The following is a 71,203-nucleotide window of genomic DNA, read 5'->3' as shown; positions in this document are numbered from 1 at the left end:
ATAACCGTAATAACGGGGGTTATAAATTTAAAAAATTCTATTTAATAATACCGGGGGTAAGTAATTAAATAATAATTTTTTAAGGCGCTAATACTTTATAAATATTAATTTTTATATAATTAGAATTATCTAATTTAAAAATAAATCTTTTTATAGTATCCTGCTTAATTATAATATTTTTTAAAAAGACTTTTTAAAGAGCGGTTTTATTATGTTATATTTATGAATATTATAATAACGTATATATATAGCGAGTCGCCTATTATAACAAGTCGCCTACTTCTTTATTATACTTTAAAAAATCGATTTTTAACTATTTATTAAAAATTAAATATAAATTTAAAATATATGAAACCTTTTAAATAAAATATTAATAAACTTATATAATAATATTAAGTATTTAAAAAATTATAATTTATATATATAGCTTTTAAACTTTTAAAAAAGGAATTTTTTTCTTATTTAAACCTACTTTAAACTTATATATATAATTAAACTATATATAATTTTTAAAATATTTAATATAATATTATAACTCTTATCGAAATATAACTAAAAAGTTATATATATTTTAAATTTATATTTAATTTTTTAATAAATAGTTAAAAAATCGATTTTTTAAAGTATAATAAAGAAATAGGCAACTCGCTATAATAAGCGACTCGCTAGATATATACGTTACTTAAACTTAGTATTAATTTATTAAATTTAAGCTATATAAAGCTTATTATTAAACAATCTAGCTAAATTATAACCTTTTTTAAAAAAGTACTCTTAGTTAAGTATAATTAACTATATTAAACTACGTTATAAAACTATTTGAATATATATAGGCTATATTCCTATTTACTAAGTTATTATATTATAAAAACTATATAAGTGCTCGCATTAATTAGTTACTAAATATAAAAAAGTATACTAATTTTATTATAAAAGGTTTTTAGTACTTAGATATTATTAATAAATATATATTTTAAGTAACTAAGAGCTTATTTTAGATTATATTAATAAACTATACCGTTTTACTAATTAATAATTATTTTTATAAAATAACTAAAATTAGTTATATAAAAAAGAAAAAAGTACTAAGTATATTAAAGTCCTAATTACGTTTATAACTTTATAAATTTAGTATTCTAAAATTAGAACTTTACTTACTTCAAATATACTTTTTTTTTAATTATTATAATATTATAAATTAGTATAAAATCTCGTATTATAATCTCTATTATAAATCTGATCTTATACTTTTAGATCTAATCCTTCTATAATAAACGTTTTTAGAAAATATAATAATCAATTAAAATATTATTTACTTTATTCTTACTCTAACCTATTTAAGTTTTTTTTATTATTTTAATTTTTAAATATTTCTAAGTATTACTTTAGCTATAAAATTACGTCCCTTATACTAAGCTATTTAGGGTATATAAAAAATAATAAGGATTAGGATTATTTAAAAGAATTTAGTTTAATCGGAGCGTACGTTTTAATAATAAGGGGTATATTTCGTAAAATAATAGTTTACATTAAAATTAACAAACTAAGAATAATTAATATTATGAATATTTATAAAAGGGGTCGTATTAAAGTTAATATATTTAATTAGACCCTATTTTCTTAGTTAATACTTAGTATCGCTTTTGAGGGTTTATATTATAACTAGACCCTAAATTTATATTACGTTATAACCTATATTTAGCTTAGTAAGTAAATCAGGGGAAAAAAAGAGCTATTATAAATAGTTCGATTAGTAATTACGTAGTAAATTAAAAAAATTTAAAGAGAGAAAAAGGTTAATCAATTATAGTTATTTGAGAGCAATAAATAGATCTAGAAATATAAAGAAAGGTAAGGAGTATTATAATTAAATATAGTTATTAAGGGTAGTAATATTAGTTAAGGATTGTGTTATATAATATAAAAAAAAGGATAATTTAAGTATTATTAAAATATTTAATAAAGCTAATATAGTTAGTATTATTTAAGGGGGAAAAAAAAAGTAAAGTAGTTAGGTAAAGGACTATTTTTTTATATTACTTATAAGGGTGGCCTCCGGTTAATTATAAAAAAAGTATTAAATTATTATAATAAAAAGGTCCCGATTTTATAATTTATTTATTTTTTTTCGTTACGAAGTAGTTATAATTTAATATTAATTAGCTGAGAGGCTTATAGTACTTTCTTCCCTTATTTATTAAATTTAAGATTTTTTAAATACCTCTTTTCTAATCCCTTTACTTTTTTTAACTTTTTTTTCTTAATAATTTACTTAGTTATTATAATATCCTTATTTATATAGTCTTTTTTTTCTTTCTTTAATTTAATTAATCTATTTAATATAAGTTCTTTTAGTAATTCGTATTATTTTACTAAAACTTCTTATTATAATATTTAGCCTTAATAATACTCTTTTTTTATTTTTAATAAAAAATAAATTTATATAACTCTAGGGCTATACGTTTTAAAACGTTAATAATAAGTAAGTTATAATAAGTATTACTCCGTTCGATCCTTCTTATTTTTTTATTTTAATTTAATAATCTTTTTTATAAATTTTTAAAACTATAGAATAAGTAACTTCTTTTAAAAATAGTTAGGTAGTTTTATATTAGGTTTTCTATTTTAAATCCTTAAACTGATAAATATAATAATACTTAGATCGCTTAGTATTTTTAATAATTAATTATAAATTAGAACGTTATTAAAAAAAATATATTTAAAATATTAATATTATTGATAATTTAACTTTATAAAGCCGTTAGGTCTTTATTAACCTTAATTACGCTAGCCTTTTTAATCTTCTATTTTAGTAATTATTAAATTAAACGCTTATTATTAACTCCTTACTTATCTAAGTATATAGCGTTTAAGATACCCTTCTTTATAATTATTATGTGCGATTGTTTTAAAAATATATTAAGTATAATACTAAGTAGCTAATTAAAAAAAACGGTCTCTTATTTTAAATACGTCTCCTTTCTACACTATTTCTATAACTAATATAATAATTATATATACTCTGAGTTAAATAAAATATATAACTACGAATTAGTAAAAGATATAATTAACGAGTGGTAAGAGACTAGCTAATTTAAAACTAATCCTAAATAAAATTATTAATATTATTATAAAGTAAGTAATAATTAACGTACTTATATAGCGAGCAGGGCTATTATAGCGAGTAAGCTACTTCCTTACTATACCTTAAAAATTAATATTTAACTATTTATTAAAAAATCGAATATAAGTTTAAAATATATATAACTTCTTAGTTATATTTTAATAAAAGTTATAATATAAAACTAAATATTTTAAAATTATATATAACTTAATTATATCTATAAGCTTAAAATAGGTCTAAAATAAAAAAAAATTCTTTTTTTTAAAGGTTTAAAAGCTATATATATAGATTATAATTTTTTTAAATATTTAATATTATTATATAAACTTATTAAAATTTTATTTAAAAAGTTTTATATATTTTAAATTTATATTCGGTTTTTTAAATAAATAGTTAAAAATCGACTCTTAAAGTACGATAAAGAAGTAGCTTACTCGCTATAATAGCCCGCTCGCTATATAAGTACGTTAAGTAAAGTCTTTAATTATATTAAATATTACACGGGCTATAACTTTAATTTATATAGTTTTTAACTATATTAAATTTACTAAGGTTAATACTAAAAATAAATACGCTCTTTAATATAAAAGTAATATATCGTTTCTAATAAAAACCGATAAGTTTATATTACAGCACTAGGCGTTAGGCCCCTATGGGCCCGGGCCTTAAGCACCTAGCGGACCCCTTACGGGTTACGTAATTACTAGACCGCTAGGCCTAAAAGCCTAGCGCCCTAAATTCCGCCCACTAATTTACTTCTTTCCCTTTTTACGTTAAGTTATATTTATTAAGTTAATATAAGTAGCGTTTTGACTTACCTCGAGTTCCCTTTCGTAATATTTATAGTTTATAAAAACTACTAGTATCTTAAAATATAATAAGCTAAGTAAGTAGCTAAATAAAATCGGGAGGTTAAGGAGCGGGATTAGGATAATTAAGCGGTTTTAAAGTCTAATATAATAATATAATTAATATATAAAGTCGTTAAGGTTTTTTAATACCGTTTCTTAAAAAAAATAATTTTTCTCTTCTTATTATCCCTTTATATTTTTTATATTAGGTCTAAATAAAAAAATAAATAATTAAGAAAGAATCATTAAAAATTTAATGGGATTTTTTATAAAATAAATATATAAATAAATAAAATTTGTAAGTATAAATAAGGGATTAAATATAATAAATAGTAGTTAATTTTATAAAAAAAGCCCTTGCCCTTAATTAAGTCTATTTAGTAATTAACTATACGTCCTTATCCCCTAAGTTTATAATACTATTATTATAATCAATAAATAAAATCGTAGTATTAAATAAGTTATTATCCGGGCCTAAAAGGTTAATTAAATTTAAAAATAAAGTCGTCATAAAAATTGGTCTCGTTAAGGGATAAATAAAATCTATTAAAAAACTTAAAAAGCTTCTTAAGTTGATTACTAATATAAGTAGCCCCTATAATTAAGTTATTAGTAAGTATTTTTAAATTAATATAATAATCCGGCTAGAGTAGCTCAATGAATATAAAAAAGTCCTTATTAATAATAATTAAGCTTTTTAAATATTAACATATTAATCTTTTATTATATATTAAAAATTAAAACTAAATCCCTAGGTTATAATTTAACTAGTTATATAATATATTTAGAATTAAATTCATTGTAGTTTTAAGCTTAGTACTATATAACTTTATTTACTATAATTTCCTAGTCCTTTTAAAAAAAAACAAGAGCCTATAATCGTACCTAAATCTCCTAATCTAGTATATAAATATTATCCTAGTTAAGTACTTACTAAGTCGCTATCCGTCCCCTAATTAAGATTATTATCTATTACTTATGAACTAAATAAAAAAGTATATACCCTAAAAAATATTCTAATTATTATTTAATTTACAAAAAAAGTAGTTACAAATATAAGCCTAATATCCTTTTTTCTTTTTAATCTAACTAAATACGTAGCGTATATATAATTAATTAATAGCCCTTTTTAAAAAAGCTTATTAGTGCTCGGATTATAAACTAATACGATTTTATATCGGATACTATAATATCAATTAAGTTAAGTAATAGCGCTTATATTTATTCTCTCGTCCTCTATTAATAATTAAAATACTATAAATCCTATAATAGTAAATAATAATTTTTAAATAAACTTCGTAATATTTTTTAACATAATATTTATTATAATCCGGGCTTTTAAGTATTTTATAACTTCGTAACGAGCTTTAATAACTTTTTACTTCTTAATATATTATATATTCAAATAGATTTTTTAAAAAACGGCTTATAAATTAAAATAATTAAGATATAAGAGCTATTAAAGTATTATAATCTAGCTTTTTAATAAGCTTTATAAATAGTAATTAGCTCTGAAACCTCTATATATATTCTTAATTAATAATAATACTTTATAAAACAAAAGTATATTACTTCTTATCCCCTATATCCTAACTTATTATACGCTTTATTAATTAAATTAATTTAGTAGCGCTTAATATTAATTATTTATATTAATTAAAAAATAAGTTTTTATCCCCCGTTTAAATAAAAGTTTATCCTATATAATAAACTACGTTATAATCTATTTAAAATATTTAAACTAATTATAAAATATATTTACAAGTCTTTTTAATATAAATAAAAAATATATAATTTATTTTAAAAAAATCTAGTTAATTTTTATTTAGCGCTAATATATTAATTAGAATATTTATTTCTTCAATTAGATTAATAAAAGCGTTATTATAATTATGTATTATAAAAAAAGGTTTTTTATAACTTACGTTTTTAAAAACTCGCGCGTTAATAAAGTCCTTAATATTTTTTATTAACTTTTACTTTAATTAAGTTAGATAATCCTAAAGGTTTTTTAAGAAAAAACTATCTATTATAATATTCTTATTATTATTAATATATTTAATTTTAAAATTAAAAAGTTTAATCTAAAAAGAGCTAGTGCGTTATTATTACTAATAATAGATTATTCACCGCACTATTAATCTAAATAGCTAGAACTTTAATATCGGTTTTTAATAAGAAATTAATATTAAATAAGTAATTATAAAAGCACTTTAAGCTTATAAAAAATATTTTATATCTCGAGTTTTCCTAAATCGTACTTAAGCTCTAGTTCTTATTATATCCCGCTCTTATATTAAGTAATAATACGTTTATTATTAATAATTTAACTAAATATATTACCCTATTTTTTTTAATATTAGCGTTTATAATAAAAATAATCTACTTAGTTTTAGAGCTATAGTTTAATAAAATTAAGATAGGGGCTATAATAATTACTTCTTTAAGTATCCTTATAGCTTTAATTTATAACTCTCCCTAATTAAGTTAGTTCTTACTAAGTAAAGAATATAATAGCGCTATTATAAAAAAATAATACTTAATCTAGTAATAATAAAAAGTAATAATACTCAAGAACAATCGGATTTTTTGAAACGTTCTTATACTTTTCCTATTTAAGTTTTTTTAGGATTTTAACTTAATCCGGTTATCTACTATCCATTTTATAAAAATAATTAATAATAACTACTAATATCTAATATTATTAAAGCTTAGTTCCCGAGACTATATATTTAGCTAGTTTAATGTTAATTAAAGCTTAATTAATATTAATAAATACTTATAAATAAATTATTAAATCCCTAGGTAATTAAATAAGTATTTACTATTATATCAAAAGCGTAAACCTTTAATTATAATATTATTAATGAATATATTATAATACTTAAGAATTAAGTTATAAAGAATATAGATTATAACACAGTAGAACTAGGCTACTAAATTCGTTACCCTTATTAAAAAAGTATAATACTAATATAAACCGAGCGGGGTTAAAAGAATTATTAAATCGTAGTTCTTTTTATTTAAAGAAATTTAATTGTATCCTAAAAAGAAATTTAAGAAGAATACGAGTTAATTAATAATAAATTTTTAGAAAATATATTAACGTTCAGGGGCTACTAAGTATCTTAAAGGGTAATAGTATTAACTTTAGTTATAAAGTTAATTAATCAAAAAGCTATTATCCTTTTTCATAATAAAAAACTAAGGATTTTAATATATAATATAGCTTTTTTTAATAATCCCTCAAATAATACGTTCTCTAATTTATTTTAAAAACCTTTAATATTAAGGCTTTTAAAATAGGGATACTTTTTATTTACTAAGCCTTATAAAGTATTATTTTAATTATTTATAATAATATAATTATAAAATCGAGGCAACCGTACTTAGGAACTCTCATATTAACGCCTTTTCTTAATTAAATAAAATCTACTAGAGTAGGTCCTATTCCTAGGGTAAAAAGTATTTATAGTTTTTAAAAAATATTTTAGAGTTAGTTATCCGTTAGTTTAAATCCGGGTTATATATTTAAGAATTTAAGTATAATTAAGTCTTCGTTAGGGACTAATTAGTTTTATAGCTTATATTTAATTTCCTTGAGCTTTTTTAGTTTTTTAATAAAGGTAATTATTAAGTATTAAGCTATTAAATAATATATTATTTACTAGTTAGACTTTTTAATTTTATATATATATATAACATTAACCTTAGCTACGTAAAGGATTTTATAAAAAATATCCTTAATAGCCTCGTATTATTTAATTATTTTATATTTAAGTTTCTTAATTTATTATTTAATTTATTATTCCTCTTATTAAAAAAATAGGCCTCTTTATTATAGGATTTAAGTCGTTTTGATTAGTTATTCTAATTAAATAGTTCTTTATAATACCTTAAGTAGCTACTATTATTTTCTTAATTTAAACTACTTATAATTAAATTATATTATATACTATTATAATTATAATTTCTTTTACCTAGCCTTAGTCTAGGATTATAATAACGTACCTATTATTTTTAATTCAAGTTCTAAATAAGGATTATTAAAACTAATAATATTCTTAGTTATATTATTGATATCTAGTTTTTTAATTTAAAAAATTCCTTAATATATTATTTAAGCTGGGGTAAAATATCTATTATACTTTAAAAATTACTTATTTTAATTACTATTACTAAAATTCTTAATTTTACCTCTTTAATATAAAATAGAGCAATAATTAGCTACTTATCGTACCTAAATAATAGTTTCGTATATTATATAAATAAAAAATTTAAAAAAATAAGGGATTAGAAATTTCCTATTCGTTTTTGATAAAAAATACGTAATTACTTTATATTTACTAGCCTATACGTCCGCAAAGCAGAACTTATTAAAAATTATTAAACTACTTAGATTATATTTAAAAATCTATATTAATAACTTAGTTATAGTATATAGAATACTAGCCCTCTTAATATATTATTCTAAAAAAATATTAACTTATACTTTAATATTTAAAATAGTAATAATCATAAATCTTTTATTATTCTAATTAACGTTAGATATTTAAATTTCCAATTAAAAGTAAATATTAGTAATTAAAAAAAATAGTAATTTAAATACTAAATTAACGCCCAAAACTTAATTAATTTTAACTATTTAATAAAGCCTAAGAATAGTATTTTTATTATACTTATTTAAAAAAGTTCTTAATATCCTTCTTCTATTAACTGTTTTTTTACGAGGTTAATTAAAAACTTTAGTACCTTGAATAAAATTCTATTTATATTAAAAGTAACTTTAATTATATATTAAAATAACCTTAATTATATATTAAAACAGCTTTAACCAAAAATATATTTAAATATAACTTTTTTATAATAAAACTATAGGGATTAAAATTAGGGCCTTAAATCTTTTTTAAATAAGTTTCTTTATTTTAATTTTAGAATTAAAATTACGAGGCTAGTTTATAATTATTATTTTTATTATTTTATAATCAGGGTAGTTCTTAACAGGCCTAATTACTAAAATTAAGTATATTAATTAGGGCTTTAGCTTCTTTAGGTCTAAAAAAGATTAATATTTAAAGCGTAGGGTTAGGCTCGGGGTCTACGTATTTATATATTTTAAATACTTTATTATTATTATCGATCTCTATAACTTCCCTTTTTTTAATTAAAAAAGGTTATTACCTTTTTCTAAGTTTACGAAGTATTATTTAGCTTCAAACCCCGTATATTTATTTAAAATAAAGCTATATTATAAAAATATAGTTTTTAAATAACCTTTTTTATTAAATAATATATATATTTACTTAATCAAAATAATATAGATCTATTTATACTACGTAAACGTACTTAACTATCCTTATAAAATTAATAATAAAAAAGAGTAAGTATTATTTACTAAAAAAGTCTAATTTACTAGTTAAGAATTTATTTAACTAGGAGCTTAGTATTCTCTTCGGTTAATATATTAACTACGTAAAAAAAAAAACCTTAATTAGCGATCCCTCGCTTACGTCTATTTTTAATTATGATAAAAAAAATATCGCTTATAAGGGCAAAGCCGTCCCGTCTCTTATAATACTCAGCGCTTTAAATTAAAATAAAAAAAAAGGTAAGCGTTTTTATTAAGAATATACTAATTATAATCCTTAATAAACTTATATTCTTATGTTTAATAATACTAATAGCGATCCCTAGGTCCTATTATAATTAATTAATTAAGTTAAGTAACGTATATACATAGCGAGTCACCTATTATAGCAAGTCGCCCACTTCCTTATCGTACTTTAAAAGTCGATTTTTAACTATTTATTAAAAAATCGAATATAAATTTAAAATATATAAAACTTTTTTAAATAAAATGTTAATAAACTTATATAATAATATTAAATATTTAAAAAATTATAATCTATATATATAGCTTTTAAACTTTTAAAAAAGAAATTTTTTCTTATCTTAGACCCACTTTAAACTTATATATATAATTAAGCTATATATAATTTTTTAAAAATATTTAATATTATATTATAACTCTTATCGAAATATAACTAGAAAGTTATATATATTTTAAACTTATATTCGATTTTTTAATAAATAATTAAAAAATCGACTTTTAAAAATACGATAAGGAATGGCCCGCTCGCTATGCAGGTACGTTATTATATTTATTAACATTTTATTAATATAATAAAATAATATAAATAAGCTTAGACTTAATAATATAATTAAGAGCTTAAAAAGAGTATAGTTAAGTATATTAAATAAGAATACTAAAGAGAGGTTATTATTAAATTAAATAAAAAGAGAAAATAAGAGGTAGTATTTAGCTATTAAAAAAGTAACTAATATATTATAATAGGGTTATTAATATTTTAATAATTAATAATGGCTACGGCTGGTTATAATTAATTATAAAATTTATTACTTAGTAATATATAATATTTACCTCAATAAATTAATTTATTTATAAAAATAAAAAATAGCCCCGAATAAGGCAGGGCTAGACCCTAAAGGGTAATCTTTCTCTATATATAATAATAAGTTCTTTTTTAATAAAAGTTATATTATTTTTATACTTTAAGCTATTAAAAAAGACCTAAAACTACTTATATAAAAAAATAGTTTTTTATTTATAACGTTCTAAAAAATAATATTTTATAACTAATATATTAGCCTATTATTTTAATATAAAACTTATATAAATCTTAAAAAATTGACTTTTTTTTTAAAAAAAAACTATAATTTTTAAATAAGTTATTAACTTAATTAATTAAGGATTTTTATTATAACTTAATAATATATAAAATATAATTAATTATTTTCCTTTGAGGGTCCGACCCGCCTTATTAGGGGCTATCTTCGCCTTTATAAATAAGCTAGTTTACTAGAGTTAATATTAAGTCTTTATTATATTATAAACTTTATAATTAATTATAGCTAGCCGTAATTATTATTAATTATTATACTAACTTAACTTATTAGAATATTAATAAATACGTCGAATTATACTATTTACTTTCTAAATAGCTAAAAACTACTTTTTAAATTTATTCCTTTATAAATTCTCTAACCTTTTTAAATAATTACTTTTTAGCTTAGGCCTAGCTATATAATTCCTTAACTATACTAAGGAGTTAATTTTTATTTTAATATTAATAATATCAAAACTCTTTTATAAAACTAAAGCTTTAATAATAATAATACTAAAGATTTCTTTGAATTATTTTAGGTTTTTTTTTAAATTTAGTTATTTAAGGCCGTATTTTTAGGTTTTTTAAAAAAAATAGCATTAATTAGTATTATAACTTTAAAATTAAATCTCTTATTATAAAGGCAGTACTATTAATTAATAATAGCTTATCTTAGTATTTTAAGTATTAATTATATATATTTAAGAGGAATTAATAGTAATAGCTTATAATAGCGATTTTTAATTTTAATAAAGGAAACAGGGGTAACGAATATATAGTATATATATATACGAGTTAAAATTAAAGGCTATATATTAGTAAGCGGTATTATTTTAATAATAATAACTAAGGTATTTCTAATATTACTATTATAAGCTACTATTACTTAGAGGGCTATAAACTTAGCTAGGTAAGTAGCTTATAAAATAGTAGCGTTACGCACTTAATATTACTATTAATATAATTAATTCGTAATTATAAACTTTATAAAAAGAAAAGTCAAAAAGGAGGAAGAAAATTAAAAAAAATAATTTACTAAAATAGTAGGAGTATCTATTTATATTATATATTAATACTATATAAACGATATTAAGAATTGCCCGAGTAGCTAATAAAAATAGAATTTAAAAAAAACAAATAATTAATTATTTTTTTTAATAAACATAATATAATACGTATTAAATTATAATAAATAAAGAACTTTATATAATACTAATTATAATTAAAAACGCGTTTTTAATATAAAATCGATTATTAAAGGGTATAAATTAAGGATTTTATAATTATCTAAGCCTAGTTTACCTTTATATAAAACACGATTATAAAGTACGGAATCCCCCCGACAGAGCAATCTGCCGGGGTAATACTATATATTATATATTAAAAAAAACTAGGTATATTGCGCTCTATACTTAACTACTAACTGAAATAGCTCCCAACCTTCCGCTACCCGTCTAGAGGCGAGCTTTACCTACTTTAATATATATAAGACCTCTTAATACTAGCCCGCGTAAATAGCTAAGTCTTATATAATATACTCCTTTTTATTAAGGGTTAGGGACCTCTTATATAATCCCTTAAGTTTATAGTAAGACTTATATTTAAAAAAGTTATTAGTTTTATAAAATATAATCTCTAAATTAATATTAATATATTAAATTCTAATTTTTATATTAGCTTAATTATTTATAATATTCGTACTATTACTTAGCTAAATTCCGTATTATTAAAAAGTATTATATTATTTTTTTTAATATATTTATATTAATTATAATAGCTAGGGCGTCGAGGGGGCCTAAGAATTTATTAAGCTCTAGAGGGAGACCTATTAAAAAGTATTATTAGAGAGCCTAGCTTACTAATTATTAACTCGGATTTATATATTAATAAGCTTATTTAATAGTTTATTTAATAGTTTATTTAGTTTAAATAGAGAGTAGTTTATAAGTAATATAAGAAATAATTAGGATAAAAAAGAATTTTCATAAGCTTTTTAAAAAATAGTTAAATATTAGCCTTTTTAGCCCTTTTATTTTAAAAAAACTTTTATATTATTATTAAAATTTAGAACCTTTATAGTTAAGGACTATTTTTAACTTTTTATAACTAACCTCTATAGTTAACCTTATTAACTAGCGCTATTATATAAATATATTACTTAGTTTATTATTAATAAGTAATAGTAGCTTACTTATCCCGAATTATATAATAGTTTTTGTATTAAAATCACTATATTAAATTAAGCGCGTACTTAGGGTATATTACGTATACTATATAATTAAAAAAGTATATTATATTATATAATTTCTTTTAAAAGCCTAATCCCATTAAAGTCGATCTTTTATACCTATAAAGCTAGAAAAAAAACCACTATATAACTAATTATAACTAATTATAATAACTATTAATACTAACTAAACTTGAAATATTAATAACGTTATTATAATATATCAATTATTCTTTAAATAATTAAAAAACTATTTTTTTATTTTTATTTCATTTAATAACTCCAAAATATCTTTTTTAATCTTTTTTAATTTATTATTATACTACGATTTTAAAGTATTGATAATATTTTAGAATTGATTAAGTATTTTAAAAACTATATTATATAAGTTAAATATTCCCTTTAATAAAGTAATTTATTAAGGTAATATTATATATTATGTATTAAAAAAAAACTAAGTATATTACGCTCTATACTTAAGTATTAACTAAAAGAATAGTTAATCAACTTAATTATTTTTTATTTTTTATTAATAATTCTTAACTTTTTACTATTTATTTAAAGAGCGAGCTTTATTTATTTTAATATATATAAAGATTGTTAATATTAACTTGTATAAATATTTAAATCTAATGTAATTTCTTTTTTTTATATAAATATTATTATTACCCGGGGAGTTTATGAAAGCTATTGTAATATTAATTTATTATTTCAAAATATTTTATTTTTTAATTTATTACTTTTAAATATCATAACTAAGCTGATATTAATTTATTATATTTTAATATTAATATTAGCCTAGCTATTTATGACATTTATATTATTGCTTAGCTAAACTCTATATTATTAGAATATATTTTATTACTTTCTTAGTATATTTATATTATTTATAGTAATTATAGTATTGAGTTAATTAAAAAAAGGGCCTAGCCTAAGGGGGTAGATTTATTAAGGGTATTATTAACTTATGAATTATTAATTAAATATTAATTACGAGTTTATATATCAATAGGTTTATTTAATAGTTTCTTTAGCAGTTTATTTAATAATTTACTTAGTTTGAATAGAGTTCATAAATAATATAAAAAAGTAATAAAAAATAAAAGGAATTTTTATAAGTTCTAATATAAATAACTAAATATTAGCTCTTTTAGTCCTTTTTTTAAAAAACGTTTATATTATTATTAAAGTTTAGAATTTCTATAATTAAGGGCCGTTTTTCACTTTTATAACTAACTTTTTAAAGTTAACCTTTTTAGTTAATACCGCTACGGAAAATAACTTATTTATTCTAAATTATATGATAGTTCTTATATTGAAACTATTATATTAAGTTAAGTATATATTTGACGTGTATTATACGTATTATATAATTAAAAAAGTATACCGTATTATATAATTATATTAAAAGCTTAATCCCGTTAAACTCGATTTTTTTATACTTATAAAGCTAAAAAAAACTATTATATAAATTAAGTAATAATAATAGTAATATTAATAAGAGTATTAATATTATTTTAGACTTTTAAATTAATAATAATTAGTTTATACTCCTCTAAGTAATCTTTTTATTTATTTTTTAAATTTTTTTAAATTTTGCTTTTACTAAATGCTCGGGTAGTACTTAATATCGTTTATATAATATTAATATATAATAATAGTAAATACTCCTATTATCTTTATAAATCACTTTTTTTAATTTTCTTTTTTCTTTTTTTAACTTTCCTTTTTATAAAGTTTATAATTACGGATTAATAGTAATATTAAGCGCGATATTACTACTTTATAAACTTATATACTTAGCTAAGTTTATAGATTTTCTAAGTTAATAGTAGCTTATAATAATATAATATCGGAGATACCCTCGTTATTATTATTAAAAATAATACTAACCTTACTAATATATATATTAATTAACCTATATATAACGTAACTACATAGCGAGCAGGGCCATCATAGCGAGCAGGGCCACTTCTATATCGTATTTTAAAAAGTTAATTTTTTAACTATTTATTTAAAAAATCGAATATAAATTTAAAATATATCAAGCTTTTTAAATAAAATTTTAATAAATTTATATAGTAATATTAAATATTTAAAAAATCATAATTTATATGTATAGCTTTTAAACCTTTATAGATTATTAACCCCTAGGGCTTCTTCAATAACTAAAAGTTCGATTTTATAAGTATTATACTAAAGGACCCCGAACTATCATAAGGTTATTTTAAAAAAATATAGATTAAATATTATTAATTTAAAGATTTAAAATATATATATTAATATAAGTATTATTATTATTATTATATAATTTATATAATACGATTTAAACTTTAAAATACCCGATTAACTTTAAAATATTATTAATATTCTAAAATTATAATATAAAAAATAAATTAAAATCAATTAAAAAAAATAATCTAGAGTTGTTAAAAAAAGTAAAAAAATAAGAAATAGTTTTTAGTTATTTAGAAAGTAATTAATATATTAAGGTAGGGTTATTAATATTTTTTAGTTTAGTTAGTATTAATAATTAATAATAGTTATAGCTAGTTATAGTTAATTATAAAGTTTATTAAGTACGTAATAAAAACTTAATATTAACCTTAATAAGACTAGCTTACTTATAAGGGCGAAGTTAGCCCCTAATAAGGCAGGCCGGACCCCAAAGGAGTAATCTTTTTATAAATTAAGATTATTAAATATAATATTAATAAGATCGAACTTTTAGTTATTAAAAAAGCCCTAGGGGTTAATAATCTATAGGTATTATAATATTTTAATAATATATAATAAAATAAATAATTTAATAATAATAATAATAATAATAATATAAGAATAATAATAAATAGTAAGATTAGTAACGTTTTTAACTTTAATAAAAGGAATAAAATAATAAATAATATATATTTATATAATAGTTTTTTTCTAAGTTTATAGATATAAAAAGATCGACTTGAATAAAATTAACTTTTTAAAAAGAAAATTATATAATATAATATACTTTTTAATTGTATAGTATATATAATATACCCTAAGTACGTCCCCCTAATAAAGCAATCCGCCGGGGTAGTACTATGTATTACGTATTAAAGAAAACTAGGTATATCACGCTCTATACTTAATTACTAACTAAAACTCCCGACTTTTCGCTACTTATTTAAAAAATAAGCTTTTTTTATTTTAATATATATAAAACCTCTTACTACTAGCCTATATAAATAGCTAAGTCTTATATAATATATTCTTTTTTATTAAAAGTTAAAGGACTTTTTATATAATCTTTTATATTTATAATAAGACCTACCCCCTTTAGGGTCTAACCCGCCTCATTAGGGGCCATCTTTACCTTTATAAAGTAAGCTAGTTTACTAGGGTTAATATTAAGTTTTTATTATATTATAAACTTTATAACTAACTATAACTAACTATAGCCGTTATTAATTATTATATTAATTTAACTCGTTATAATACTAATAAATATATCGAACTATATTAATTATTTTTTAAATAATTAAAAACTACCTCTTAAATTTATTTATTTTATAAATTTTTTTAATTTTTTTTAAATAATTATTTTTTTAACTTAAGCTTAGCTATATAATTCTTTAATTATACTAAGGAATTGATTTCTATTTTAATATTAATAATATTAAAGCTCTTTTACAAAACTAAAACTTTAATAATAATAGTATTAATTTATTCTTTTTTTTAATTATTTTAGGTTTTTTTAAGTTTAGTTATTTAAGGCCGTATTTATAAATTTCTTATTTTTTTAAAAAAATAATATTAATTAGTATTATAGTTTTAAAATTAAATCTTTTATTATAAAAGCGGTTATTATGAATTAATAACAACTTATTTTAGTATTTTAAGTATTAATTATATATATTTAAAAAGAATTAGTAATAATAGTTTATAGTAGCGACTTTTAATTCTAATAAATAAAACAGGGTAATAGATATATAGTATATATATATATATATATATATATATATATAAGTTAAAGTTAAAAGCTAGATATTAATAGCTTATATAAAGAAGTATTATTTTAATTAATGGTAACGAGGGTATCTTTAATATTATTTTTATAAGTTATTATTATTTAGAGGGACCGTAAACTTAGCTAGGTAAGTAGTTTATAAAATAATAATATTATATACTTAATATTATTATTAATTAATCCGTAGTTATAAACCTTATAAAAAGGAAAGTTAAAAAGGTAGAAAATTTAAAAAAAAATAGTTTATTAAAATAATAAAGAGTATTTATTAATATTATATATTAATATTATATAAACGATGTCGAGAGTCGCCCTGAGCGATTAGTAAAAGTAGAATAACCAAAATAAAGAATAAGACCTATATCTAAAGAATTATTAATTTTATAAAATATAATTTTTAGATTAATATTAATATAATGTACTTATATAGCGAGCAGCGTATTATAATAAGCAGCGCACGTCCTTATAATTCTACTCTCTTTATTTTTAAAATACCTTTTTTTTATATATAAATATATAATCCTTTTTAAATAAAAACTAAATTATTTTTACTTTTTAAATTATTAAAAAAGACTTAAAAATATTTATATAAAGAGCTATTTTTATTTTTAAAATTTTTAAATTAATCTTTTATTATTAACGTACTAAATATATTATATAAAATAAAAAAATAATTAGATTTAATAAAAATAATTATAATAAAAGAAGAAGTAATTTTTAAATAAGTTATTAACTTAATTAATTAAGGGTTCTTTTTATAATAAAAAAATATATAAAAAATAGCTAACTAACTTCTAAATATATATAATAAAATATATATTAAATTATAATAAGTAGAGAACTTTATATAACGTATTCCTAAATTAAAAAATACGATTTTAATATTAAATTAATTATTAAAGGGCCTTAGTTAAAGATTTTATTATTATATAAAACTAATTTACTTTTATATAAAATATAATTACGAAGTATAGAATATATAATAATAATATTTATAATTTTAATAAAACAGGGCTTTTTAATAAGAATACTATTATATATAAAAGTTATTACAACTTTTTAATTATAATAAAAAGCCTTATATAAAATAACTTAATAATTAAAAAATAGGTTTTTATTATTTAGGATATATATATAAATAGCTAAGTACTACTTCTATATATTATTATAAAAAAATAAATATTACTTCTTTTTTTAATATATTAATAGCTAATTCTTAGCTATATAATATATTTATCTAAATAAAAATAAATAAATAATAAATAATATTAGCTTAAATTAATTAAAGTACTTTAATTAATATAGAAAGACTTATATAAAAGGTTCTTATTACTTTTTAATTTTTAATAATTATAATAACTATAAATCGATTAACTTTAATAAATATTATAAAAAGTAAAATATTATTATTTTTATATACCTCCTTATTTATTATATAAGTTTTAGCCTTTTAATATTAAGTATTTTAATTTATTAAAATATTTATATAATAAAAAAAATTAAGAAGATAATATAAATATAAATTTTATATATTATAAAGGATAACTTTTTTTTAACTTTAAAATAGTTATTTTTTACTTAGATTTTAAACTAAAAACGCTAGTATTATTAAACTTATAACTAAGTAACTAAGGCTCTTAAGACCTAAAAAATACTAATTATAATATTAAAAAGCGTATAAAGTATTACTTTTTTTTAAAAAATAAGATCTAAATATATTAAAGTAGCTTATTAGTATTAATATATAAAATAATTAATTTCTAAACTAAAAATATTAATAAATTAGTTTATAAGCTTATTATTATTAAAATAAAGAACTATAAGCTTTATATAAGGATAAAAATATTAAATAAGTATTAAAAAAATAAAAAAGACTTAGTTATATTTTAAAAAGTTACTTAATAATACTAAAATAAAAAATATTAAAAAATAAAAAAAGGTAATATTAATATTAAAAAAGAAAATAACTTTTAAAAAGAGAGTTATATAAAAAGTACTAAACTATATATATAATAATATAATAATTACGAGAAGTTTAAATATAACGTATAAACTTATAAAATAATTTTTTTTAAAAAAAAAGGGTAATATATAGTTTTAATTAATTTTATATATTATAGCTAAGTTAACTTATAAAAAAGGTTAAGAAGTTACGAAAAGTGCGCCGCTTATTATAATACGCTACTCGCTATATAAGTACGTTATTATTATTTTATAAATAATATTAAAAACTACTTAAGTAATTAATAAAAAATAAAATAACTAAATAACTAAGGTATTATTAACTTAAAAAGGCGGCAAACTTAACTAAGTATATAGTAAACTTATAAAATAATAATATTATACTTAATAAGTTATTATTATTAATTTATTATTATAAACTTTATTAAAAAAATTTAAAATTAAAAAACAAATAACTAAATTAAATAAATAATATTGAGAACTACCTAAGCAATTAGTAAAGGCAGAATAGCTAAAATAAATAGTTTTGCTAGAGTTTAAAAGTAGCCTTGCTATAGTGGGTAAAATATAGTAGAGCTGCTACTCTGCTCCCTTCTCTGTCGTGACGCGCGCACATCTCGCCTACCCTATCACGTCTCTGTCTCGCATAGTTTTAACCCGACGCGTAGTGGAAAACATAGCTCCACTAGGCAAGGACAACAGTGGAGAATGCTAAGGAATAGGGGCTTCCTCTCTCACCAGTCCTCAAATTTCAAGTAGCATAGCTCGTACCCGTCAGCCAGGTTTTGGGCCTCATACTCGGCGATCATTGTCGTTTCATTGGTTGATCTTTTGTTGGTTGGTAGTTCATCACTAATGTCTGGGCGAATTGGCTTGGACGTCCTCGTATGAGAGCGGGACCGCAAGAGGCGGAGGGGCGATGTGTGGCTCAGAGTCTTGTCTTAGTCTTACGCTTAGGCTCGCCCAGGCAACGGCGTTTCGTTCTTGAGAACCTCTGAATCTCACTCCCTCATCTTCCAACTCGTTTCGAGGCTGATTTTCAGCGTCTTTTGTTTCCCATCCTGGTGCACAGCGATTCGTAAAATCACCATGACTGGCTGAAAACGTTTCCATTCACTCTCGTTTTGTACTTCATGCTTTCCCCCGGTGAACTATCACCTGTACTCACTCGTTACTTGCGCTCTGGCGCCCTGCCTTGACAAAGGATAGACACGGAATAATTGGGCAATCATGGCATTTGCATTTTTTTCGACCTTAGGACTCCTGGCCACATTTCAATTGCCTGCACTTGTAGCTGCGGAATCACAAAACATTGACCTTTGTGGCCAGTCAGACTGGTGGAACTCTACTGAAGTTCCGTATTCATGTGTGTAGCTTTCCAAATCATCGCAGTGGTTTTCAACCCCATGACCGCTCACTGACAAATGCGACAGTCAATAATAATGCCTGGGGAAACGACAGCTCGGGCTACCAATGTATGGCCGTCCATGATAACGGCAGGAGCTTCAGTGTCTCTTACAAATGGACCGGGGATGCATCTCTTGTCAAAGGCTACCCGTACATGAAGGCTCATCCTACCAGGCTCCCTGTCCAGCTATGGAACGTCACTCAACTACAGGTGACTGGTAATTGGCAGACTTACGTTGCTGGCAAGGAAAAGGCCAGTGCTGAGCAGCAGGCCCAGGCCTTCGATGACGTTTCGCTCTACGCCAACGTTGCTGTGGACATGTTCCTGTCCGATAACAAGGAGAACTCAACCATGGTCGGCGCCCCCATTGAAATCATGATTTGGCCTTGGTGGACGCCAACTGTCAAACCACTAGGATGGGCCGAGTCCACTCCCGACAAAGACACTGTCACCATTGACGGCACCGCTTTCTCGCTGTACCATGGCTGGAACGATGGGGGCCAGCATGTTTTTTCATGGCTGGCTCGCAACAACCTCACCAAGACCGATGCCGACTACGGACCTTTGCTCACCTACATCTGGAAGAAGGGTATGCTGTCAGGCGCGATATGGCTAGGGCAACTCGAGCTGGGCACCGAAATCAAACACGCCGCAGGCGACATGCACTTTGAAGCCAGCAACTACACCTTGAAGGTTGTCAGGCAAGGAGACCCAGAAGACAAGGCGACCTCAACGTCTACAACTCGATCCAGTGCCAGCCAGATCGCAACGACGAAGACAGTGATGACGACAGCCGCAGCTGAAGCCGCCACCACTTCTGCGCCGTCTCCCACCAGCACCAATGCCGCGTCTACTTCATCGCTTGCAGACCTGTCGACAGTTTGGTGGATCTCACTGGTCACAGTTTTGTTGTGTTAACATAAGTCGCTGCGAGATATGTGTAAAGACTTTCGGGGATAAATTACCATATGGATTTGTATATTCTAATCAAACATATTTTAATCGAAGGTCAACTTTCTTCAACCGGGAAACTAGGCCTCGAGGGACGGAAATGTGCTCAGGCTTCGCTCAGGGCCCCAGCATTCAGTGGCGGATCGATCAACATTGAGCGCGTAGAGAAACGCACTTCTGGTCGGTGCTACCTCGCCGAAGTACTTGTGTTGGCTTAGATCAAGACTGTGTGCGAATAGTCTTTGTATCAGTTTTTCTGCGTTAGGCAATATGGAACAAAGCCAGCGAAGAAGAACTGACGGTTTGGACGGGCTCGGGGCGGTATCAAGCTGTCCTGATAGCTTCTATGCCCTATACTCCACTCCCAGCCATACGACGTAGTTGTAGATGTGATATTGTTTTCATGATCATGGGTAGGCATGATGGTGATGCTTAAGAAACGATGCTTGGTCACTAGTAACCGTTGCAACGACAATGGCGAAGAAACACTCCTCTTTCCCGCAATGGCAGTTCAGATATAGAACACATCATAGGTTTAAAGGAAGGTCAGGAAGTGCTGAGCGTAATTGCTAAAATGCCCCTCCAAGGCTACCAATTGTTTGCCGAAGCTATAATACACACTCTTTTGAATCCATATAATCATCATTGAATGATATCATGGGCTAGCCTTTTGTGTACGCTCAGCTTCGAGCTCCCTCTCAGCCTGCTGATAGTACTTGGCCGTGTCAACGCCATGTTGATTGTGGTTGACAAAGTTGAACCAAGGAATAACACCCATGAACAAGGCCGAATATCTAGATTGTCGCGCAGCGACGCCTTGCAAGTGGGGGGTCAATCTGCTCTCTCCGTAAAGCGGCTCACCGGCCTTGACCTTGGAAACCATTTCCTTCATGTCCAGCTCAACTTCGCGAGCGTTCTCGGTGGCCCCGTAAAATCGCACTGTAAGCCGACCTCGTTAGCATTCTGCGCCTCTTGCAATTCCCTTCATCTCCAAAGGTCGTCCGGATACACATCCTTACAGCTAGAGCGCTGGTAAAAGTATAGAAAACCACCAGCGACACCAATGGCTCCAGCCAATCGTAAAGCCTGAGCCATACCTCCCTTGCCAACGTGGGAAGGAGCAAACTTCTCCAGGGCGAGTAGAGCGCCAGGGCCGAAGGCGGCAGCTACAGCACCATGGAGATAATCCGAAGGCCTGGCATAGCCGACAACTCTTTTGAAGTGGCTGTAGTCGTTCTCTGTTAGCTTCTGATCCTATGGAGGCTGCGGCGGGCGGGTCGGGGCATACGGGTCGTTATCGATGAGCTTTGCGAAGAGAGAGATATGTCAGCTCATGTTTGTCTTCATATATGCATCAGGGTCTAACCGGGTAATCACTCCTCACGACCTTGGTCGGAGTGAAAGTCTGCGCTTGTGCGGTAGCCATTGTAGCGGACGGCAATGCGTAGCCCGATTGCGTCGATGATGGCCGATAGCTCTATGTTCTCAGCGGTCGATTCAGATGTCGAATTGGATATGAACGGACGCTGATTGGGGCCAAGCCACCAGAACAGCCTGAGGCAGGATACAGTTCCGAGCACAGACCAGTATAGGTGTGGCTTTGCATATGAGTGGGTACGCACATCGACCACCCCGACAGTGGCAGACCCCTGGAGGACGGAGCTGTGCCGACGCGTCGTTTAATTGAAGACGCGACTCCTAGTGACATTCCGCGTTTCTCGGAATGCACAAGAAGGTAGCGACTCTTCTCGGGCAGATTTTGCACAACTACGACGGAGCGCATAGGGAAACTCGAGCGATGGCTTCCAGAACTGTACCCGAATATGACGATCTCGACGTCTACAACGTTGATGACGACTTCGACGACCCATTCAAATCCCCACCGCCCGAGGCGAAAGATGCGAGCACGAACAAGAGAAAGCAGGCCGAAGCCCTGGGCCTTGATGAGGAGGTCGAGGTGGCTAAAAGAGTGCGGGTGCCACGCGTAAAGCTGGACGAAGCTCGGTTGGTATCTCATGTGCACGATACTACGGGTTGCTGATCTTTGACAGGCTACTGTCAGACAACGGGATACCTAAACTTCGAAAACGCGCCGGTAACCTCAAGTTCAAGGGCAAAGGACACGAAGTAGGCCCGTGTCACCTTCTGCTGCGATTTTCATCCCTTGCTGAGACGGTGTTTTCTAGTTCTCCGATGCAGCGCGTCTTCTATCCTTTTACCAGCTTTGGCTCGACGACCTCTTTCCCAAGGCCAAGTTCCTTGACGCTCTGAGCATGGTTGAAAAAGCCGGCCACAAGAGGCAGATTGGACTCAAGCGCATGGAGTGGATCAACGAGGGCAAGCCTAAGCCGTGGGATGCAAGCGAGGACAGGACAGAAGATACGGTGGAAGAGGCATCAGAGCAGACAGCCGAACCCTCCACTGCCCCAGTCTCAGCAATTGTCCCTCCACAACAAAACCTGGAAACACCAGAACGTGGAGACACAATGGGTGTAGAAGATGTATACGATTCGACGCTATTGGCTAGGAAGCAGGATAAGGAAGTGTTCACGTCACAGCCTGAGGAGCCCGATGACGACGATCTCGACGCTCTCATGGCTGAAGCGGATGGAGCAACCCGTGCACAAGCACCAATACCCCAGGAGCACACTGGCAAGTCAGCAGAGGAAGAATTCGCAGATGAAGAGGCCGCTATGGCCGAGATGGACGGGCTTTGGTGACAGGACCAAGTTCGCAGCAACAATGGTGGCATGAGCGATGATAAATTTAGCACAAGAATGGGTTGCATGCATGATGGATGGCGTTGGTTCATGATTCCATTTGAGATTTACGACAAGCACCATCTCTGTAGTGTGTGATGTTAATCAGTCTACTGATTTGAAGACACCACTGTGGTGTCCTCAGCATGATTTTTGACCCGACCAGGGATAAGGCATGATACGAACGGGCTGTCACAATGGGATCAAGGTATAAAGAGACATGAAAACGTTGATCTGAGGTGACATAAATATCATTGGTCGCAAGGCGACGTGTCATTGAATCAATATAATGTTACAGTCCACCGACATTGTCTATACTGAATGGACACCATGCTTGCGCCTGTACACCATTTTCCCATCCCATCCCATTCAAGCCAACCGAAAACGCTTCCCAGGCTCGTTTGTGCCAGTCACTCCCCGCTTCCTCTTGGAAGTCGAAGCAAACATATGATTATTAGTTGGTGTTGAGAAGTTGTTCGCCGGATCGGGCGCTTGAGCTCTTAGTTGAAGTGAATTCCTGCGGTTGATTTTCCGCTCTTCAACTCTAAGAACCCATAGCAAAGTCAAAAGGACCTCCCTGGACGGTAACGGTGCGCCGACAATCCACGTTGGTGGTGTCTGGCTGCTGTCGCGCTGCGCCGAAGGTTCAACCGACGATCCCCCGACCCGGTCATCGCATCTTTCAGACACCAACCGCAATGCCTCCATCGTCGCATCCATGAGCGGACGCGCCAGAGTGGGGCTGCAGGTTAGGATTCTCTGAAGAGACTTGAGTCTCAGAGTGGGTGAGGTCGCGGCCGAAATCCGGGTCCGCTGCGACGGCTGCGCCGTTGACGTCATCGTGGAGGAACTCATTGATGTCGAACGGGTCTTGGAGGAAGGTAGAGTCACCAACCAGATAATCGTGTTCATAATCGAGGGAGTTGGGGGAAGAGAGAAGCCCGCTTTCAAGGACATAGCGATCTGCGTCAAGGGCCGCTGACAAACTGAAAGAATCACTGATGAGGTGACTAGTAGCGTCTGAAGCTGCAGAAAGAAGACCAAGGTCGGATGCAGAGGGGTTTGAGAGGCCAGCCATGATTGCGGAAGCTCCTCCGACAGATGACACTGCAGGTCGCACAACATCGCTGCAGGACGTTGTGTCAGGTCGGAGGTAGACTTCGCAACAGAGGTCTCGGCCGTTGGCTGCTCCTCACCGGTCTCCTCAGTACCCTCAGCGATTGGTGAGAGTTCTGGAGAGAGCGATGCGGGGTTGACAGTGGCGTTGGGTTGAGATGTGGTCATGAGGTCGTCGACGAGGGACTTAGTCTCGTCTAGTGAAGCGCGGTGGCCGTCGTGGGAGCTGAAGAGCTCTTGGGACAAGGTCACCGAGTTCTTGTGTAGGGGATCGTTGGGAGACGTTGAACGGGTCAACATGCCGGAGTCACGGCGGAACTTGTTCAGTTCATCCACCAACAACTGATTTGCTTTGGTGACGTTCTGGAGAGCCGACTCAAGCTCTTTATTGCGTCGTTCCAGAGCTTCAACCTCCAGTCGCTTTCGCTCACGGGATGACTGGGCGGCTCGACGGTTGCGAAGAACCCGCTCAACGCGGCGTTGTTCCTTCTCGTCTTCTGTCTTGGCGCGTTTCCTATTAGATAGGTTAGATGAGATGCACAGGAGGGATATGCCGAAACAGATGAGTTGTCGCAACTTACCTAGGAGGAAGGTTTGTCTTGGGCTCAGGAAGAACCTGGCCCCATGACTTCCGCTTCTTTGTTTGCTTCTTATCCGGAGACGATGATCCTGCACCGTCAGGAGCCGGGGTCGAAGCCGTAGATGCAGGAAGACCACCGTCATCGTTGAAGGGCGGCGGTGTCATCATGTCGGAGGGATCGAGAGTATCATCATTGACGACGGTTGCGTCGCCGAATAGCGAGGGATATATCTCGCCAGGTGTGGAAACAAAAGACTCGGCAGGCGAGTCCTCGAACTTGATCATTGGTGATGGCTGCTCCCATGATGCCATTGTGTGTCGAATACTGGTCGCGCCGGGAGCTGAGCTCTCGACAGACGCGTTCTAGCGTAGAAGGCAAAGGGCTTTGGGAGCTGGAGCGTGCAGTGAACCTGCTTGGTGTGGAGTGGATTGACGAAGATCCCGGGGAGTGAGGTAGTGTGGTAAGGCTGATGCGTGAAGCCAGTGGAGGCAATAATGAGGTGCGACTGATGTCCTCAGATGATATAGCCAAAGCTGCGATGCTAAGTAGAATGCATGTTGGGGGCGTTGACGACTCGGTGAATGAGTCAGATATAGATTAGGTGAGTCACCGAAGCAAGAGGCACCAGCTTAGAGAGAAGCGTGGTAGCCAGAGAGTGCTTGGATGAGGCAGAGAGGACAGAGTGTCCTTTGCTGTTTTGTGCAGAGGTGCAAGGTGTTCACAAAATACGTGACAGAAGTAGGCGATGTGGCCTCTTTTGTAATTTGGGACTACGTTGAACCAGCTTCCCAAGGGGGTGGGCAGGAACCAAGGGACGGCCAGAGCATTGCTGCCTCAGGTGTTAATTTCGAATAAACCCCCCGTGGCCCCGGCTGAAATGGCAGAGACCCTCAACTTCCAAGGGCAAGGTTAAGGCAGGGGTTAGGGGATGGGGGAGATGTGGAGGTTCTGAAGGCAGCAAGGGTTGAGTAAGGCACCTACTTTCTTTGGTAGGTACTATGTAGGTATTCGTAGTTCGTACTCCGTACCTCCCCACTCTGAGGTGAGCTGGTGGCCGACCTTGCAAGCACGCACGCAGATAGGTACGGCTACATTGGCACGCTTAGCTTAAGAATGGAAGGTACCTTCGGATTCGCCTGTGTCAGAGGCAACATAGTTGTAACTGGGTGGGTGGAGGCAGGGCCTCCTCCCTCATTGCCACACTCTGATCAGTGGTGAATTGTTTTGTTCGTAGCTACCGAAGAGGCAGCTCAGGGCAGGCCGCGATCCGCAATCCGCAATTCGCAGGCCGCAAGCCGTAGGCCGGCAAGAAGAGAAGTCTCCAGAACAATACTCTCACAAGTGGTACGGAAATATGATTGGTGGACTCGACCCAAGACAGTACGGAGTAGATACGGAAGCAGAGGTTGCGTGCACTGGCCCAGCGGTTTCACTGGCTCGGGAGTGCCTCCCACTTGAAGTTCCAAAAGTAATTGGTGGGCCATGCCGCTTTGATAGACGGCGGGGTGGTGGGCGGATTGCGGGACACAACTTCCACCGATACCTGTTAGGGTGGTACAATGAGGTGGAAACCTGGCGGTCCATACATAATTCCTTAAAGTTCGTGGGTTCTAGCCATAGCAGCCAGCGACAGCGAGAGCGAGCGCCGGCAGTAGGCACAAAAGGTGCAAAGGTACGGATAATGCGCACCACCTTGAGGAACTTGAGGGAGACTCGTGCGATTCCCAAACGGAAGTCAGAGAGAGAGAGAGAGGGGGACGTTCCATTGCATGCTCCTGACTTCTGCCTCCTGGCGGGTATTACCCCTATCTTTCCAAGAGCAAGTACTTACCTTACAAGAGTAAGGCACCTTATCATCGCGGGACAGAAGCGATCATGTCTCGCACCAACATCTATCCCTACTTACTCTACCTACTTCATTGCCCATCGATGGCAGTGTGGATTTTCAATGGGGCATGTTGAATGTGAGACGCCATCTACTCTGCCTTTGAATGTTTCCCACTCCACCGTTGGCTCGACCCAGCCTCATTGCTCTCGTCAGACACATACAAGTACCTAGGTAAGCCTGTCTGGAGACCGCAGGTCGGTGTCACTTGGAAAAGGGGAGTACCTTGCATCGACTGGATTGGGTGGTGGTCCGTCCCGCTCATAGACTGAAGAGGAAACACGGGAGCCACGGAACGGAAACACGCCTGGCGTAGCGTCCCAGTAAGGGCGGTGCCCGTGTGCCCGTGTGCCCGTATGCCCGTCTCGCTTTCAGGGGATTTCCTTCTCCCATTATCCCCATCCACATTTGCCACATGTATGAGGTGAACTATGAATACAACTGTCAGAAACCTGACAGACTGCACGACTCTTTCCGCCGCAAATTACAATACCTCATATTCAGAAGACAGGACGGCATTCGGGTCCGACTGAACTGTTATTGGTTAGGTATATTCCCGTCACCTCCCTTCCGTCCATCCGGTTAAAGCCTCAACATCAATGTGGCGTGCCGTATCTTGATGCCTGGCTCCTCACTCCTGAGTCCTCCGTACGGCTCTCTTCTCCTTTGCCTTTCTTCCATAGTGCCTGCAATTTCGCCCAAGACAAATGAACGGGGCTCCGACACCTTAATCCGTCCGGAATGAGTTCAACGGCCGCTGCCCTTCAGCACCTCATCTGGATTGAGATTTACCATTCTGGATACTTTGTAATACCGCCTCATTTCTGCTTCACCCTCGGCAGTCCGCAGTCCGTAATCTACGGTCCACCATTCACGGTCCAGGACACACAAAGTACTCCTGCAATAGGGAAGTCAGGTAAGCAGACAATGACACGGCGTACGGTGCCGATTTTACTCGGGGTACCTTTCAAGCCTCTAGTTCCCTTCCCGTGCCCTCTTCAGCTGTTCCACATAGTCGACCTCACCCGCTGCATTCCCAAGTTACACTAGGTATCAATGTTGGCTGACGGCTGACATGCGACAACCTGTAAGCTTAGCTTGACATGGAAAAGGCAACTTGAAAGGTTGCTGTGCGTGAGTTTACACTACACACTTGAGTACACACTCACCTACAACACCTTACCTCAAGCACACGACGCCCGCACATGGAGCACATACGCGTTCAGCCATTGCGCCGCCGCCCCCGCTGCTAAAGTTAGCCACCCGTTGTTCCCCGGCAGAAGCGGCCATCCAACTCGCCAGTTTTCCTCCTCACTTGTGGGCTCAGTCTGTGGACGTGCTACCTGGAGGTCCTACTTTCTGCCATTCGTGTCCTACGTAGTAGAGAATTACTCGTTGGATGGACTCCCACGTACTACGGTAGGAAGGGGGCAATGGGGGGCTGAACCTCAACTCCAACTTCCAAGTCTCCAGCCAATGCCCACCAACCCCAACGCGTTTATTATTAGACCCGACTCGAGAGCTGATTCTCGTGGAAGTAGATACCTCGGTGATGACTGGGAATTAATTAGGTGCACGAGTCTCAAAAAGGTGGCATGATGGCTATCCTCCTGGGTCGGAACACGGTGCCATAACAACGCGTCGACTCAGATGCGATTGCCTGCAAAATGCTCCATGAAGTAATCACGTTGGGTACATACGGACGGCCGATCTGAAGTCACATAAAGGTGCCATTATGTGCGACTGGTACTGGGCTGAGGGCTTTCTGGCCACCCTTAATGCGTTCCGGTTGGTTGGTTCCGGCAATATGGGTTACGGCTTGTGAATCGCATCGCCATCTATTACCCGTACCCCAGCAAAGATTCGCGTCCTATTGTGCTCTTCTTCATACGCCGCTTCACAGGGGAGAGGTTTCTCAGCAAGGGAGTCTGAAGGCATCTCGTGTCGCGCGTCTTGTCTCTTATCAGTGGAGCTTGTGTGCCTGCCGTCATTTTCTGGAGAGAATTCCTCTCAACTCACTTCCTGTGGTGTTAGTGGCTTGCCAACTCACGTACCAAGATGCGCCAACCGCCCTTACGGAGTACGGAGTACTATGGTACCACCGGGCCACACACTACCACAATCCCTGGCTTCCCGAGGCGATCCAGGGGTAGAGAATGCCGCAGATCCGTAGCACTGGCCAACTATGAGACTCAGGGTTCCAGAACGCGACTCGTTTACGAGTGCCTCTCACTATTGCCCCGAAAGTGTAAACGGCCTCGAAGCTCCAGCCCGCCCGGACGGTCCGATATAGATTAATGAGGGGAGCGGATTAGACTCTAGGCGGTTCGCAACTCAACAGAGAAGCTCCCAAGGCTCCTACTCGTTGCAATACCTGGCAAACCGTGCATCTTCTCTCTACTCAATGGTTACTCTTTGTCACGATAAGTCGTACTCGGGCCTCTGCTAGTGTGACTCAATCGCCAGCAGACTTGAGATCATTGTTGGATGAGTATTAGACTGCGGATGCCGTTGCCTCTGGCCTGTCAAGGGATGAATGGTGTGTGTACGTAGTTCGAATCTTGCAATAAAGTGTGAGACCCTTACTGAACTCTCAACGGCCAAAGCCATTAAGCCCTTCCATGTCCTCCCAAACTTTCCTGGGCGATCCTATCAACTACTCCGTATGTACCTAAATACTTAGTACACGAGCTTGGCCGAAGGCTATTCTGATGAAAGCCTCAGAAGTCGCCGCCTGCCCATTATCGTTGACTCGCTGCAAGGAGTGAATCGGCCCGCCCGCAGTTCACTAACTCTTTGTGGTCTTGCTTCGTTGCAATCTTGTCGTCGCTATCGATGGCTTCAAACTGCATGCTCATCTCTTGTGGCTAAATTGTTCCCTGATTGATACATGGACTCTCCCAGGGGGGCGGGGGGCCGATGCCACTTCAACTCCTTTAAGAGCAGCGTTCACAACATCGATCTATCTACCCCACGGCCAAGGTTGACCACAAAGAAAGGACAAGGGTATACAGTAACGAGGCTGGAATTCGACGGATGTTTTAGCAGGGTACCATATCATACGACCACATCAAATCAGATTGTGTGTACACGGTAACAGTTAGGTTCCGCAGACTTGGCACTGAACTTGATCGGTGCTGGGAATCCAACTTGGGGTTTGACTACCTATGTCGGAGTGAATGCTTGATCTGGGACGGGAGGAACCAACGGTGGCCTACAAGTTCGTCACGAAGGCCAGGCAATCAGGTTTAGCCTTGACAACTGCAACAAGTTGAATACCTGGAATAAATTAAACGACAAAAAAAGGTAGGCATTTTTCGGAGTTACTGAACCTGGGCTGGAACAACATGACGAGCAAGCTGTGACTTATGAACATGAATAGTCAGCCAGTAAGATTACGGCCGGCAGGGGATCTTGCCGTGTCACCCTGAGTCTACATGAAGACTCCGGGGAGTGAGCGCACCCGATGCCGATGTCTCCGTCCTGCACAACCGCCTCGCCCCCTTTATTCTCAATGTTTAAGCGTCATACCATAGGGTCCCAGTTGCCATGAGCTCCCTTCACGACGCCGTCAATCTCTGAAGTCACCCAACCTCCGTAAAAGTCGCCCGGCTGTGGCTGAACTGCTTCACCGTCGACGAAGCAATTCCACGGGTCGGCATAAAATGACAGGTAGCCCTTGATCGCCTCGAACCCGGGTGTTGGTGATTCATAAGACCAGACTCGGTTGGAGACCACCTCAGGCAATTTTCCAGACGACGGTTCAGGAGCCGTAACTGTATAATACGTAGCTGCACCTTTCCACTCGCAGTAGGTGCTGCGACGGGTCGGGATAAGCGGTACCCTCAAAGCTGCTGGTGGTAGATAGTATGCTGTTGCTCGTGTCAGTTGGACCACTGCCACACATTTTGATACCTCTACTATCCAGATCGAATTTATAACGAACTTGGGGGGTGATGTGTCTCCAGAACCCAATAAGCATCTCGAGTTTCAGCAATCACTTGGCCGTTCCACACAATTCGTAGGTGACGAGATATTTTCTCTAAAAGAGGTGGACGCGGGAATGTTTGCACATCCATCCTCGCTCGCGTAGCCATTCTGTTTCACGATACAGATGTTTGATGAAGAGGAGCTGAATGATAAAAATGTTCAAAGAAATCCTGTTGCACCAGGCGAGTTCCTTTGAGGGGTAATAATACTCTAATCGTACAGGCTGCCTTGTTCTAGGTATTACAACCCGAGAGGCGGGGCATTCGAACTTCCAGTGAGTCGTGACATCTTAGACTTCGGCATATCAAAGGGCCGGCCACGAGGTTAACACCATGGAGGTAAACTATGTCTATACTGATGTCCGGTTTTGACGACGACTTACGACCTGGCTCTGCGCAATTGGGATAAGGTAGGCACCGAAAGACACGGAGGCGCATGTGGCGGGGAGAATGTGGCTGTTGAGGCGGTGCACCACCAGTTCTCATTGCGTCATCAAGAAGCTTGAGCCAGCCGGTTACACCTGGGATGATTGTCAGGAACTGACTATGGGTTGGTCAAAGGCAGTGTATCCCCGACAGGTGACGCCTGGAGGTCCGCTTCTACTGCCTGATGTCTGGCTATCCTTAACACTACAAACCTTTGCTGTCACCTTTGCGCAACATCACCCAAACCTCGCTACGCATCCTCAGACATACGCATCTAAATAACGAACCCCCCGAAAGCATTGAATTACCGCTTGTGATACGCTCCCGACCGCCCGCCGACTCAAGATACCCCCTCATTAGACACATCACCCCTCAGTCTGTCTCCGACTTCCGACCCGATAGGCAATCAGTCACCATGTCGAACCGCGCACTTGCCCGCGACATGCAGGTCGAGTTCCAGGCACGAGTATGTCGACCCAAGTTCCATACTAAATTCACCTGCGCAAACTTGGGACCTTTGCGGATTCTTAACACCAGTAAACTAACGGGCACTCAGTTCCAAGCGAAGCAAGCCCGGAGAGAAGCGCAAAAGGCTGCTAAACAAGACCCTATACTGAAGAAGCAGATTCAAGATGTACGTTGTTGAATGATGAAAGTGTTTGAACCTGCTGACAGTGCATCACACAGCTCCTCAAGAAGGGCGAGACGGCAAAAGCCTACCAAAAGGCCAAAATGCTTCTGTCTAAACAGGCCTTGGCTCAACAGATGGACCAGATGGCCGATATGGCTGAGCTTTCTGCCGCGCAAATTCAAGCCAATAATTCAATGAATCGCATGACGCATATGATGGGTCAATCATCTCGCACTATGTCTGTGGCACAGAAGAACATGAACCCCGAGAAGGTATGTCACCGAGCCGTGAGCTATGAAGTCTGTTGTCGTGACCTGTCTTCCTAACTGACTACCATCAGACCCTCGTCACCCTCGAGCAATTCAAGCAACAGAACGAAGAGTATGCAGTTTCAAACGGCATCTACCAGGACGCTATTTCGCAGACTACTAGTGCGCAAGTCTCGGATGACGCCGTACACGAGCTGCTGGGCAAGCTGGCCGACGACGCTGGAGTGCAGCTCAATGCTGAACTTAATAGTGCGGCGCCAGCTAAAGAAGAGCTTGTGTCTGCTGAGCCTACTGCAGAGGAGGAAGATGCGTTGCAGCAGCGACTGCGTGCGCTCAGGGCTTGACTTTAGGGCGGAATAGCGTTGATTTGAGCATGGTGGGATGGCTTCACTCGTTTGGTACATTGGGAACTAGGCGTTATACCGGGCGTGGGCACGCGCACAACACATTTCGTATTGAAAAGAGTAACAGGTCTTGAACGAGCCTTTGGAGCAAAGTCAAATTTTGAAGCGAAATCGAGACGGCTGGAGAGATGACTACTTTGTCTAATTCCTAAAGTAAAGTAAAGTAAAGTAAAGTAAACTAAACTAAACTAAACCAGCTCCCATCAACCTCGAGCAGAAAACCAAGCGTGTGCTTGCTTCTCACTTCCAAACAAAAGCCTACATATACAGACTGGCAACGGCCGTGATATCCCGCTTGATCATCTCTTGCGCTGTCTGCATCTTCTGATACAATTCTGGGTCTCCAATGATGCGAGCCGCGTTCTTTACCTCACGACATGTCTCGTCCAGACGTGTGATGGTCCGCACAATAGTTCCTTCCAGGACATCGGTCAGATCAGTAATGTTCTTGAAGCTCATGCCTCGCGCCCATTCGTAAACAACTTCCATCAGACCGAAGCGAGGCCGAGATATAAAGTCATTCGAATCGTCCGCAGACTGTATGACTTGGTGCAGCGTCTGGACTTCGTTGACCTTCTCGCTGATAGCAATGATGGTATCTTTACCACGCTCAAGGTTGCCCGTTAGGTTTGGTTGTGTGTCCGTCTTTTCCTGAAAGACGAACGCCGAAAGCAAAGCAGCAATTTCGGCTGGCTCGTAATCGGCGAGCACGTTGTCCAAAATCAACTCTGTCAAAACGAGTTCATCGCCCGAGTGAATCTCGCAGGCCACCTTACCTTTCAGTAATATCCTGGCGCTTTCGTCAATGAATTGGAGCTGTTTAAGCACTTGAATGCGTTGTTCGTAGTCCGGCAAAAGTTGAAGGTTCTGGTCTGAGAGAGATTGCCGGAGCTGGGAGATGTGCTCCTTGATAAGCCACTGGTCATGGCACATGGCAAACTGCAATCACTGTCAGCGTTTGAACTTCCTGTGGAGCCAGCCATGTTTCAACTCACATGCTTCAAGAATTGAGGACAAGAAAGAGCAGACGAGGACGAGGCAACGCCTTCCGCATCCTTTCTCTTCTTCATTACCTCTTGAAATGAGAGGTTCTTTATCTTGGAGAGATCCATCTCGTCCCAAAGATCATCCCACGACCGGCACAGTGCATGGAGCCTGTCCTTCGCTTTTGCGTACTTCTCCCCGCCTTGGAAAATCTCTGGCACAATGCCCTTGGTGACGTACCTCGTCAAACATTCAACATCACTCAGAGGGACCTGCAGGGTCTTAATCCGCATGTGCTTCTTCGCCTGCGGTAGCGGTGTCAAGTACTTGCGGAAGGCCGGGATGAACGGCAGAAGGTCTGTCGAATCACGAGTTTCCCTCATGAGCCTGATCTCACAAACATGTAGAGTAGGTCCACCTTGCCCCTTGTCACTCGCGCCATCCGACAGCAAGATACCAGGTGTGCGAATACCGTCTCGGTTGTAGACGATCAAGCGGGCCTGATTGAACATTTTGCGACCAATGGGAATACCCATGAGAGACTTGTAAACTTCCCCAGTAAGTTGCTTGTAGTCCTCTGACGCTTGATGACACTCGTCCATAGACACGTCGCAGACGCTACATGAGTCTCGTTTGATCTTGGCTAAGTCGGCCTCCGAGATCTTAACTGCTTTTTCATGCTCAGGGAGCAGCTGCTGAGTGGCATGTTCCGAGAAGCTACGCTTGATCATCTCTTCAATCTTGAGAGCCTCGACTCGGAGTAAATTGAGGATCATGTTGTAAGTGAGACGGAATTGGGATCTGAGCTTCGACGGCTCTCCTAGAATCATCTTCTGAAGGTCGGCAACGGGAGGAGCTTCGTCCCCGCCCGGCGGAACGATAATGACCGAGCCGACTGTGTCCAAGCCACGACGACCTGCTCGGCCGGCCATTTGTGTATACTCGCCAGGAAGCAGGTTTCTGAAGGAATGGCCGTCGTGTTTACGGTATCCGGAGAAAACAACTGTTCTAGTTGGCAAATTGAGACCCATGGCAAAGGTCTCCGTGGCAAAAAGTACCTTGACAAGTGTCTGGGCGAAGAGTATCTCGACAATCTCTTTGACGATTGGCAACAGCCCTCCATGATGAACCGCAATACCTCGGGACAGAAGCTCACGGAGTCTGATAATCTGTGGCAGAGCCCGATCCTCGGGCTTAAGCCTGGCGATGGACTTCTCGATAGTCATGTGGATGGCACTCTTCTCGGTCGCTGTGCAGAAGTCCTGATTACTGAGTGCATCGGCATTCTCCTCGCATCGCTTCTTCGAGAAGACAAAGATGCAAGAAGGCAGAAGGTTCGACTTCTTGAGGAACTGAACTAGATGAACCCAAAGGTTCTTGTCTTGGGCTGCAGAGGTAAAACCACCCTGGCGACCTGTCCGTCCCATGTGACCCGGGTTGTGACTGGCGCGCGGCGCTCCACCACGGCCCCTTTGTTGAGGACCGCCGCCACGCTGACCCCCTCGCTGTCCGCCGCGCTGGGGTCCTCCTCTCTGGCCTCCTCTCTGACCACCACCACCGCGAGGCGCGTTAACTGGCTCGGGAGCCTTGGTCTTCTCTTTGCCCTGAATCGCCGAATTGGCCTCCTTCCAACCCTTCTCGATGAATTTCTTGTCGGAGTCGACGATTTTGTGGATATTCTTGCCAGCCCACAAGTAGTGTTCCAATGGGATAGGGCGCTTTGGTGTTGAGATGACGTAGATATCCTTTTGCTTGGTGCGTCCAACCCAGGAGGCAAACTCATAGGTATTGGGAACTGTTGCTGAGAGGAGAATGAGTGTGACGTGTTCGGGAAGCATGATGATGACTTCTTCCCAAACGACGCCGCGCTCAAAATCGTTGACGTAGTGTACCTCGTCAAAAATGACGAACTCGACGTCTCGGATGAGATCGGCTCCACGGTAGAGCATGCTTCTCAGAATCTCCGTTGTCATAATCAGGCAACTGGCTTCCGGGTTAATTTGAACGTCACCCGTCAGGATACCGACCTCGTCAAACGTTTGACGGAAATCTCGGAACTTCTGGTTGCTCAGGGCCTTGATCGGGGACGTATATATAGCCTTGGTCATGTGCTTCGTTGCGAGAGCAATGGCGTATTCAGCAACGACGGTTTTACCGGCTGATGTGTGTGCGGCGACGAAGACAGAATCACCACTCTCGAGATGATAAATGGCCTCCTTCTGGAAAGTGTCGAGCTCAAAGGGCCAATCTCTTGCCATATCAGGCACCAATTCTCTGAAGTTGGTGATGTCCCTGTTAATATCAACCATGTGAGCCCACTCTCGGCCAGCCTTCCTTGCACTCGATGAAGCCAAGGCACCATGAGGTTCGAGAGCGGGGAACTCGACAGGAAGGATAGCGTCAATATCCTCGCTATCTTCTTCATCTTCGGACTCAACCCCATTCAGCTTGTCGCCATTTGTCTGCGCTTCGCCGTCTGCTTCGTCAGCACCTGGGGGTTGTTCTGGTTCTTGGCCCAGTTCTTGCTCAATCGCCCTGGCTTCGTCCTCATCTGCCTTCTTCTGACCAACGTTGAACCCTCGACTCAGTCCAGGCGCAACCTCAAGCAGCCCGCCCTCGATACCAAGCTTGATGACCCGCTCCAGCTTGTTGTTTGATACAGCTGTAGCCTCACCGCCCCCAGGCCGGTGAACCTGGTCCTCGAGTGCGGCGGTTGCCTCGATTCCATCAAGACCTCCAGGTGCGAAGGGGAAAAATCCGGCAGCTCCACGGACGAAATCAGCCCTGTTGGCGGGCTTGCGAAGAAATGAGGTCGAATTCTTGGCGGTAGCACTGTTGGCAGGCACGGTAACGTTTCGGTAACCACTCACTCTGCCTTCGAGACCGTGCCGTTCAAAACGAGTCACAGTTCTGGTTTGGGGATTGCCAATCTTGAAGAGTTCCGTATAATCCACGCGGCAATCCCAGCGCCTGGGAGAAATCAGCTAATGAATATGGAAGGCAAATTTGTTGGTGTCTGAAGGGCATACTGCTGCAGGCCATTGAGCCATTCAGGTGAGAACTTCATGCATGGCATGAGAAAGTCAGTCTCCAGACTTGTCATCAGCTCCGAAACATCTTGCTTGACACGCTTGCTGGGCCGTTGCTCAAACAAGATGTCATCAATGTTGGAGTCGGGAAGATCCTCAAGATGAAGACCTTGAATGGCCGTGGCCAGGTCAGAAGCCATCTCGACGACAATCAGCGGCAGGGAATGTGTAAAGTCGTCGGAAGGATGAGCCGAGACGAGGCGATGAGATTGGCTCTGAGCCTACCTTGTCATTGACGACAGCTAAGTGCAGGTATAAGATAGGTAAGGAAGGAAGGAAGGAGGGGCTTGATGTGGAATGAAGTGAGGTAGGTAAGTATGTACCTTACCCATAGGCGAGACTGCAGTGATCACTGATGACGCTGTGCGGGGTGGCCGCGCTGTAATCCACCTTACCTAGCCTAGCACCTTACCTCAGGTACCTCCATATGTGTGCCCCTCATACCTCTCTCACCTTAGGTAAGGCAAGATATTTGAACACCTGGGCTGAAAGGCCGTCCCTCCCTATCTGACGGATACCTAAGGTAGGTGGATACATCACAAAATTGGCCATGGGTTTTTGGTAGGTCTTCGGGTAACCTTCACTCGAGATGGATAGCCTTGATGGTTGACTCTTAGTTATGATCGCATATTAAGGAATATCTGCTATGAAGTAGTTACGAATCCCGTATTAGTCATAATCAGTCTCCTGAAGTTCAGTGACACATTGACCTCATCACTGAATGGCTTCAGGCTACAGATGGTGCACATGGATGGTATCCTCATTTCCCCAGTCCCTGATCTCTGAACCTATTTCCCTGAGAACTATTTTGCAACATCACTCATACATACATCGGCCGCCTCAGCCATGGCAATAATGTACTTCGTAATAGCCAAGTGCTCATTACTTTATGCCATAGCGCATGGATCATCGCATACAGTTGTAACCCCAGGGTATGAGATGTATATATGACAACTAAGCAACATACAAGTACAAGCTTCTTCCCCAAGTCTATCGAGCTCCAAGGGCCATTATAGATCAGCTTCCACCTCAGAAGCTACGAAGAGGCCGCTTACCCAGGCCTGTATTCTCCCTTCCACAGCACGTAACTCTCTTACAGACGCAGCATCTTGGCGACGTAGTTCTCAATGATCTGCTCAGTAGGGAAAGCCATCTCTTCAAGACCGGCCGCGTAAGGGGTAGGGACGTCGGCACCAGTGACTCTCTGGGCAGGCGCATCAAGGTAGTCAAAGGCGTACTCCATTGTCACAGCCAGGATTTCTGAGCCAACACCGTAGGCGGGGAATCCAGACTCAACGGAAAGCAGGCGGTGGGTCTTCTTGACAGACTGAACAATGGTCTCGACGTCCAAGGGCTTGACGGAGCGCAGGTTGATAACCTCGACATCGACGCCGTAGTTCTTCTTCAAGTTCTCAGCAGCAACCAGAGCCTGGCCGACGCATCGGGAGAGCGTGACAATGGTCAAGTCCTTGCCGGAGCGCTCGATCTTGGCCTTGCCAAAGGGAATGACGAAGTCATCCTTCTGGGCAGCCTCCGACATGGGGAAGGTCTGGCCGTACATGAGCTCGTTCTCGAGAACGACAACGGGGTTGGGATCGCGAATGGCAGCCTTGAGCAGACCCTTAGCGTCCTCGGCACTCCAAGGGGAGACGACCTTCAGACCAGGGATGCTGCCGTACCAGGCTGAGTAGTCCTGGGAGTGCTGCGCAGCGACACCAGAGGCGAAGCCATTGGGACCGCGGAAGGTGATGTTGCAGGGCTGGATGCCACCGGACATGTAGAGGGTCTTGGCGGCGGAGTTGACGATCTGATCGATGGCTTGCATGGCGAAGTTGAAGGTCATGAACTCGCACTGGAGGAAGCACGAGAGTCAGTCACGGGCTACTAAAACCTTCATTCCACATATTTGAACTAGGGAGTCGCTGCTCGGATATTGGAACAGCCAAGTCCCAAGTTCATGGACCTTATCGACTTGCCGGGGGAAGCAAACTTACCACAGGGTGCAGTCCGCTAAGGGCAGCGCCAACAGCGAGACCACAGAAACCGCTCTCGGTGATGGGTGTATCGATGACACGCTTGTCGCCGAACCGGTCCAGGAGACCCTTTGTGACCTTGTATGCGCCGTTGTACTGAGCGACCTCCTCACCCAGAACGAAGACCTTGTCATTGGCTTCAAGCTCCTCGGCGAGGGCCTCATTGAGGGCCTCTCGGACAGTGTAGTCCTTGGTTCCCTTTGCGTCGGCATATGTCCGTGACTGGATGGCGAAAGCAGCGGGCCGGCTAACGAATTGGGAGATAGGGGAGGTGCGGAGCGAGGCAGCTCTGGCAGAGGATGCCAGGCGAGCTGCGGGACGGAGGAAGCGGGACATCGCGAATTTTGGTCTTGGGAGGGTTGGATGGTAGAAAAGACGCCCAGGTCGCAACGCGAAAGAAGCTGGTTATCCCAAGAGGATCTGGAGAATGAGAAGATAAGAAGAAGAATGTCGTGGATGGACAATGCGTGACCTCGGAGTGGTGGGGTTGACGATGGCCAACGACGAGAAGTGAACGTCGAAGTGAGAGGGATGAGAAAGTCGACGGGGAGCTGTCGAGGGATTTCGCAGCTGCTCAGCTCTATGGGCGTTGAGTCCGTTGAATTGCGGCGAGCTGCCAGACAACAGCGTTGGGGAGGTCCCGGGCGTGGTGCTAGCCCTATTTGGTATTAGCGGTGTTTATGGGGATTAGATAAGCGGGAGCACCTTTTCTGAACCAATCACGCTGCATTTCAACGATTAGTCCCCATCCAAATTGCGCTCAAACCCAGGTCCGATTTAATCCCGATAAGCTCCGCTGGTTTGCTTCTCCCTTCCATAGGTTTGCTGCGTTAATACGGATACCTACTCTTTGTATTACTCCTGGCCAGCCCAGCTAACGTGAGTGTTTGCATCGGCCTTTCTAAGTGCTCCTGTGTCGGCGTCGGGCTTAAGCTCCCCCCTCGAGGCGCGGCCGGACACGGATCTCCATAAGAGTCCTACTCAGCCAACGCTTTCTGGGCACCATGCGCCCGGTGCCACCCGCTTCCATCCGAACGGCGAGCCACTTAGGTCCGAGCGAGAATCAACGAAAAGTGACTTGATCAGGTGGTCTGGGCAATCGGCATGCATGTTCCACAGAAAGTCTTTGAGTAATACCCTGAACTGCGATGGCGATCCGCAACCCTCGTTCATGGCTGCTGGGGATGAAATAGTCCGAGCATTGCGCTTTCTTACGTGGCCTGTCCTAATGGGCTTTGGACCAATCGTTAGAATCGCTGTTTACCGTACATGCTGCTTTGCGGGATAGACCAATTTTCCTTATCCATAATCTCAGTCGGTACAGTACAGCTACTGCGTACGGACTCAGGTAAGAGGAAATGGAACCTGCGACAATATTTTACCCGCCTCCATAGATAGTAAGCTGGGAAGCGATGGGAGCTACGTGGGCAAACGATAGTCCGCCAGATGCATGTGCAGGTGGAACTCTTGTGTTGTACTCACGTCTATGTGCCATTGCGTTGTAGTCAGTCACTTCTGCCCCTTAAGTAACGAGTGTATCTTTCTCTAGAAAAACTCTCACCCACATTTTCTAACTTCTTTGCCATCATGGCCAACCGTGAATTCTCGTTAAAGCCGTCTGGCTGTAGTTGCCTAATTACAATTATAGTACTGGTATAAAACTCATACAGCGAGTAGAAAAAGTCATGGCCTCTAATCTTTTTCCGTTGGCGACCATCTATGCCATCATCTCTGCATCCAAGGCGTATAAAAGCGACGTCTAATTGGCGGGCTTCTTTCCGACCATCAAGTACATAGGCGTGAACAAGTGCTCTTTGCCACCAGCAACAAGGCAGTCGCCAGCCCATGCCAGACTATCGGCCGTCTTCTTCGTACCGGCGGGGGCAATCTTGAGAGCCTCGAGTCCACCAACTACATTGTGCATGAGGAATCGTCCCACTTTGGTCATGCGAACAATGGTGAAGATGTCAAAGACGGACTGGATGTACTTGAGCTCGCCCGACAGGGGCCAGTACCATGGCATAGGATCGGGCCTATCGGCAAGATCCTCGTGGTGGAGCATCTCGAACCCGGCGGTCTTCATGGCCGCCAGACCCTCAGAGACCTTGCACATGTTGGAAATACCATCACCCTGCTCGATGCCCAAGCGGATCTCACGGTGAGCCAGGTTGTCGTTATCGTACTCGTCCGTCATCAACCACTCATAAACACCAAAGACGCCACCGGGCTTTAAGACACGGAAGATCTCGCTGTAAATACCCTCCAGACTGGGTGCGTGGACGGTAGCCTCAATGGCGTAGACGGCATCGAAGGAGTTATCGGGGAAAGACATTTGCTGCGAGATCAAGTTAATCATTTGAAGACAGATCTGATCACTACAACAATCACATACCATGAAGTCTCCCTTGACGAACTCGAGCTGCTTCGACAGGCCCTCCTTCGCGGCGTAGTGAGTAGCTCTATCGATTTGGTAGTCGTTGTTGTTCAGACCCGTGACGTGGCAGCCGGTGAACTTTGCGATTTCGCGCGCAGGCCCGCCAACACCACATCCGACGTCAAGCACCTTCATACCCTCCTTGATCCCGATCTGGTGGGCAAGGTAGTGCTCATGGCGGGCAATCGCCTGGTAAAAGGGCTCGCCGTGGGAGAAGCGGCAGAAGTGGAAGGACTGGCCCCAGCCATACTCGTACAGGTCGGTCGCCAGGTTGTAGTAGCTACAAGACCAGAATTAACTAGTGTTTCGACAGGAATGGGGGAATGCGCCGCTTACTGTCTGGTCAAGGTCGCATATTCAGCTGTACGAGCCTATGTCAAGCAAAAGTCAGCATCCGTAGCAAGTCAAGGTAGGTTCATGGCTAAACAAAGGTCGGGTTGCATACTGCGCGCTCCTCGGGAGTTTCGTCCTTCGCGGCCTTGTTGTCCCAGTGCTTGAAGTACTCGTCGACGGCAGCCTGCTTCGCATCACGGCCTTTGCTGAACATGGCGGCAAGACCACCGGTGGCCTGAGCACTTGTCCCGTGCAGGGCCTTGTTGAATTGAGCATCGCGAGCGTGGTCCTCCCGCTCGAGGTTTGAGGCTGTTGAAGTGACCATTGTTTCGAGTAGTAAAGAGACACGGTGCAAGAAGGTTGTTTGCGGGAAGAGAAACGTGGTGGGAAGCTAGAACGCTATAAAGTACTTGGTCTGACGGGTGAAGGAGGGAAGGAAGGAGAAGAAATAAATTAAAAGCGCAGAACAAGATCGGTAAGGTAGGACGGGCAATCGGATTGGTATTCAGGAGAGCGGGGGTGTAGGCTTTTTTCAATGGCGACAAAGTATCAAGCGGGAAAAGGAGTCGAAGGGACGCGGCAGCGGTCGAGATTGTCTCGTTTTGGCTGTGTCAATTTCCAATATCCCCCTCCTAGTGCCTCTCAGGCTCCCTATCCACTGTCCTTGAGCGGTCCAACAACTAACGAAAGGCCGTAGCACAGTAGTATCTGCCGCCACCAGGCAGAGTCTGGTGCAGTAAAATGAGATGAAAAACGCGAGGCCAGACTGTTGTCCAATGTCCATTTACTAGCGGTGCAGGGATCTCCCAAAGTTCAAATAGACAATGACTTGGCCACAGGGTCCCATCTCTGGCAATTGTCCAATCGTGGGCGTAAAGGGTTGTGGTACTTACTTTGTTGAGCAGGCGGTGAGACCACGGCTAGGCGGGAAACATGTGCATACCGGCCAGGGGCAGTCCGATCCGAATACGAATTCGAATAACTAGTAATAATTTATAGCTTATTTTTCTCCCACTTAGCACGATCTGACAGACTAACATACCTTGTACATACGTCTAGCCTCTGAGGCGCCTTCCAGATTATTCCCTGATGTGGTTGGGCTTGGGAACCCGCCACTTACCTGGTTTTACAGTAGAGATATGCGGATATCTACCTTATCATCAACAAGTCGTATCGACAATCGCTTTAGGTACCTATTTGTTGATGCGCTTTACAGCTTGAAGGCGTCTTCGGGGCTTTGGAGACGATCATCTGCTCTCATTTCATTTCACAACCCAACCAGGAGAGTATCATCAGCCGGAAACTTTCTCGGTCTCTAGTAATTTACAGATACACAGCACACAGTATTCGTACTCGTGATGCCTTGGATTAATTCTCTGTTGGTACCTCAAGTATGGTAGGCGACTTCCTGAAAGAGGCTTGCGTGCACGGGTAATATTTAGTGGCTGGCTCAACTTGCAAATGTGGCGTAGATCACGTGAGGAGACTGGACGAAAAGCAGTGAAAGCAGCTCGACGCCACACTTTCAGATGCGTACTGCAGTACCTACCTACTACTGCGTACGGTACGTATCCGTGGTAGGGACCTGGAGTGAGGAATTGTGGCGGGGAGTGGGCACACCGAATGAGTGAACCCTGCGCGTGGTCAGGCCCGCGCTCGATGTTCATTCCTACGTAGTTTCGCGAGCGGCATCAGGATTCTTTGCTCGCCACACTGAAAAATCTCACGATCCGTATCACCGACCGCCCTCACATCACGATCCGCACTTGTCACAGAGCTCTGCGAGTCTCGAGGCGCCATGCCCCCCCAAATCAAACAAGATCTGAATCGCTCAGGCTGGGAATCGACTGATTTCCCTTCTGTTTGCGAAAACTGTCTGCCAGACAACCCATACGTCAAAATGTTGAAGGAAGATTACGGCTCTGAGTGCAAACTGGTATTGCTATCCTCCCGCCACTTCATTTTCACCATTCAGCATTGTGCTAACCTTGTCCGTCGCAGTGTACCAGGCCTTTCACTGTCTTCAGCTGGAGTGCTGACCGAGCCCACGGCCGAAAGAAGCGAACAAACATCTGCTTGACCTGCGCGCGCCTCAAAAATTGCTGTCAGGCATGCATGCTGGACCTTTCCTTTGGGCTGCCCATCGTGGTTCGCGATGCAGCCTTGAAGATGGTAGCCCCTGGGCCATCGTCCGACATCAACCGCGAATACTTTGCGCAAAATAATGAGCTCGCCATCGAAGAAGGTCGCGCGGGAGTGGAAGAATACGAAAAAACGGACGAAAAGGCTAGAGAACTTCTGCGAAGATTGGCTGCAAGTAAACCGTACTTTCGAAAGGGCCGCGCCGTCGAGAATCCCGACGACGAGGGTCAGAAAGGCTCTAGCTCAAGCGGTGGTCCAGGTGGCAATCCAGCCGTTGGCGCTGGTGTCGGTGGTCCAGGACCGATTCGAACCCGAGACTCGAGAGCTGCTGCAGCTCTGGCCGCGAGGACGGGCAGGGCGAAGCAGGCTTTTCCAAGCGCTGCACAGTTGCCTCCTGGACCACAGGATTGGATGCCTCCGGCTGACAAGAACATCATGTCTCTCTTCATCACTGGGATCGAGGACGATCTCCCCGAGCACAAGATCCGAGATTTTTTCAAATCACATGGCAGACTCAAGAGTCTGGTTTGCTCTCACATGTCGCATTGCGCATTCGTCAACTACGAAACGAGAGAGGCGGCTGAGAAAGCTGCTGCATCATGTCAGGGTCGTGCCGTTATTGCAGGATGCCCTTTACGTGTGCGATGGGGTGTTCCCAAGGCAATCGGTACGATGGACAAGGAGCAGCGTTCACAGATGCTTATGGACGCTCGACGAGGGCAGGCGAACGCGCGGGGAACGGATGGTAGAGGTGGAAAGAGGCAGATTGCCGGTCGCTCGGACGCAGGAAACGCCGCTCACTCGCCAGCTGCACCCGCCGTTGCACCCCCGCCAGGCGCAGACGATGGCGCACAGTATGTCAGTCTACAGGGCGACTGAGATTTCAGGGATTAAGGAAACTCGGGTAGCATCTTCAGGGAGTTTAGGCGTCATTGTATTCGTCAGGGTTTGACGACTGGAAATCGGGATGGAGTGGAAGGCTTCATACCAACTGCCTGGGTATCACGTGTTGTGTTATACATGTGTTTTGTTATACAGAATTACAGGCATTCTCATATGCCACACTCGCCTCGATGCCCTCCCTTCAACTGCAGCCACATCCGCCCATGGTTGCCGATCCGCCGCCAGCCGTTTTGATAGAGTCGTTGTCTCCACGTTCGGTGTCCTCGTGAATGCGCAATTCTGCAGAGTTTTCGTCAGTATAATAGCCGGCACAGGCTATAGCCGTGTACTAACGCCCGCAACTTACTGAATACGCGAGAATCATCCTGCTTTCCCTGAACTACATTTTCTCTTAGGATCTTGGCAATATCTTCGGCTTTCTGGATGGCGGAGCTGTAGGAAGGGTCTGTCGACTTGAGTGTTGCTTGATCTCTAAAGCCTTGCCGTATCTGCTGCTGCGCCGCTGTGAGGACTCGGTCATCGCCTGCAAAAGAAGAAACGTCAATAACAGACACTCAAACAGGCGAGAGAATCCAGACCCTTGAATGCGATTCGCGCCGCGCGCCAGAGGTGTCGGTAAGCAGGCAGAGACATAGTGAAAGCAGTGAAGCTGTCGAGGAAGCCAATAAGTCGAGGACGATGGTGAGATCAGGAGGAAGGTACCTGAAGAGCGGATGTGTGTTTCGCAGAGAAGAGAAAAGTAATATTCTAAACATGAATAAGTTGCCTTCATAGACATTGGCTCAGGCATTTGACACAAAAATGCTCCCGGCATCCGGAGGATCTTAGGGACACCCCCCCATCCTCTTGTCCTAGCGCCACCCACACCTTCTCCAATGAAAACTCTACCCCACGTTCTTGGAATAATTTTTTTTTTTGAAATCAACGACGTCTTTGCTCTTCAAGACACACAAGCATCGATTGCGATAAACTAACTTATTCGCATCTATCGGAATGGCTTCCGCAATTGTTGTTCCCCACGTCCTCCCTGTCGTCCCCGAGGGATGGTCTGCAGAGAAGGACTTCAAGACCGTCGGCAAGGTCTCTGCCGCCACTCAGCGAAGCCTTGAGCCTGTCGGCCCTCACTTCCTTGCCCACGCTCGCCGGGCCCGCCACAAGCGCACCTTCTCCGAGGATGATCGTATCCAGGCTCAAGAGGCTACTAAGAATGTCGAAAATGAAGACGACGGCGAGATCAGCGAGGCTGAGGACCCCATGATGCTCCAGCGCGATGCCAAGGACTGGAAGGTTAGTGATTGCCCCTTGTTCATAAGATGTTGCGTATGTTTTTGGCGATCAACGACTGATTCCCGGCTCCTATAGAACCAAGACCACTACCAGGTTTTGGGCCTGACCAAGTATCGCTGGAAGGCCACCGAGGATCAAATCAAGCGCGCCCACCGCAAGAAGGTCCTCAAGCACCACCCGGACAAGAAGGCCGCTGCTGGTATTGTCGACGACGACAGCTTCTTCAAGTGCATCCAGAAGGCCACCGAGGTTCTGCTGGACCCCACCAAGCGTCAGCAGTACGACTCAGTCGACGAGAAAGCCGACGTCGATCCCCCCACCAAGAAGCAACTGGCCAAGGGTGGCAGCACATTCTACAAGCTTTGGAGCAATGTCTTCAAGGCTGAAGGTCGTTTCTCCAAAACCCAGCCGGTACCGACCTTTGGCGACGACAAGTCCTCCAAGGAGCACGTAGAGGACTTCTACAACTTCTGGTACAACTTTGACAGCTGGAGAACTTTCGAGTATCTTGATGAGGACGTCCCCGACGACAACGAAAACCGCGATCAGAAGCGCCACACGGAACGCAAGAATGCCAACGCCCGCAAGAAGAAGAAGGCCGAGGACAACGCTCGTCTTCGCAAATTGCTTGACGACTGCTCGGCCAGCGACGAGCGCATCAAGCGCTTCAGACAAGAGGCCAACGCTGCCAAGAACAAGAAGAAATTCGAAAAGGAGGCCGCCGAGAAGAAGGCTCTGGAGGAGGCTCAGGCCAAGAAGGAGGCTGAGGAGAAGGCTGCCAAGGAAGCAGAGGAGAAGGCTAAGGTCGACCGAGAGCAGTCGAAGAAAGCCAAGGAGGCGGCAAAGAACGCTGTCAAGAAGAACAAGCGTGTTCTCAAGGGCTCGGTCAAGGACGCTAACTACTTTACGTCTGGCGAGCCTTCTGCTGCTACCATTGACTCCGTTCTCGGCGACGTCGAGCTCGTCCAGGGCAAGATCGACCCTGACGAGATTGCGGCTCTGGCTGGCAAGCTCAACGGCCTTAAGGTGGCTGATGAGATTAAGGGTGTCTGGAGTGAGGAGGTTAAGAGATTGGTCGGCGCTGGCAAGCTCAATGATGGCGACGCCAAGTCTTTGACTCAGTAAAGGAGACTCATGTTTTGATGAACTCCGACACGGTTGTCTTGGTTTAGGCGTAGAATATGACTAGACGCAATAGAATAGATGATCGGATGCCAATTTTCATTAGATGATTTTCTGGCTTCATTCTGAGGTCCTGTGCTATTCACTTCTTGCGAGTCGGACTGGCTCAGTCGAGCCCTTTGCTCACAGCCTTCGGCCCAGTTGACTTTTAAATTAGAGGTTCAGTTATGGATTGTCATGTCCTACCACACAGAGATAGACTGGGCATCGTTTTTCATGGTTGAGGCGATCTATTAGCCAGTCGACGACGGAAAGTTCGGCCTTCTCCAGGAGGCTGCCACAAGGTAGGTCAGCAACCTTGTCTCCGTCAGCCCATGGTACTGCCTCTCAACTACCCGACGCCGAACACGGGCCTCGAGATCCAGTGAAAGTTTGTGGGTTAGCACAAAGGTTGCCTGTTTGCTCATTCTTCTTCTTCTTTGTTGCTGCGAGGCCACAGCATCCCAGAACTCCCGGAAGCCCCGCCATCCATGATGTTTGAGCTGGGAAAGACGAATAACGAGGCGTCAGTCTGGAATTAGCCTTGAAGACGGCAGCGGTATAGTAGACAATTGAGTAACACAATATTTTGTCGCTTCATAACTAATCTCATTGTTCCTATTCATATTACTACTTCTGCTACTACTGCTACTACTGCTGCTGCTATTGGCTATTGCTATTGCTCCCGCTCCTGCTGCTATTATCATTACTGCTGTTTCCTTTTTGTACATCCATTCCAGGCTCTGTAAAGCGTTGTTTGATAGTTATAATAATAATAGTGGTAATAAGAAGACGGCTAGTCGTGCGTTGACCGGCAGACTACGTCTGCGGTGCCACCGATCTTCAGGGGGCCTTCTTGTTATTCTAGAAGAACAAGAATTTATGATCCGGTACCTATCTCTCATCCGCTGTCCACCGACGTTTCTGAACGGCCTGGCATTTATTCCCAGCTGTGTATTCGTCGTCTTGGGCGCAAAATTCATCTCGCAGTAAAAGTCACACGGGACAAATTTCTCATTTACCACGCCACGCCTTCCGTGCTTCCATCGTCAGGCAAACAACCATACACCACTCTTTTTTTTTCAGAGGTCTCTCGCGACGACACTGGACAGACCATACGGACTGAAATTTCTTTCATATTTGGCTTTCCCTGCACCCATCTTCAGTTCTCGCCAGACTCACCTTCCTCAGCAGTCACACCTGCCTTCGCATCGCTCTTTCCCTCTTCCGCAGTCGCATTCCGCCTCCGAAAAGCCACCATGGCGACAATCAAGTGGATTGAAGAAACCAATAATCCGCTGCCGCAGGTAATGGTCTACTCTGCCCCTGAGGCCGTGGGGATTCCAATGACAAATCTCGGGATCGGCAATGACGGCAATGACGGTATCAGGGAGAACGAAACACTTCACTCAGTCCATATGGTTGAGGATGCCACCTCGACTATTGGTGCCGAAAAAGGCTCACGTCTTTGGAACTGGAGGGCGGTGATCGGTATATGCATAGGCCTTCTTATACTCGCCATCGTGGTTCCTCTCACAGTCACACTGTCAATCAATAATCACACGTCTGGTCCAGGCAACGCTGAGAACCTTGCGACTTCAACTGCCACATCATCTTCACCTTCTCCCACGGCTACCTCTCTGACCTCGCTCCCAGCCCCATCCTCAACTCTGGAGCCGGTAAGCAGCAGGCCTTACTCGCCAGTCGTACCATAATGTATGACGGTTTGTGTGTTTTTCGGTATCTGACCATTTATCATAGATTCCTGAGTGTTTCGAGTCCAAATTCATCCGAGAAGTCAACTGGATCGGTATTGACGAGGGTGGCGGCGGCTGGGTGTTCAACTTACACCCGGCCAAAAGCGCTCGCGACTGCTGCACAATCTGCCACCTTGGAACTCCTGACGGCTGCAATGGGTGGCTGTACATACCAGAGAACTCATCGACGCCGTCGTGTTCCATCATCCACGGCTTCAACGGCCCGAGTGACAGTGAGTCCTGCCCCAAGGGCCGTCCAGACATCGTCTTCACAAAGACAGGAGATAAAGACAGCTATGGCGGACCGGGACCTTGCTCAGGTTCAGTGCGTGGATAAGAAGAGTTTTCGACTAGACAAGCCGAACAAGACCCGAACATGGTCACTAAGTCTGTCGTCCGAGTGGGATTGTGGGAGTCGAGGTTCATCATCGCCAAGGGACGGATGGTTATAGGGGCTTCCTCATGTGTTGGTGTTTGTAGTTTGCGAGATACCCTTATAGTGGCAATGACAGCGAATTCTCCGAAATTAAACTCGTCACTGTTTTCATTGAATAACTGTAGAACATTGAGCTATTTTACGGGCTCAAACGTGATGGAGCGAAGCATTGCTGGCCAGCGGCCCCGTCCTATTTCTTGGCTAACAGTAAGAGCCACGAAGAAATAGCAACTGTTAATATGACGCCAATCCATGGTCACATGCTGCCATCTCATGGCGATGTTTTCCCGGCCAATGCTTCGACATAGGTTTGTTCATATCTCCTGCTTCAGATATCACGTTTTACTTGTGCCTGTCTTTCTTATCATAGCTTTCATGGGCTTTCAACTTACATATTTGGCGGAATTAATCGGGTAGAGGGGACTTTTTTTCTGATTATGATGGTCTTAATCACGATGGAGATCTCGACAAGGTAGACGGTAGATTATGATTTCACCACCTACGTGCCATTTCTAGATCCGTTTCACTGGCTTCCGTCAAGGTCAGTGGGTGTTGAATATGCTTCCAGTGAATTACTGACATGACCAAAATGACGGCTAGAGCCATTGAACAAAAACGTAGATGTACTCCAGGACCAGCTCCATTTTGGGCCAGGGATAAGATGAGCCTATTAGCTGTAACACAGCGAACAATGTCAGGGGCTAGACCAAATACTATCTCCCGGTTTATAGATACTCACAGTCATGACAATTCATCCAGAATCAGTGCTCGAAGGGAGCAACAGGCCCAATGAGATAGCGATGGGGGTGGAATAGGAAATATTACACAACCCTGTTAAACTTTTCCCGACCGACAAACTCGGACCCGGCGGTGGTACAACATGTCGAAGCTCGGTAAACCACTCAGTGATCCCAGACATTGAGCTGAGATCCGGGGAATGGAACTACACAGCCCAACATATGCGTGTAATGGACATTTAACACGGACTCCAGGCTTCGCAGTTTTGCCGTGCGATGTTCAAGGCTCCCAACGAAACATCATCAGGAAGGGCGTGGTTGCAGCACGTGAGGGCTATGTAGTTTCGAGAGACTAATTTCTGCTGAGTACATCCGGACCGCCACGACAACTTAATACCCCAAAATGGGCAGCAAGAGACTGATGGTCAGCACACAAGGGTGGATACCTATACAACTTAACGATCCCGAGGGGAAGCGCTCAGAGCCCATAATGTGACATCCGTTTCAGTGACGCTGACTTGAGAAAACGTCTCGAAGGTCGCTTACTTGACAGGCCCGGCGAAGCCACCAAAGAATGCTCAGATAGAAGCACAGCCGTTGGGTGCTCAGTCATCTTTGCGCGTGGCTTTGACGCGGCTCTGCGTCTTGAAGTTGCCGGCCACGCCGTCATACGTAACCACACAGCCCTCTATGCGGTTCGAAGGGATCCAAACGCAGGCCTTTGCCTCAGCCGAACGGCTCGTCCCATGGCTTGAATTCTTTCATGCAAGCTAGGCAGTGATAGATTCTCTAGCATCAGCGCGAGGATGAACCCCCAAAAAAAAGACAAAAAAAAAGACCAATTGATGTAATTCGACGCTGACTGTCAGACCCAGAAGATCCCTAGAGTGCTGATCAATAACATTGCTGGGCTATGTCAGCGAGAAAAATGGAGCAAAGCGTATAGAGGTTGGGATCTAGTCATTGCAGTGTACTCTCGGTCCCAAACAAGTTCGTGATTTAGGTTTTAGGAACACGCTTCCACGCTCCTGCGTTCCTGTGCTCCTGCTCGGCGGAGCGTCGAAAACCTAGTTGATCACATTGCGCGGTCATCTTCTCCCGATGTCCAATCAACTTGATGTGACGAACAAGGCAATGCCAAGTTCCATCGCCGATGACAGCGATGATGGAACGAGAACATACGTCAGGGGCTAGGACGAGAAGGATGAGAAGAGAAACAATTACTAAAGACTCCTGTTGCGATACTTGTCTGATTTACATATATAAGCGTCCACAACAACCGCGCTCGAGATGATATGGGATCATTACCACTCACACATCACAGCTACAACACAATAATCCTTTTCGATAATCTCTACACACATCATATCAGACTAAACCACACCCGATAGTCTCTCAAAACACCCAACATAATCCAAAATGAAGACCTCATTCATCGCCATCCTCGCTGCCGCCGCCGGCATGGCCATTGCAGACAGCCTTGACGTGCCCGATTGTGCGAAGCAGTGTGTCAATGACGACATCCAGAAGAGCGGCTGCGCTCAAGATCAGATCAAAGACTGTTACTGCCAAAAGGCCAATGTTAACTCACTTGTCAACTGCGTCAGCGGCGCCTGCAAAGACCAGAACGACTTGATCAAGGCTGCGCAGGCTGCACAGAAGTCTTGCCCACAGCTCACAGGTGGTTTCATCCCTGGTACCAACAATGGCGGTGGCAATAACAACGGCGGCAACAACGGAGGAAAGAATTAGATCTCACCAGAATTGACTCGTTGATACAAACCGTCCCGTATCGACTGATTCTCTCTTCCGAAGCCAAGGCTTTGCTTTTTAACCCACCATGGTGCTGTATGCATAAGAATCACACTCAGTGTGAAGGGAGGTGTTGAGGAAGCCAGTTCTGGGAAGGATTTTTCTCGGTGTCGTTGATAGTTGACAAGACGTGGTCACGATATTTGTACACAGGCGTGTAATAGCGCTAGTCAGTCAGGTAGAAGAAATCCGTTCCTCTCATATTTTTGTCGCAACCTTATTTGCCTACGAAGTGCCAAACGCTATTGGCCGTATGACAATTTCGACTTTCGCATCACTCTGAATAGACAAATGTCACGGCGGCCAACAGTCTATGTTAGTTAGTTGGCAGTTCTATTTGTGGATATTGCGGTTGGCTGGGTATCGTGCGTTCTGTATATTGTCTACTGATCTAAGTTACAAAAGTGGAATCTTGCTGTAAATATCATCATAAATCTTGCCAATCCAGCCGTCTGTCGGACCACCTCTCGCCACAATTCCCAGTCCGCCGGCAGCCCAGATGCCGGCCGCAGCTACAACGGCGCCGTGAAGCGCCCACCAAGCTCTCCTTTTCCGCCGTCGTACCTTTTTGTCCATCACATTGTGCCCACTACCACTCCATCCCATAGCCGTTGGCGCCAGGCCCAGCCATTTTGCTGCGCCCCAAACCATATGTCCGCAGCCTATTGCGAGAAGACCGGTGTATGCAATCCACGAGATGATGGGATGCCGGGCAAACCCATGCGAAACGAAGCCCAAGCCAATGTTCGAGCTGTCGCCGTCAACTTGAAGGGGAAGGATCCGATTGATGCCCGCGTGAGCAGCAAGAAGAACCGTGAAGACATAGCCGGAGATAGATATGTAGCTGACGGACGGCCATATCCTGCTAGCGGAGTTGACGCTATTGTAGGTCAAGGTTCGTGATGTTTTGCCGGTCTGAGCTCGGTACAAGGCGTACATGCCAGGTGTGTTGCCTCCATAACGCTTCAGATTCTGAGATCTGCGAACAAGGCGGAGAGCGAATCCAGAGGCAATGTGTGCAACGATGGGCAACGCTACAAGAAGTGGCTCCGTCAGAGATGTTTGGTATATTTCCCTCGAAAGTAGCAGGTATGCCTCGGAAGCTGGGACTGATCGCGCAAACAGTGGTATTATCGAGGTGTTGACAACGTGAAGTGAGGTGAAGACTGGTACTAGGTAGGAAGAGAACTTCTGGATCCGTGTTACTAGAAAGTTTGTACGCATTAGCCAACCTAACTTGCAATTGAAGGTGACAGGTTCTGTCTCTGCGTTCGCATTCGGCAACCTACGGTAGAAGATAGCGCTGTGGCCGCTGCCGCTTAATCCAGGCGCAGAAGATGTTGATCTGAGAGAGCCAGTGCTATTCTCTAGGGCATCTTCAGGCAGAGGAGGAAGATCTTTATCAACGTCCGCCGGTGGCGTCTCGATTGGGGACGGGTCTAGTTGAAGGAGCGATATGAGAGTCTCTTCCGACGGTTTCGAGTGAAGAGATCTGGACTCCATGGCTACGCAAGCGCCAGCACGACCGAGACCGGTCTCGGGAGCAGAATAAGTGTAATTCGAATCCGAGCTGTACTGATTTGAGGTTTGGAAGGTGAAGTTAGAAATGTCGGCCAGCCTCCAATTGTCAGACCAGGCAGCTGATCAATCCTCGGAACGTCATAGGTTGGCGTTGCAAGGGCGGCAGCACTTGTCAGTTCCCGCGTATGAGCCTGCAGGTTTAGTGGGCCTGGCGTCAATCCGGAGAGCCGCAAGACCTTCACGCTACAAGCTACGGCAAGGTACCTTACCCGGCTTGACCTTGCCTCACCTTCACTGATTCAAACCTTACTACCTTGCATCCATAGCCTGGCCACATTATTCAGGTGAAAAAACCTATAACCCCCCCCCCCCCAAGAGAATGGTATATTTTCAAAATTAAAACGCGTTTGGCGTCCAGATGTAGACAAAGTCTTTCACGGCAGCGCGTCCATGTGTGGTGTACGGATACGGAGGAGGTATCTGTGATGTTCAGGGCCTGCTGCGGCTCCCCCGCATAACATTGTGGTCCAATTTGCTGGGACTTCCATATAGAGCGGAACCTGCGAGCTTGATAACATCTCAGCCAGGACTCCTAAAGGTGCGATGGTAGCCTTTCCACACACCCATCAGTCATCATAGAACCTCGTGGCGCCTGACCGGTAGCTCTTCGCTATCTTAACTCTACAAACATGCCTCCGGTAAGAGCAATTCTAGTTCTTCTCTCTGCTTCAACAAAACCCTGATTCTCCGTGCGCTTGCCCAGAGACACCAAACACTGCCCCCGGCGCAGACCGCTGCCGCCCGCGAAGCCCTGCAATCTTTCTATTGCAGCCTCTGTTCGAAGGGATACTCTCGCATGAATGACTATGAGGCGCACCTCAGTAGCTATGACCACAGTCATAAACAACGCCTCAAAGACATGAAGGCTATGGTTCGCGATCCGAACGCCGGCGCCCGAGCCCGGAAGGCTGAAGCCAAGGCGGATGGCCTCGTCAGCATCAAGCTCGCCAGCAACGAGCAGCCGCAGCAGTCTACGGGAGGTGGAGGATTCAAGAAGAGCGGCTTCAAGAAGTCAGGTTTCAAGTCGGCGTTCGCACCTGTCGATGTCCCAAACGCGCCAGATGCCCCTAGATCAAAAGTCGGCCAAGCCCTAGAAGCAGACAGACTTGCGAGCGCACGCGAACGGGATGCCCTGATTGAGAGCGATACCGACGACGAAGGCTACGAACATTACGACCCGCGATACCCCACCGAGTGAAAGCCCAAACCAAATGTACGACACGCATCATGCGCAATGGAGCAAGCTGTAGCCTGAATGGGCGCAGGAGCAGATTAAGGCCATGAGGCGTTTCGACGATATTTCCATTCTATATGGGCTCACAATGACATGTGGCGAAGCCTGAAACTACCCCTTAGCCCTCGCATTGCTAGCTATTGCCTAGCCTCGCATCCTCGAGTCACTCTCGGATACAGGATCGTGTCAGCGAGATCACGATCGGTAAACTCGACCCAGTCCGGCGAGAACGCGATGGCTCACTCCCTGCCGTTCCTCCGCAGCCAATCTAATTGAACTGGGATAGGTCTTCTTCAAGCAATCCCATCATGTACTGGCTACCTGAGAACCAGTTGCCCAGTTGAGCAGTTTGAAGGGTAGGCTGCGACATGTCGCTTGTATCCATGCCCTGAGCAGGATATTCCGTTGGCGGGAATCCTAACGCGCTCAGATAGACATCAAATTCGTCGTTGATGGGGCCACGTTCATTTGATTGCTGGGACTTGCTCTCCACGTAAAGCGTTGCCACATTACAGAGCATTGAACAGAGCTGGTGAAGCTTCTCTACCGGCTCCGACATGGCGCATGCGGGTCGAAGTGAAGCAACGAACTCATTCAGCTTCTTGAGATCGTCAGCGCTGGAAGTGTCAATGACGTGACAAAAAAGGACGAAGAAGGGCGTGAAAGGAGTAAGGAGAATTGCCCTACGGACGAGTCAGCATGTATCATAATCAGTCTATTGCTTCGACTGACCAGTGAATATAGACTGCTTTAAGATGCCGCCCTTCCTCTGCAATTCTTTGCATGCATTCAAGGTGCAGCTGCATGGCAAATCGTGCCGTGTCTATACATTCCTGAGAAAACCGCGTTGGCGAACCTTCGGGCGCTGGCAATGCCCTGTAGATGAGAGTCAACGTGGACTGAAATGTCAGTTCGTCGCCTCGCAGGTGTATATCCAAGATGGAGGATGCGTTGAGGGCCTTGAGGCCGAAGAGAGCCTGCTCCCGCACGTGCGACGCAGCGGCCATGATTGTCTTTTGTTCATTTTCCAGGCGACGCACGGTCTCGATGCGCTCTTCTTGCGACTGGCCCAGAGCAAGCGGACTGTATCTGCCACGCACGTTAGCTTGATATTTTGTATCGTTGAGATAATAGAGTCGAACAATTGTTCATAAACGCGGTGTTGAATCTCAGCCTGCTTGATCCACGTTGTTATTATGAGACCCCATGGATCCGCAACCATGGTGTTGTCGACCCGCCGCGGCAAGGTCACGTCCCAATCCTGGATGACCGATGCCCTCCCCGTTCTCAGGGACAAAGTTTTGTCGAGCATGTACACATGCCAGAACAAGAGGGTCTTGATGTCTCTAGGCCCGGCGCTCTCGCTCCTCACTTGCGATACGCGATGGTAGCCAAGCGTCTGACACAAGCTTGCAGCAGTGGATGTGAAAAGCCACGCGAGCGACGCTTTAGATACATCCACAGCATAAACGGCCTGCAGTCGCTGTCAGCTGTATTGTCTACAAACAAGCACAGCAAGACTTTTCACGAACCGCCAGGAGCAAGGCTTCTATGCTCTCAATCTTTGCAGGGAGCATCAAAGGCAAGGAAGCTAGAGCCATTTCCAGATTGTTTTGACACATATGTTGGTACCTCTCAAACTCTTCGCGCGCAGTCGCATCCGATGCTAGGTATGCTTGTTCCATGAACAAGTAGAAGAGCGCGCCATTCACTATGATGAAGGTGGTATCGGCAAAGTTGTCGGTGCAGAAGTAGACTCTCCGGCAGAGCTCAGCCAGGTCATCAACATCGAGGAAGGAGCATGCGAGTGAGAAGATGCTGGGGGGAGAAACTACTCTCATGTTAGTCTGTTGAACTCTGAAAATTAGGAATGAGAGGACCTTTCATATGCTTGAGCAAGGCAACGACGGCGTTCATCGGCGGCATGGGCAATTCAGGCAAACCTCCTGGAGGAAGCGGCTGATGCGTACGGAACCGAAAGTCTCGATTAGAAGAGGCCTTGCTCTGCATAGCGACGATCTGCCTGAGGGAAGAGAGCGCAGCTTGCATGTTGGGGGCCACGTCCTGGAGCGAGGTCCTCTGCACGGCGTCTTCGATAAAGTCGCTGGCGAACATGGTGTGGGCAGTCAAAGAGAGGTCGCCCTCGAAAGCTGAATCCGAGTCAGCACCGTCGTGGGATAGGACAGAAGCATCCCCGATAGTCGAGGCTGAGGGCGTCGTATGTCTGGCCCTAGTGGCATCCCATGAATGACCACCCACGCCAGGAGGGTTGTTGCTGAGGCTCCGCAGGAGCTCCTCGATATTCGAGAGTCGTTCCTCGATGAGGTCAATCTTTTTCTCACTGGTAATAGGAATGTCAATATTGGCGTTGTGCACCGTCAGATTTCGCAAGCCCCGTGGTATCAGGTATTAGGGAATCGTTTGGGTGAACACAAGACGGTGAACTTATCCGGTAGTGATGATGGGAAGCGAGGTGTAGTACTCAGGGAAGAGGGCAAATAAAGGTAAGGTAGATGGCGTACTATTGAAGAGAAATGAGCACGCGATGTCTCTGCTCTTTTGGCTTCTGACCAACACCGTTTGAGCTGCAGGAGCGTTGAGTTATACGGCAGTTGGAACATGGTGAACTCTTATCACACCGGATCTGTAGTGCAAAGCCAAAATATGTGTCCTGTCAGCAAACCCGGAATCTCAATTTAATGCGTGGGCTATACCTCCTTGGCGCAAGGCAGGAGGGGGGAGGAGGGGCAACAGCGGGCAGGAAGAATGCCCTGCTTGGAGTGTACAGTTTCGATCGAGGGCTGGTGAAGAAACAGACACGAGCGGATTGGGGACACCAACTTTACGGGTGCGACATTGATCACACTAGACAACGAAAGATTGAGAGTCAGTACTTGGTTCTAGTGGACGAGGTTTTACTGGTGAGAAGAGGGCCTGATGGATCGTGTGAAGCAAAACAATCTGAATATGGACGTAGGTGACATACAGCTCGACGGAGGCCCTGGTCATCGGGGCCCGCGGACCGGGCATCAGAATCCATGTTCATGAAGAACAACGCAAACCCAACACTGCAGCGTGCCTAAGCCGTGCTTTGCGGCGGTATGTGCCAGTGTGTGCCAAGGTCTGCTCTGAACTATTGGCCAAGGCAGGGCCCGTAAGGAGGGCGCCGCTGCAGGGCAGTGGTTGAATGGTCTCGGAAACCGAGGACGTATGCGGCCAGAGGAGACAACGGGGACGCTCGTTGCGTTGAAGATGCAGTTGCCTTTTCGCTACTTACTACGGACCGAGAGCGAATAAGTTGCAGTACGGGTGGTTGGCAAGCAAGAGATAATCAGTTGAGAGGGATGTGGAGTGAATGGAACCGACAGTATGGTAGTGGTCTAGGTCTGGGTCATGGATGCTGGGGAACGAGGATTCGTCTAGGGGCGGTCCGTGAGGATGGGCTTACAAAGAGCCAGCGAGCGAGTGAATGATTGAGAAGGTGTGTTTGTGGGTGGGAGGAGACGGGAGGAGAGTAAACTATGAATCGAAATGCGGCAATGACAATGGTAGTGTGTAAGGTAGGTATTGGAACCGATGAATGAGCTTATTTTGTCAATCCTTGGCTTATACAACGTGGCTGTGCCAGTGCAGCTCGATTACGATGAATCTGGAACGGTTGAGCTTTGGTAGGAGACAGAACTGACGGCCTAGGCTGGCGGGCCGCGGTTGAGATTTGGATGAATGTGAGGCTGAGGTTTGAGGTCTCTTAGTGCAAGGTGAGCATTGGTGTTCTGTACGGAAGATAGTTGAGAACGCGCAAGGTTCGCTAGCGACCCCTCTCTCCTCCAAGTAAGTATCTACTGGGTAAGCTAGGTAGGTAACGCAATGCTGACCAGGCGGACCTAGGCGACCAATGAGATACGGTCCAGGACGTGCTACCATACGTGAAGCGGTACATGAAGGACACCCGCCTTCTCTCATTGCCTGTAGACGGTAGAATAGGTATAGGTAAGTCTTCCCTTTTAGTGAAGCGAGAAGACATCCTAGAGACAAGGGTCGAATGCATTAGTTTCGATGCTTGACTCGCTCTCCGCACATGCGACTCTCCCTGAGCACTTGGGCACTCTACCTTATAAGGGCTGAGGTATTCTACTGCCTTTTGTCAATGGTAAGAAACGTACGGTATGGCATTGCAGCAATGTATTAGATTAGCTTATAGCCTCGATATCAGGTCAAGGTGCTGTGTACATACAAGCATGCTGCGGTACCAGGACGAATTCTCTAGGTGTCAAGGTATTAATTAGTCCACGGTGAATGATGGCAAGGGCCTGTCGGCAGCTTTACCGACACCTGCCCACTTCAATGATGGGCTGCGGGCCTGCGGGCCTGCGGCATGTACCTTACTACGTCTCGGGCACCCGCGGATGCCATCACTCAGTCACCACCTTTCTATGCATACAGTGGTGAATAAGGTATCCTGTCAAGCTGTCTCCATCAGGAAGCCTAAACAACCTGCATTACCTTGAGATGCAGTCCGAAGTTTCTCTCCCCGCAACTGTTCCGTGCTCTCCCCATCTCCTCAGCTTTCGCCGGTGCTTCAAGCGTCGGCACGCCAGCCAGGTACCTTAGCTTACCGAAAATCTTCATCAGCCGATCTTTGTTAGATCCCATCGATCATCTCCAGTCCGTCCAGCAGAATCCAATTGAAGCCGAGAACACCCCACTCTGTCCGAGCTGTTCGCTCTCCCGTCAATTTCGGCGACGCTCACTTGCAGTGCGATTCGAATCAATCAACTGGCCGGTCATAAAGCCAGAGAGGTTCGCTACACTATCCGTACGCAGCCCCATCGCTGTCTCGGAACTCTATCCGCGCAACCCAGGTATCTGGACGTCGTGCGTTGTGCACTGCAGTCAGGCCGTGCGCAACGCCGGCGTTGAACTCACAAATCTTCGCGGCTAGGCCCGAATTGGAATTTTCTGTGCTTGAATCGATGTAAGGTAAACCTGAGGTACGTGGGCTCATTGTACGGATGCCAGAGTGCTGGCAACAAGCACGGGATAATCGACCAGAGATGCGGCGAGAACGCGGTTGCCCGTCTCCGATCCGATTCCCCATCCCCAGCAGAAGCATCAGGCGGAGACCGCCTGCAGAAAGAGCTAGCAACCCAGACCCAACTAACATCTTATCTTGCCTGAAACAAACTAAGTAGGTGTACTCTATGCAGTAGAATTAATACCCGATTCTGTATACTTGCCAAATTTGACAGACTTACATGAAGCTAGCGTGGAAGAATCCTTCGTGGATTTATTCCTCTGTGCCGGATCGCCTCGTCGCAATCTTCTGAGTCTTTCCTTCGGGATTCGCAGCTCCCTGAGATACTTGACTGATGGATGATTGACAGCTCGTAGTACCTTGTCATGCCGTTCCTGAATCCGAGCGCTGCTACAGCCATGGGCACTACCAAGGCCCTTTGTATGGTTCCTCATGTTCACAGTCGTAGACCTAGGCCGATATTCGATCTCGGCATTCACGATGTAAGTTCCATGCCAACAGTGTCGACGAGCCAAGTCATGGATGGATTAGAGACCTAGCTCCGTGATTGAGGGACTGTCCCCCAGCATCACAGTACCGCGATTAGGCACATGTACAGGCTTGAGAGCATCAATTTTTGATGCCATCTTCGTAGTGCCTTTGCTGAAACAGAATCTTTCAAAGACCATCACCATGTCAGCCCAAATACTCAGTCATAAATGCGCCTCAATGGGTGTCATATTGGCTTTAAGAATCTAAGTAGAACCTAACTTATAGGTATAGAGTAGATATTTCAGGCCACGGATAAAGGATGCGCAGCCCTTGATGTAAGCAATAGGGAGTTGAAAAATTCTCGATGAAATGTCTTCATGTTGCAAGAGTACACTTGAAAAGTCAATGTTGTCAAAGTACGCCAGATGTTTTGCTTTTGGAACGCGAAGGACCTCTTCAACCGATCGAGATACTTTAGGATCGAGGTCAAGATATCGTGGGTGAGCGCCAGACCTCTCGCCCCAGGCGCGCACAGGCCCTCGGTTCGAGCTTTATCTTATCTCTTATCGGGCAGTGACCGCATCTTTTGGGCTTGCTTGGTGGCTGTGATCAGTGACCATTAATAATGCCGCCTTAGCACTTCGTCCTCATGCTCGATGGGGACCTCACCGTCACCGAGCATATTGATCACAATCGAAGATGCACCTACCGTTCATATCAGTTCTGACCTGAGGACGTTTTGAACAAGGCATGTAAGGCAGGCTTCGGCAAGCGCTTTGCTTGATTTCGAAAATGCATGGGAAGCGGCGCAATGCGCCCGGCAGCAGCGACGAGCGCCCCAGACCTACAAAGCATGCGCGCTTCACCGAAACCCACCCCTACGATTCGGATTCGAAATCGAGGCCCCAAGACAAGGCTATGTTCGCCGCCAACGACTTGCTGTCCTCTCTTTCGGACGAGCTTCTAATCCGCATACTGTCCTTCCTATCGACTTCTAATCTTCTCGGTATCTCACCCGTTTCCCGCCGTTTCTACCGCCTTTCTGCCGACTCTCAGCTCTGGCGCACGCTTTACTACCATCGCTTCGTCCTGCCGCGCGCTTTGAAGATACCCGGTTTTCGCGATGGCTCTGCACGAGACAGCAGTCGAATACAGTTTTCCACACGCCGAACCGTCTGGGCCGACGGTGGCTGGGGTCGTAGAGATGCTCTGGGAGATTCTGTTGATTGGAAGCGCCAGTACAAACTACGGCACAATTGGGCTAGCGGTAATGCCTTGGTTCAAGAGGTGAAGGTTGGGGAATCTTTGCTCGACTCTGTGGGCGCAGGGAAGACTCTAGTCAAAGTGATTGAGGGTATCGCGGTCACTGCCGACTGCGTTTCTGGCATGCGAGCCTGGGACCTCAAGACGAGAGAGCCTATCGCCCAAATCAGCTTCAAGGATGGCAACTACGGATCATCCCCTACTTGCTTAGCGATCGATTCCCGGAAGTTTGAGAATAAGAGGCTCGACGTCGCAGTCGGGTTTCTGGACGGGAGCTTCGGCGTTTGGGAGCTTTATATCGAAGAAGGCAGGTTTCAGAAAAGATACAAGCACGAAAAGTCCAGCAACGGCCGACTGGTGGAGATTGTCTATCATCATCCATTCATTCTCACGGCAACAGAATCAGTTCTGATATCTCTGTACGATTTTGAACGAGCATCCTCTGGCGAGAAGCCAGTGGCGTTCAGCAACCAACGAGACACTGTCACTCTAGAAGAAAGGGGGACTGATGCTTCTGCGGAAACTGCGACCCTTTCAGAGTTAGAAGGCCCCGTGGCAGCGTTTCCATTTTCAATGTGTGACAACACTCAGAACACATCGCAAGGAATCACCCCACTCCCTGCTCCTGTTCTTTTGACTTCACTCAAGTCACACACGTCCAGAGCCCCGTTGGCTCTGTCTATTCGTCAGGTGGCTTCGCATGTGATTGCGTCGATTGCATATACGTTTTCCAGTTTGGAAGGATGGTCCATTGGTATACAGGATCTACAGATACGGCCACAAGGCGCAGGCCAGCCATCTTCAGAAATCGTCTCAACACGACTCGCTTTCACCAAGCCTGTGAAGGCTGCGCCTACACGTTCATTGGCCTCCTCGACTGCGAGCCCGCGACTTCCATCTCAAACACAAGCGCCCGAAGGCCCGACGACACTGTGCTACAGCCATCCGTATCTTTTAGCTGCGTTGCCAGATAATACTATGATTCTACATATTTGTACATCAAATGCCACAAAGCTCGACCTTTCTTCAGGTATTCGCCTCTGGGGCCATACGTCAGGCATCAGTGACGCTGAAATCACGACACGAGGTAAAGCCGTGAGCGTCAGCTCTCGAGGCGAAGAAATACGGGTCTGGGAACTCGAGGGACGCGTCAATGGCAAAAGTATCGAGATCAGGCCAAAATCAACCTCAGGCTCTGTTCCCATAGATATCGCTGTGCCCTCGCCTGAAGCGACGCCAGATCGCTGGGATGACCGACGTAACTGGGTGGGCTTTGATGACGAAATGGTCATCGTGCTGAAGGAAGCCAGGGACGGGAAGGAGAGCCTCGTTGTGTACGATTTCTCATGAACGACGTCGACGGGGGACCAGAGCCAGCACCATCCCGCCTGAGGTTAGACGAGAGGTTTCAACTCTTGGCTAGCTTAGGCAGCTGCGACTTGGACAGGACATTATTCGACGATTGTATCTCCGCAGCCGGCAAACGTACGCAACTAAGGCAGGCCACGTCAATTCACGAAGAAGGCTTCCACAGACTCGCTTGATCAGTCGATGGGACCTTCCCACCGTTGAATAACGGCCTTGCCCTGGTAGCTAACCTGTTCACACAAGCACAAAAGCACGCAAGAGTAGTCTCGTAGGGTCAAAGAGCTTGTGACACTGGCGGTAGGCAACAACTGCTCTGTCAGGCAGATAGGCATCAGCGAGGTGCAGAAGACAAGCTGGTGCCTGGAAGACGAAAACGAGGCCATGGCATGTCTCATCGTCCTTTTTCCAGCTCTTGCTTGCGTTATCCTCATAGAGAAGCTAAACGTAAGCCCAAAAGTTCCTACGCCAGTCAGCGGCAATGTCGAATAGGCGTTAGGGTTTGAACCCAACTTAGACGACGACTTGGATGGCGACCACGATGCCCAGAGTTCCTCGATATTATCTACTGCCCCGAGAAGTTTGGCAATGATGAGAGACTCTATGCATGCCTGGCATGGGCGTCAGTAGATGTGGAGAAAACCCCTCAGGCTAAGCGGTCAGGCCTAATGAATCGCTGCATCGACGAAGCACCCGATAGTGAGGATCTCTTGTGTTGGACTCTGTCAGCCTGGAATACCTGGCCATTTCGTTCGACTGAGCTGTTGATTTGGTTCCGCGGTTGTGAAAACGAGGGTCTTGCTGTCAGGTATCCATGGACATATGAGTTGCGAACGGCAAGATTTCCGGCATGGAGCCTATCTCAGCATCGTCGACACAATATTGAAGTTCAAGGGACAGAAGTTGTGAAAGAAGCGAAATTTGAGGCCAGACCAGCTGGAATGTATCAACCGATCCGTCTTTTCTAGAACGCGTTCATGCCGACCATCACTTTTAGGCATTGTCACGAGTTGATCACGTTGCTACGTTACAGTGCTCATTCCGCTCCTCTATAGAATTTATACTAGACCGGAATACAAGATAGGCCACCGAAGTCATTGTCAAGAGCTTGACAACCTGGAGGTATAATGGGACCAGGCTTGCGAACATTATTTATGCATGGTTCATGGCTCATGCAAGTATTGATATTAGCAGCACACGTAGAGGACATTCATACATGATTTTGTTCAACATGTAGTTAAAGAAACAAATATCATGAACCAAGCGATTTCAAAATTGCCTTGCTGCTGGAGGCCGAATCTACCAAGATACTGCCATGGACTAAATGCAATGTAGCCAGTGAATGCTTTGAAGTGATACCTGATGAATCAAATCTCAATTGCAGGACTATCAGCGGCTGGACTGACCATATTCATTAACATGACTTTGAAAACCGAGGACGTCGATTCCTCAGGTACCCGATGATGCCTACAAATGCGTAGAGAGGTCTACAAAGTAAAGGAATCATGAGGTCTCATTGGCAACATCGTGCCATAATTAGGATAGGACTTTCAAGCACACTTCCCTAGCAAGCGTTTCAAGTAGTTGCCTCAATTAACACAGACTGTGGCAGTCAAGGTAGTCGAAGTGATTTAACAAACCCTCCCCCTCCCTTTTCAACACGCGTGGGGGGCTGACACCTTTGACGCGCCATGTGACGAACTGTACTTCGTACAGTGGTTGATGAAATCTGGTCCATTTCTCGTACAGCCGAGACATCCTGTCTCAAGTTTGGACTTGGCCGTTTTTCACCTGACAAGCTTCGTGAGATACATGATGTTGTTGAAAGAGAAATCCAGCATAAACTGGGGAATGAATCCAGTGGCCAATTGACTGCCAACTTCCAGTCTCATTCACGACGGTTCTCTGACTCTACTTGTGTACAGAGTAGGGCAACGATGAAGCAGATTCCACCACCAATGTGCACAAATGTCGAGAATTGTCTTGCTCTTTCGCTGAGGAATCCAGGCCCCATTAGGCCCCCGCTGACCCACTGGGTCTATGTCCCTGCTTGCTAGATCAGGCAGGCCGTTTGTATGCCGATAGGTAGTAGCGTGCGCACTCAGTGCCCCACGTGCCTTCACATGTAAGAGTGCTGAGGGGGTGGGAGGAGTGAGAGGAATGCAGTTGGGAGGGGATAAGATAAGGCGGCTATCTTGGAAGAAGGAGGGGTGATAAGAAGGCTAGATATCGATACCGCCGCCTCACCCTTATTCCCCTCCTTGTGGCGGCGGATGGTGAGTGAGGGATTGTCCGTGGCATTGACCAACCGCACTCGGCTGTCTTGTGACAAGATCTAGATCCAGCAGTCAATGGCAGGCTAAGGCAAGGCAAGGAAGAAGAAAAGGAAAGAAGAAAGAAAAAAAGGGACTGGAAGTGACGCTGGGCCAACAATGTTGAACCAATCATGGAGAGGTATATGATCATGGCGATGCGTATCGCGCGTCCCGTCGATAAATCACTGCCCGCGGCCGATGTGAAGATGAGAACGAGTTACAGGTTGGGCCAATAATTCGAGCCCGTTGACCGCCATCTTTGTTTTACCCCTCCTTTCGCTCCCCTCTTCTCGGGAGAATTGGGCCAGAAGACGTCCGTCATCCCTTGCCTTGCGATGTCGCTCGACTCATTGAGAGACGCCAGGAGGGTGTTGGAAAGTGGATTGCTGATGTCGCAATTTAGTGCCGCGAAGAATTGCCAAGGTTCGTGGGTAAGTCCGGTAGGTATGCGTGAGGCCAGTAGAAGTGGCCAATTCCGAGCACCCATTTTTTGGCATCTGATGGGGTCCAATTGGGAAACAGGGGGGGGGTGAGAGTGAGCGAAGCCTGATCCATCAACGGGCACACTACGGCGAAGTCCTATCCCAATAGCCATCGCCAGTCATTATCGTGAGATAAGATGTCCGCAGTAGGACACGGTGTGGGATGGTGGTCTCACTTGAGATTCGGGCCTCGTGATCATCTCGCTACAACAGTGGTGAAGCCATCAAACCCACGAAGGGGAACGAACGACATGACGACAATGCGCCGACGGGCTACGAGCGAGGATGCGGAGGTCGAGGTTCAGAAGACGGAACCCGCGCCAGAGAACGCCGTTGCTGCGGTCTCATGCCTGCCCGCAAGCCCCCCAAGCGGCGCGTCTCGTCCATCCCACGAGACCACGCAGACGTAGTCGGTCGGTTGGTGGCAAGGAGGGGGCTTGGGGGGTAGTCATGTGGCCATAGTCTCAGTCGAAAAGGGTGTGGTCGTCGAGCATATCATTGACACCATCTCAGGTTGATAGACAACCATAGCGAGCAGACGTTGAGGTCGTGGACGCCAGCTGACAACGAGGATGAACCCAACCTCCACCGACCACCCGAGGGCCTGGTGATGTGCTGCTGCACGGCGGCTGCTACTGATAGCGCCCGTTCCCGCTATCGATAAGTTTCCGTTGATGCTCTAACAGAGTAAGGTATGCAGACCATCTCGCCTGAGTTAGACCGCTGGACACAGTGCGCCTTTGGCCCGTTGGGGCCCTTGGGGTCCTTTGGGGCAACCTCTGTTCTGGGGGGGCATCTGGGGCGATGATCTGGGCTTTCTCAAGATTTCAAAGCGGCCCGGCTAGTCAAACTCGAAATGTCTCGTCGCCTTTGCTATCCGCGAGAACCGCGCCTCGGAGTCGGAGCAGGCAACCAACGTGGATTGCGCGTTCGATTGCTACCAAGAGAGTAGTGGTCATTGGCGAAAAGTGCTTCTGTTTTCCCGCCATCTCTTCAGCAACTTATCGATTAAAGCCGTTGCTGCAAGCGTAAAGAGAAACTTGAGGTATCATCCAATGTCCTTGTGACGAATGATATGTCAAGGCTCATCTCAAGAACTCGCCTCGACAGCGACTTGGTTGCACATTATTTACCGATTGATCCTAACCTTCGGTGTCCCGATTTTTTCCATCTTCAGACTCGCCTGCCGGCCTCTTCTGGTTTTGCTTGGGGGCCGCAAGTGCGAGACATTACGTCGTATTTTGTACCAGGACGTCGGAGCGTTCTGGGCGGCAGTGAAGGAGATGTCACTGACAAATGTGTTCTTGCCTCTACGTCTAGTTGCCGTATCTCAATCAATGCTGCCACACAGTCATTGCTGAACTCTCAACCCATTCCATGGCAACGCCACTGCTTGTTCTTCCGGGAAGCTCGGGGCGTCGGAGGATTTAGACCTTGCCCCTTTGCAGCGTTCGGGCTTCCAGAAGTCTGCACTTGCAACTTTCCATTCCACGGGGATGGCTCCGAAACTTCTTCTCCTACAAGGGTAGTGGGTGTTTGCGATACTTATGACGTGAACTCCGGGTGTGCTCTGCCATTGCGAAGTGGGCATTGCCCCGCTCGCTATCTCTTTAAAAAAACGATCAAATCAACCCGGTATATTTCTCCTGTTCTCTTCTGCTTTCGGGCATGGGCTGGATCAAGGCTTGTAGAGATGCAGATTATGAAGAGGTGTGTAGTAGGGGGAAGGTGGCGTTGGAAGCGCTGAGCTGGGCCCATTGCCGAGAGAGATGTTTGTTTGGCTTGGGGACTGGATGCGTTGCCATGCAAGGTCCTTCTTCGGGATGGGCCGGACGCAGTTACTGTTCAGACCACGAAAGACGGGGGTTTAGCAATAGAAAGACCAGGGCCTTGTCGACTGGCGAGGGGCATCCAGAGATGCGGGCTCGCGTCGTTCGGCCCAGGTCGTTGCTGCTTTCCATTGCTCGGATCGTTTATTCCTCGTGAATCCATCGAAGGACGTGGAAGGCGATGGACGTTCGAGCATCACTCAATGCTTGCCTCATCGTGCCTTACGTTATTGATTAGGTACCTAGGCACCTACCTTAGGGAAAAGTCATACCTTAGGGCGGAAGGGACGGTGCCTGGAAGCTGGTTACGTTCCCTGGATTGTAAGTGTACAAAAGGTCAAAATAGCACTTTCCAACGACAACGTGGAATTTGGGGGGGCTACAAACGGTGGACAAGAAGTACCCAACCCCCAAGCGGTACTTTACTCTTTGAAGTTGTGCAAAAATTGATGGTCCCCATCCAGAGGTACCACCTATTCGTAGGTAAGGTAGGTAGGTAGGCGAAGGCCGCAGTCTGCAGGTGCAGCAAGGCCCCCCCACCTTTGGCGTGACGTCTTATCGATAAACGACGATCACGCTAGACCGAAAGGAGCCGCAGGGGTCAAGTGTTTCGACTTGAGGCGCGGCAAGACCAACGAGAAGCACTCACGCACTCTAGAGTCCAATGGATGGAAGTCTCCATGATCCATCAATTTAGAGTCGCTTTTTCCCTGTGACTCACACTACCCAACTGGTGACTCCTGCATTTCGTAACTCTGCGCACATGGAAGAGTCACTCTGGCTGCTGGCCGCGCCATCCCGCCCGAAGTCCATCTCATCGCCACAACCGATACCCCCGCCTCTACTTACTTTTGGTTGTTCACTTTGTACATACTGTACAGACAGCTGTGCACCTCTGCCTGTATGGAACCTAAGTACCTACGTACCGAGGGTTGTTGTTCAATCGAATTAGACAGGCAACGTTGTCCAGGTCTTGTTGTTTTGTTCTCATTGGTGTTCCTTCGGCCCTGCGCTTCAAACAATGGGAGACTTACGGTTATCAAACGGGCAACTGAGGCCAACTCAATGTCAACGGCACATGGGAGGCCGCCCATTGCCTTGTCAGTTGGCCTTCTTGTCGCTTCTTACTTTTTTAGCTGTGAGGCTTACGCGCCCTCACCGCACTTTCCGCACCTCATCGTCTGTCTGCCTCTCTCTCACTGCTGGATCTTCAAGTGCCACTCACTCATTCCGTCACACGGTTTTGCGAGCTGCATTTGTGTGTTTTAGCATGTTGACTTGACTTGGACCCGTCGTCTAGTGTTCAAGTCTGCAGAGCTAGACCAATGTGCAAGATTGACATTCTCCAGGCATGAGAATGGAGCCTCTGGATGCGCAATTGAGCGGTCAATGGGCCCACCCATTGGTCAATTGCATCTGCCCAACATGGACGCCCCGTTCGCCTCTCCTTCTTGTGCCATCCCGTTGCCGATTGCCACGCTTGCTGCAGCGACTGGCATCAGCGGCACCAGCCAAAAGGGAAAACTTGGGTGTCAAGGTGTGTATTGACCGAATCGATGGGATCCCCATCCAGCATCCAGCATCCAGCATCCAGGGGGACAAGGGGCCAGTGGCCCACAGCCAGCAGCCAGCCCAGACTGCCGTCTCTGCTGTCCGCGCTGTGCCCGCCTTTCCATGAGGTGGCTTTTGCGGCTCCATGATCCTGATCCATCCATTGACTGCCTCTTCGTCCCTGATTCTGCCCGACTTGTTGACATAGTCGAACTGAAATCGCCGACAAATGGCCCCCTTGCCTTGCCTTACCTGCGGCTAACAACACGGCTGCTGCATCACATAGCGTAAGATTGCCCTTCTTTTCTGCACAATGCCTTGCGTCCCATGCCTGTCAATTCCATGTCATATACAGTCCGTCTAAACGTGCCAGGCCAATCTGGAGTCACAACGTGTGGCGGCGCATCAAATGCGACAATGCTTTCCAAGCAAAACTTCACCAGCAGCAACTGAGGTAGCCTCTCTCCACCTCTGCCACGATAATACCTGACGTGGTGTACATTTTTCTGGCTCCACGGTTCTGAGGCCAATGTGCACCACCATAAACCAATCCAATGCGCCGTGGTCAAGTAAGGCACCTTGCGTCAAGATTCGTGCCAGGCCTCCCCCTGCGCTGTACTTGCTGTATTACTCTATCGCTTTGTGCGTTTGTTTGGGTCTTTCTGGATTCTGCCCCTCATCGGATTTGCTAGGCCTTGGCAAGGTTGCATGGCCAGACCCCAAAAAGCCATGCCAATTGCCCATAATTGTCGCAATCACACTCACGCCTCTTTGCTGAGATGGACCTGTTGCTGGTCTCGGTTCCAAGCAACGCACGCACAGCATCAGTTCGGACGAGTGTCGGAAGAGAGACCCATACCCCAACTCAATTCATCACCTAGACTGGTCAGTCTATGAGCAGTAGTCGAGGTTAGCTCGGCTCACACATAATAACCACGTAATGAACAAGGTGATGAGACGGGCGCTGGCAGAATTGCCTCGAGACTGACCACTACCGCCGAAACCTTAACCACACTCCTGCTTGGTTGGTGGTACTTTGGTACGTTTCCCGTGCCATCCCATCTTCTCAACGAGAATAAGGCAGCCCGCCCCTCCTTCAACTATCGTCAATGGCAACGCCAATATCGACTGCCTGCCAGCCTGTTTCTATTCTTGCCAGCCTGTTCTAGGTACCTTTCCACGTCCAAGCAATACGGCATGCCTCCGATCTATGCTGCCGATACTTTGTCGGTCTGCCTAGCAGCAGTGGGTAAAGAGTGAGGCATGAACCGTGTTCTGAATTCCATGTACACAGCAGCAGACCGTTCATGTGAAATGGAGTAACCGCCTGGCTCGGGCTGTTCTTCATTGCATGGCCCCTGTCTTGGGTATCGATCAGGTACGGCAGCAGAGATACATGCGCACTGCGGCAGCCAGAGCGGAGTTAATTGGGCCGGGCCGGATGGGGATTCAACTCTACCTAGTCTCCAAGTGAGTGAGTGAGCCTATGTGAGGACTTTTGGGGGCGTGGCCCGGAGCCCGTTGGAAGCAAAAAGCTGAGGCTGATTGGGCGTCTGGCGGCGAGCAAGTGACTCGGATTCAAGACCCAGAATCAGAGACAGGCTGTCACCCGCCCACCTCGCTTGACACACACCTCTGCTACGTGCCGTCAGATGCACCGTTCGTAGGTTCGTTTTCGAGCCCGTCGAGCCCGTGGT

The 71,203-nt window shown here is 42.9% G+C and overlaps 12 protein-coding genes across 12 annotated transcripts; 6 read left to right on the top strand and 6 right to left on the bottom strand.

The window, feature by feature from the left end:
• Positions 1-20,286: 20,286 nt before the first annotated feature.
• N0V96_010548 (uncharacterized protein) lies at positions 20,287-21,179 on the top strand (the record flags this gene model as incomplete). The annotated part of the gene is made up of 1 exon (XM_053197989.2): positions 20,287-21,179. A coding segment is annotated over one exon (893 nt), but the record flags the coding sequence as incomplete, so codon positions are not given.
• A 688-nt stretch (positions 21,180-21,867) lies between these two features.
• On the bottom strand, positions 21,868-22,225 carry N0V96_010547 (uncharacterized protein; the record flags this gene model as incomplete). The annotated part of the gene is made up of 2 exons (XM_065758988.1): positions 21,868-22,151; positions 22,222-22,225. 2 exons carry the CDS (start codon positions 22,223-22,225, stop codon positions 21,868-21,870), a joined length of 288 nt encoding a protein of 95 aa, XP_065612511.1.
• A 1,180-nt stretch (positions 22,226-23,405) lies between these two features.
• Positions 23,406-23,932, top strand: CSM3 (chromosome segregation in meiosis- protein; the record flags this gene model as incomplete). Its single annotated transcript, XM_065758987.1, has 2 exons — positions 23,406-23,414; positions 23,435-23,932. The coding sequence occupies 2 exons, from the start codon at positions 23,406-23,408 to the stop codon at positions 23,930-23,932; spliced, it is 507 nt and encodes a 168-aa protein (XP_065612510.1).
• A 721-nt stretch (positions 23,933-24,653) lies between these two features.
• Positions 24,654-25,979, bottom strand: HAC1 (transcription factor that binds to CRE motif; the record flags this gene model as incomplete). Its single annotated transcript, XM_065758986.1, has 3 exons — positions 24,654-25,098; positions 25,131-25,601; positions 25,669-25,979. 3 exons carry the CDS (start codon positions 25,977-25,979, stop codon positions 24,654-24,656), a joined length of 1,227 nt encoding a protein of 408 aa, XP_065612509.1.
• A 6,404-nt stretch (positions 25,980-32,383) lies between these two features.
• On the top strand, positions 32,384-33,212 carry N0V96_010544 (uncharacterized protein; the record flags this gene model as incomplete). The annotated part of the gene is made up of 4 exons (XM_065758985.1): positions 32,384-32,434; positions 32,525-32,602; positions 32,656-32,871; positions 32,940-33,212. 4 exons carry the CDS (start codon positions 32,384-32,386, stop codon positions 33,210-33,212), a joined length of 618 nt encoding a protein of 205 aa, XP_065612508.1.
• Positions 33,213-33,530: 318 nt separating this feature from the next.
• Positions 33,531-37,485, bottom strand: SKI2_2 (Antiviral helicase ski2; the record flags this gene model as incomplete). Its single annotated transcript, XM_053197984.2, has 3 exons — positions 33,531-34,211; positions 34,268-37,226; positions 37,286-37,485. 3 exons carry the CDS (start codon positions 37,483-37,485, stop codon positions 33,531-33,533), a joined length of 3,840 nt encoding a protein of 1,279 aa, XP_053044629.1.
• Positions 37,486-38,438: 953 nt separating this feature from the next.
• SKI2_1 (Antiviral helicase ski2) lies at positions 38,439-39,714 on the bottom strand (the record flags this gene model as incomplete). The annotated part of the gene is made up of 2 exons (XM_053197983.1): positions 38,439-39,197; positions 39,340-39,714. 2 exons carry the CDS (start codon positions 39,712-39,714, stop codon positions 38,439-38,441), a joined length of 1,134 nt encoding a protein of 377 aa, XP_053044628.1.
• A 1,423-nt stretch (positions 39,715-41,137) lies between these two features.
• ERG6 (Delta(24)-sterol C-methyltransferase) lies at positions 41,138-42,470 on the bottom strand (the record flags this gene model as incomplete). The annotated part of the gene is made up of 3 exons (XM_065758984.1): positions 41,138-42,092; positions 42,149-42,183; positions 42,258-42,470. 3 exons carry the CDS (start codon positions 42,468-42,470, stop codon positions 41,138-41,140), a joined length of 1,203 nt encoding a protein of 400 aa, XP_065612507.1.
• A 1,575-nt stretch (positions 42,471-44,045) lies between these two features.
• Positions 44,046-45,166, top strand: SLT11 (Pre-mRNA-splicing factor slt11; the record flags this gene model as incomplete). The annotated part of the gene is made up of 2 exons (XM_053197981.1): positions 44,046-44,081; positions 44,147-45,166. 2 exons carry the CDS (start codon positions 44,046-44,048, stop codon positions 45,164-45,166), a joined length of 1,056 nt encoding a protein of 351 aa, XP_053044626.1.
• A 1,017-nt stretch (positions 45,167-46,183) lies between these two features.
• On the top strand, positions 46,184-47,602 carry zuo1 (Zuotin; the record flags this gene model as incomplete). Its single annotated transcript, XM_053197980.1, has 2 exons — positions 46,184-46,477; positions 46,553-47,602. 2 exons carry the CDS (start codon positions 46,184-46,186, stop codon positions 47,600-47,602), a joined length of 1,344 nt encoding a protein of 447 aa, XP_053044625.1.
• A 5,174-nt stretch (positions 47,603-52,776) lies between these two features.
• N0V96_010538 (uncharacterized protein) lies at positions 52,777-53,883 on the bottom strand (the record flags this gene model as incomplete). Its single annotated transcript, XM_065758983.1, has 2 exons — positions 52,777-53,585; positions 53,670-53,883. The coding sequence occupies 2 exons, from the start codon at positions 53,881-53,883 to the stop codon at positions 52,777-52,779; spliced, it is 1,023 nt and encodes a 340-aa protein (XP_065612506.1).
• A 707-nt stretch (positions 53,884-54,590) lies between these two features.
• N0V96_010537 (uncharacterized protein) lies at positions 54,591-55,159 on the top strand (the record flags this gene model as incomplete). Its single annotated transcript, XM_053197978.1, has 2 exons — positions 54,591-54,599; positions 54,692-55,159. 2 exons carry the CDS (start codon positions 54,591-54,593, stop codon positions 55,157-55,159), a joined length of 477 nt encoding a protein of 158 aa, XP_053044623.1.
• Positions 55,160-71,203: the final 16,044 nt, after the last annotated feature.

Source organism: Colletotrichum fioriniae, assembly GCF_027942845.1.
Source record: "Colletotrichum fioriniae strain IMI 355084 chromosome Unknown scaffold_14, whole genome shotgun sequence".
NCBI classification, from domain to species: Eukaryota; Fungi; Ascomycota; class Sordariomycetes; order Glomerellales; family Glomerellaceae; genus Colletotrichum; species Colletotrichum fioriniae.
Note: the sequence above shows the minus strand (reverse complement) of the source record. Positions and strands in the feature narration are given on the sequence as shown.